The 60948-nt window shown below is 50.0% G+C and overlaps 4 long non-coding RNA genes and 1 other non-coding gene across 7 annotated transcripts in view; 4 read left to right on the top strand and 1 right to left on the bottom strand.

The window, feature by feature from the left end:
• Positions 1-738: 738 nt before the first annotated feature.
• LOC123332523 lies at positions 739-6499 on the top strand. The gene is made up of 3 exons (XR_006549314.2): positions 739-2515; positions 2829-2914; positions 5483-6499. It is a non-coding gene; the product is annotated as an uncharacterized LOC123332523 (long non-coding RNA).
• Positions 6500-21841: 15342 nt separating this feature from the next.
• Positions 21842-21974, top strand: LOC112584152. Its single transcript, XR_003108495.3, has one exon. It is a non-coding gene; the product is annotated as a small nucleolar RNA SNORA11 (small nucleolar RNA).
• A 5012-nt stretch (positions 21975-26986) lies between these two features.
• Positions 26987-28129, bottom strand: LOC123332520. Of its 3 annotated transcripts, none has more exons than XR_006549311.1 (3): positions 27990-28129; positions 27230-27331; positions 26987-27081 (listed from the first exon to the last, which is right to left on the bottom strand). It is a non-coding gene; the product is annotated as an uncharacterized LOC123332520 (long non-coding RNA). The 3 variants fall into 3 exon arrangements; XR_006549312.1 differs by lacking the exon at positions 27990-28129 and adding an exon at positions 27529-27814; XR_006549310.1 differs by lacking the exon at positions 27990-28129 and having other exon boundaries at positions 27230-27520.
• A 180-nt stretch (positions 28130-28309) lies between these two features.
• LOC123332521 lies at positions 28310-32928 on the top strand. Its single transcript, XR_006549313.2, has 3 exons — positions 28310-28433; positions 31770-32142; positions 32871-32928. It is a non-coding gene; the product is annotated as an uncharacterized LOC123332521 (long non-coding RNA).
• A 27690-nt stretch (positions 32929-60618) lies between these two features.
• LOC112583620 overlaps positions 60619-60948 on the top strand; it is a 6315-nt gene continuing 5985 nt past the window's right edge. The window contains exon 1 of the long non-coding RNA XR_003107695.3: positions 60619-60948. This exon is cut by the window's right edge and continues 44 nt beyond it. This is a non-coding gene — a long non-coding RNA (uncharacterized LOC112583620).

Genomic DNA, 60948 nt, shown 5'->3' with positions numbered 1-60948 from the left:
CAGGGATCGAACCCACGCCCCTGCATTGGAAGGCAGAGAAGTCCCTGAAAGATCATTTTAACTCCAGGAGACTCTGTGGGACTTAGGGACTGATTGATAGAGGTGGGATCTGGGAAACAAGGGGTAAGTCTGGTTGGGTCCATTTGGCACTGGAGGCACTGGGGCCAGCTAGTGGCGTGGTCAGATCTGCAAATGAGGAGAAATGTCTGGGCTGGAGAAATCTTTCTGGGGTGGTCTGCATAGTGGTGGATGTTGAAGGCAGGGCATAGATGATTAGCTGGGCGTGTTGGTTAGGAGGCAAGATAAGAAGGTTGAGTACTGAGCCTGAGCGATACTGAGGAGGAGGAGAAGAGCCCTAAAGGAGTTTGAGAAGGGACTACCCAGGATTCGGAATCCTGTGCAACTGAAGAGACCAGGAGGGGAGGGACTGGGTCGTCAATGGTGTGGCAGCGAGGCCCACATGGTAAGGACGGGAAGCGTCCACCAAACTGGGCAACCTTGAGGCCATTTTGTCATCAGGAGAGGTGGTGGGGAGCCGGGCGCAGCAGGCTGGAGAGAGAACAGGAGGGGTGAGCACATGGTTGAACTGTGTCCCCACCCCACCCCACTCTGCCACGGGCTTCCCTGGTGGCTCAGTGGTAAAGAATCTGCCTGCACTGCAGGAAACACAAGAGACATGGGTTTGATCCCTGGGTTGGGAAGATCCCGTGGAGAAGGAAATGGCCACCCACTCCAGTATTCTTGCCTGAGAAATCCCATGGACACAGGAGCCTGGCGGGCCACAGTCCATGGAGTCACAAAAGAGTTGGACACGACTTAGTGAGTCAAAAAAAAAAACAAACAGAACTAACATAGCGATTGTTCAAGAAGTAAACAGGTTATCTTAAAAGGTTAGAAGGAAATCAAGCTGGAAAGATATGAGAGCATGGAGAGCTACCAGACTGGGGAATTAGAACTTGATTAGTGTGTGTTGGTGAGCTACTGAAGGTTTTAGGCAGGGAATATGAGCAAAGCTATACCAGGGGCTGGTTATGCAGGCAGGACCACTATAGCATGGGTCATAGTGGGAAGCACGACAGTCCAAGCCATCAGTCATTTATTCATTCATTCATCCACTCATGTATTCTAGTTAATGCTTGTCTACTCCGCTGGACAGCACTTTCCATGATGGCAGAGAGTGCTTGCTTTTTTTGCTCACTACTTTGTCCCAGCACCCACACAGTACGTGGCTCACTGCAGGTGCTTACTACCTGCTTGTGGAAGGAGGAAGAGACAGACATCAAGCACGTAGAGATAAGTAGGGTGGTGTCCATGCTGAAAGAGCTGAAGGCATTTTGGAGAGAGATATGAACTTGGCCACTAATTAGAGTGCAGGAGATTGGGGGTGTGGAGCGCAGGAGTCAAAGTGACTCAGATGATGAGCTGGGCGATTGATAGAAGGGTGGTCCCAGAGGCAGGAATAGGAGGGTCGGAGGAGGGTCAGTCAACATTGAGATGACAATTCATCTTTAGTAATATTTGAGTAAATGCATCACCAACCACATTCAGTCTGTTGTAAAATCAACCCAACGGAGTCTCAACCCCATTTCAACCAAACTGTTGTCCCACTTTGTTATCCCGGCAGTACAGCCGCGAGTTCAGATGTCTGCTCTGCTCTGACATTGGGGCTGGATTCCCACTGGTTTCCTGTGGGGCATTAATTAAGTGTCCAGCCATTTCCACACCATGTTAACTGGTTCACGGCTGTACCCCCAGTGCCTGCCACATAACAAGTGCTCAATAAACATTTGTTGTTTGAATGAAATGGTTTTCTGTTCCAGGCATTTACTGATTTCCCTCTGCCCGTGGGTGGCAGGGGAGCCAACATCCAGAGATGACACTGCAGAGCGGGTGAGTACCAGGGGAACAAGGCAGGGATTGGCACTCTGTGCTTAGCGTTCCATGAATGTAAAGGCGGGGAAGCCAGTTTGGAGAACAAAAGCAGAGTTCCCTTGGCAGTTCGGGTAATGGAAACAAGTCTGACCTCAGACACTCAGCTGCTGTTAAAATCAACAGGATGAATAATTAGAAGAGGGAAGCCAGAGAGAACTCACAAGCTGTTGCAGCTGCCCAAAGCACGGTTTTCGATCAATTGATGATACAGTAAGAGTGAGGGCAGGTCACTGTGTGTGCCGTCTCCTGTGTTGTGAGGGTGCTCCCCTCCTCCTAGGGGATGGTCCAGCTCTTAAACCAGGGCAGGAAGCTCGGGGAGGTGTGCTATTGTTGACTCTCAAAGTCGCCCCTGGGACATCACCTGTGTGTTGTAAAGCCTGACTCTGGAAATTATCGCTGAAATCTGCTTCATCCACAGTGAAGCTTCAAGGGTCAGGGACTCTGGGAGCTGCACAGGATTGGGACTCCAGCATCTGCAGAGAGTCCGTCTTCTTGCAAAAAGACTGTGTTGAGTACTGCAAACCTGTTTCTTGCTGGAGTGCCACCCATGGTGAACCCCACACACAAAAATGTGTAGATTCTGGTGTGTGGTATATGTGTGTGTGTGTCTAGCCAGAAGTGGGGGAAGGGAGCCCAACCTGGTGAAATCCAGAGGTTGCCAAACCTCTAAATTTGGTGTGTGATGTGATCTGGAGTCAGCCAAGAGGTTGTGGGTATTCATCTCCTGTAGCCTGGGCAGGGTTCCCAGCTGCCAGTTTTCAGACCACGGGTTTACTGTGATCCTGGAAAAACAGGGAAGCTAGATAATGATGTTCTCACCCTATTTTCTCATCATAGCAACCGCTTATTTGTTTATTTTTGTTTATTTTCTTCTTTCCAACTATAAAATAATACAGGCTCTTTGTGGAAAAAAAATGCAGAAAATATGGAAAGAAGGAAAGAAGAAAAATATCACATTGTTCCAATCCTCAAAGAAGCCTATGTGAGCATTTGAATGTGTTTCTTTCCAGACTCCTATCTTAGCATAATTTTAAAAAGCAGAGACATATTCATGCTCTACGAATTGTTTTGGAATTAGTCTCTGGGGAAAAGAGAAACATGTTTAGTCTAGGAGTGAAAAACTTTTTCACATTATAATTTTTTCCTCTTATTACAAGAAACTCTATAAAAACCATCTTAATGGCATTCATACTGTTTTATCAAGTAAATTTGCCATAACTTACATAACGAATCTCCTACTAGATACAGAAAGATCTTAGATCTAAGTCCTCATCTCTGATTGGACCTGGGGGCTTATAATACCATTTAGCCACCAAAGATGACATAGCAGTGCCTTTGGAGGGGTCAGCACCATTTTGTTACCAGTATGTTTTTGTATTTATTTGAAAAATTATTTATTTATTTTTGGCTGCACTGGGTCTTATGGGAAAGCAAAAGTTGCTCAGTCGTGCCCGACTCTTTGCGACCCGGTGGAGTATACAGTCCATGGAATTCTCCTGGCCAGAATACTAGAGTGGGTAGCCTTTCCCTTCTCCAAGGAATCTTCCCAACCCAGGGATCAGACCCAGGTCTCCCGCATTTGCAGACAGATTCTTTACCAGCTGAGCCACCAGAGGTCTTAGTTGCTTTGCACAGGCTTTTCTCCAGCTGCGGCCAGTGGGGCTACTCTTTGTCATGGTGCACGGGCTTCTCATTGCGGTGGCTTCTCTTGTTACGGATCGTGGACTCTGGGCACATGGGCTCAGTAGCTGTGGCTTGTAGGCTCTGGAACACAGCCCCAGTAGTTATCATGTATGAGCTTAGTTGCTCCTCGGCATGTGGGATCTTCCCAGACCAGGGATCAAACCTGTGTCCCCTGCATTGGCTGGTGGATTTTTATCCACTATGCCATCGGGGAAGTCCTGGTGTTTTAGAAAAAGCATCTTTGCTTTCTTCCACCTGTTAAAAGATGGGAACTTCCCCCTGAAGAACAGATGTCAGTGGCTGCTGCATTTACTGGAGGAAAATCTTATTTCCATGAGTCTTCATTGTTAAAGCAGGTGAAGCCTTGGGCAGCCTCAGTTTTCCTGCTGCCTCTTGGCGATCTGACTTCCTTCTCCAGCTCTGCATGGAGGAGATGCTGCCTGACCTCAGGGCTGGCGTGCCCTTGGAAAGCCCATTGGATGCTGCCCTGGGGACCAGTATGGAGCCCTACAACCCAACGCTCCTGACACCCCACCAGCTTAGCTGAGCATGAGCGAACAACTCCCCAGAACCCCATCAATGACTAGCCCAGGCTCCTCCGTCCAGAGACCCGTGTCAGAAGAATCAGCACACTTCCTTTAGCCACTGGGCACAGCCGGGCCTTTGTGTGTTGGGGTCAATCCTGGCTCCTAATTGGCAGTGTAGACAATGGGCCTCTGTGTCTGTTCCCAGAAGACAGCGGCATTCTGGGGAAATGACACGCGTTTCAATGTACAAAAAAAAAAAAAAAAAGGAGCAGAGCTTTATGTCCCAGCAAAAAAATTCTTTGGAGACTCCTGTACTTATCACTAAAAGACCTTATTATATGTCATCCAAATGGCTGCAACAGCAAGTTCTTTGGGGATTTCGGGTGTGGGGCCGAATGTACAGTGATGGGCAGCCGGCAAGACTGTATTGGACACAGTGGAAGAGTCTTACCTGCCACAGTACCTGCCATGGAGAACCTCTACCCCAGGTCCAACTCAAGCCAAAGACAGCAGCCATCAGAGAGAGGAGGAAGACAAACAGAGAGAGCAAGAGGGAGAGGGAGCTTCTTTCCCACAAATGGTCCAGAGGACTTGGGAGGCATGACGTGTGGGCTCCCACCCCACGGGGTCCTTGAAAGAGGAGCTATGAAGGCACCTGTGGCTAGGCCGTTGGCATAGGTAGCAGCAGCTTCCCCAGCTGTTTGCAGCAGAAACTTGGAGGCGGGAGTCTCTGGGTGCCGCCTGGGACTCAGCAGCCGTTGTCCCTTTGTGTCCCAACTCTGGCAGCTGGTGAGGTTGGGAGAGGGGAGGATGGCAGATCCAGTAGCCATGCCTTGTGTGTTGCTGTATCAGTCAGTGTTCTGAAAGGCAGAGAATCCGTGGGAGAAGCTGGGGGTGGGGCGGGGGAAGGGAAAGAGATTTATTTTAAGGATCTGAGTCTTAGTTGTGGCATGCAGGATCCTTTTATTTTTTTTTTTTACTGAAGTATGCAGGATCTCATTCCCTGACCCCTGACCAGGGATTGAACCTGGGGTGCCTGCATTGGGAGCACAGAGTCTCAGCCATCGGAAGGGAAGTTCCTATTAAGGAATTTGTAACTGAGCAAAGCCCCATGGCCATCCCAGAACAAGACTCCTTCTCCCCAAGTTGTGTCCTCCACCTGCCTTTTGTCTGTAGAAAAACTTTAGTCAAAGAATAAATTTAATCAGAGAAGTGAGAAAATGCAGAAAGGAAAACAGTCAAGCAAGACAAAATAATAATAGTTTAGAAGTTAAATAAAGTCAAGGACTTTTAGTTCCTCCTCCAGGGCTATAGATAATATTCTGAACCACGTCCTTGAGGCTGTTTTGCAGATACTGAAACCCCCACCAGGTGGAAGAAGTCAACTGTACGCTGCCCACAAGCACAGAGACCCCAGAAAGGTTGGAACCCAAAGTTGATGACATTGACTCCTGATGACCTCATCACCAGCCAATCAGAAGAATATCAGCAAGCTGATCACACAAACCCCAACCCCTCTCTCTCACCCTGAAAGCCTTTGGGGAGTTGGGCCTCTTAAGCATTAGCTGCTCTGGACTCCTTGCTTGGCACCCTGAGATAAATGCTGCACTTTTCCTTCACCACAAACTGGTGTCAGTGGATTGGCTTTCCAGTGCCCGGGGTGAGCAAACCCAATGTTGGTTCCATAACGGACTGACTCAGGTGACTGGGGTGGAGGATGCTAGCAAGTCTGAAATCTGCAGCAGGCTGGAGAGTTAGGTGGGCTTCCCTTGTGGTTCAGCTGGTAAAGAATCCTGTAAAGCTGGTAAAGGCTGGAGAGTTAGGTAAGGGAAGATGTTCGCATCTCATCTGAAAGCAGTCTGGAGGCAGAACTTGTCCCTCATGGAAACCTGAATCTTTTTCTCTTTTCCTCTGAAGTCCCTCAGCTGATGGAGGAGGGTCATCTCCTTTACTCAAAGCCTCCTGGTTGAAATGTTAATCACATCAAAGAAAAAAAATCTGAAAAATACTTTCAGAGCGACATTTCTACTGGCGTTTGACCAAACCATGGGGCATCTTCGTGTGATCCAGACAATTTGATGTGTAAAATTAACCAGCACCATGGCCCTGGTGTGTGAGGTGGTAGGTAGGCACTTGATATTTTCAGACTGCGTGGACCACTGACCAGGATCACCCTCCCCTTGGCCTCAGCCTTGCTCTCCTCCCTGGCATCTACTCCCACCTGGTACCCTGTATGTTTTACGTAGTTACTTGCTGGGGCCTGTCCTGAATGTGCGTCTGTCCTGTCCTCAGTGCCCAGCAGAATGTCTGACACACAATAGTGAAGCCAAAGTCAAAGTGTTAGTCGTTCAGTCGTATGCAACTCTTTGTGACCCCGTGGACTGTAGGCCAGCAGGCTCCTCTGTCCCTGGGATTCTCCAGACAAGAATCCTGGAGTGGGTAGCCATTCTCTTCTCCAGAGGATCTTCCCAACCAAGGGATCGAACCCACATCTCCAGCATTCTGCTCCAGAATCCAGCAGGCAGATTCTTTACCATTTGAGCCACCAGGGAAGCCCTCCCTCAATAAATTTTTGTAGAATGAATGAATTTGAAGGGTAGAGATGCCCACCAGCAGATCCTTACCTGTGCAGGGTCCTGCCGTCTTCTGTCACTTGAACAGTACCTTGCTCCAGATGGTCCTTGTTGGATGATAGATTTTTTTCCTCCCCCCACGGAGGTTATGAGATTCTGGAGGTTTGGGGCCATTCCAAATCTTGATTTCCCAGTGCCTGGCACAATGCCTGGCACAGACCAGGGAGCTCAGTTAAATTCGGAATGATTGAATGGGTCCATCAACAACTTCATTATTAATTCCTCACAACTTTTTGTGTCCTGACAGTCTCCAAATTGCCATTTCAATCTTTGTTTCTCATCCCCACACCACCCCCGACACCCCTGCCTCCGCCACCCCACAAGGAGTCAATGTAACTTACCTCTCAGAGCCATTCTAGTGATTTTCTGGGCACCTGGCCACTTTATAGTTGGACCTAAGGCCCATTTCTCCCAGTTGTGAGCACCCTCCTGCATCCCGGGGTTGGACAGACTTTTCACGGAATCTGTCCCTCCTTAATCAAGTGGAGGGAACTCTTGTGATTTGGAGGGATTTATAGATACCCACCCACCATTCACGGACCTTTATAGCAATACAGATCCATTAGACAATCATTCAGAGAGAGATTAAAATAATGAAGGTGAGAATAAAGTGAAGATACTGTCCTGTTGGAACTCCATTAATCATCATTTGTGGCTTAAATAAGAAAGAGTTATCATCCCAGCCCATTAAAGAAAGTTGTCAATTAGGCACCATGTTAGACCTTGGAAAATTGTTCCCTGAAGAGAATTTTAGGAGGGCAGCCATGTCCCTGTGATAAATTTATCACCAGAGAGCCGAGTATGGTTCCTTGGACAAAGATGGGTGTATTCAAAATATCAGACAAAAGATACTGTCCTCAACACAGTTCTATAGAGAATCTGGAGAAGCTTGACAGAGGAGTGGGTAGCCATTCCCTTTGGCAGGGGATTTTCCTGACCCAGGGACAGCACCTGGGTCTCCTTCATTGCAGGTGGATTCTTTACCATCTGAGTCACCAGGGAAGCCCCAGACAGACGGAGAGCTTTAGGAACTCTAGGATTCCCTGGAATGGTTTCCTGAGGTCAGAGGATCACCCACTTTTTAAAGAATGACCTCATACCCAATTTGAAATTTTAAAAATGCTTCAAGTTGTATTTTTATAATAGCATATATTTAAAAAACAATCCATTAAAAAATAGATCAATATATATGAGTTATTATTATGCAGCTGTTAAATGTTTACAAAAACTGTAGGTTGAGTTAGAAAAGTGAAATGTTAGTGGAAAAAAGGAAGACATCAACTATATAGATAATATGGAACTTCCTTGGTGGTCCAATGGTTAAGACTCTGTGCTTCCAATGCAGGGGGCAAGGGTTCAACCCCTGGTCAGGGAACTAGGATCCCATATGCCAAGTGGTATGGTCATAAAAAATACAATATCTAGATATCTAGGTATCTGGATTGCATATAAAATTGCCTGCATATAGGAAAACAACTGAAAGGAAAAGCCCCCAAAATGCTAATAATTGTTGTCTTGGGTGGTGAGATTATTGATAACTTTTACTTTTTAAAAATAATTTCCTATATTCTCAAAATGTTCTCTTTTGGGCAAGTGTGGATCCGTGCACTCCCTGCCAGCAGCAGTAGGCATTGGGGATTTTGAGGTTCAACTCTGCTTTCCCTGTAGTGAGAGTAGTCGCTCCAGTTTTTCTTTAAGGACCCACCCCCTACTTTAAATGACTGACAATGAGTAGTTATTATTATTATAGGATTCTAGAGAACCTCTGGAGTCTAACCATACATCTCATCCTCCCACTTATTGGACTGGTAGTTAGCTGGATCTCTGATCAAGTAGAGCCCATCAAGCCCAAACAAGGCTGTGCCATTATTTTTATTTGAACTACTGGGAAACCGGAGTCGTCCCTCCTTGGATGTGAAGCTGAGACCATATGGGGGGAGAGTCCATCGGGGAATCAAGCCAAGGGAGTTAAGAGCAGAGATGGGCAGTGACAAGTCTTGATAACATTGTGTGAGCTCCAGGATCAAGCACATCTAAAGCCAGCCCTGTCTTCAGTCTCCGGAGCCAACACATTTTCTTGTGCTTAATCCCACTGAACTGGTTTTCTGAAATCTGCAGCTAAAGGACCACTTTTCCCATCCACTGTCTTTGAAGAGCCTCCTGTCTGAACAGTCATCACAGATAGATGACTGCAGGTGAACCTGGGCTCTGGCAGGTTCCCAGGAGGAACAGGCACCTGAGCTGAGTTTTGCAGGAATCTTCTGAGTTAAAGCTTGGAAGCTGTGAGCATCCCCAGAGTACATGGTGTGAGGCAGGAAGCAGCATAGGACTAGGGGGCTGACCCCACAGGGCAGGGCTTGAATCCCTGATGTGTTCCTTGATACCCATGCCCAGTGACTCCAGAAACCTGGATGAGAGATTGCAGGTGCAAACACAAGCCAGTAAGCTCTGAAGGCTGCAGGGGGGCCTTCAGGAGCGCAGCATCTCCTGGGACACAGCATTTCCTCTTCTAGAGTGGAAAAATTTATGCTCTGTCGGAAGGGAATTCTGCCTGATGGAAGGCTGCATTTCACTTTTGTCTGGTCCTGGACTGCCAGACCAAGCTTCAGAGAGGGAATGATGGGGATAAAAAAAAAAAAACAAACCTGGCACTAAAGTGCCTGGGGAGGAAATTTTGCAGTAAATAGGGGTGGTTTTGGATTCACGAGAATGTATATACCGCATCATCAGAGTGGAGCAGGGGAGGGGAGTTTGACGGTGAGGAGCTGGAATACATTTTTCTTTTGCTTCTGGCAAAAAAATGTGTTTGCAATAGAAATGCCATTCAATAAATAAATAAGTAAATAATGAATAAACCATCAAACCTTGCTTTGGGTTTCCACTGACAATCAGAAAGAGAAGCAAGTTCAAGCAGATTATCAAAAATGATGATAAGAAGGGAGGTACCAAGTGAAAGAGGAAGATGTTGTCATAGGGCATGAAGGCCAGTCTAGAAGTGTCCCTGGATAAATACTAGCGGAAAGGGGATGGCTGGTTTGATGCAGACAGATCAGAAGGGAGGACTTTAGATTGAATAATGCCCTGAAAGATGTAGGGATTACAGGCTCGGAGGTGATTTCCTGAGGGACAGTGCTCAAGTGCCTCATTTTATTGAAAATCGGACGGCGTGAAACAGGGTCAAATTAAGGGACCTTTCTCAGCAGTTACCTGAGGAGCCTCTTCTCTCTAATTACCAGGATCGCACTGGTAAAACCACCCCATTGTTCGGCCTGGCTTCTGAGGACGCTTGAATGCAAAGCACCACGTTTATCTGATATTCTCTGAAGTAGTTAATCTACCAGAGTAATGAAACGGTGGTTTATTAGGTTAATTGCTGCAGCAAGCAAAACCAAGCCAAACACACACACACACACACACACAAACAAAAAAGAGAAAGCCTCCTAAACTGCTGGGAACATACATTTTGAAAATAGCAGGACTTCCCTGGCTGTCCAGTGGTTAAGACTTGCCTTCCAGTGCAGAGGGTGGGAGTTTCTTAGTCAGGGAGCTAGGATCCCACATGCCTCCTGGCGGAAAACCCAAAACATAAAACCGAAGTAATATTGTAACAAATTCAATAAAGACTTTAAAAAGTGTATTAATGTATTAATTTAAGAAAAGAAAAATAGATATGTAAAATTGTGCAAATAAAATTTAATTATGGGGCCCTAATTTTCTTCCCCATAAATCAGTGTGATGACTAGATTACACAGAACCTTCTGACAGCAAACAGGAAAAGTCCTCTGCATTTTTGAGCTGCTCTAGAAGTATAGACTGCCCCGGGTGATGTCCATCTTGAGAGCCTCAGGATTAACCTGGAACCATAGTCCCTACTTCCCTTCACTTCTAATTCACTATGATTGTAAAATGTACCATCTGCTGACGAGTTTCTCTTGACATTGATCATAAAATGTACCTCTCTTTTCAGATTACAAAGTGAAAAACATGTTTATTTTCAAATGGAGAAAATGCAGTCTTAAAAGGTATGATTAGTCTTCGTTGTCCTTTTTTGTCTGTTTCTGCCTCTTTTTTTCACTGTTTCTTTCCTTTCCTCCTCCATCCCTTTCTCCCTGGTTTCAGCTTGGAAATTTATACCGAGGAGGGATGGGTATGAAAGGCTGGCCCATGCACTTTCAGTGAAACAATCCCTGCTTGCCTGGAAACCTGTTCAGCACTGATGACCTCCTCTGGGAAAACAACCTTCCCAGCAGAAAAACAGAACTTTGCTATCTGGCCTATCCACCCCCCTTCCCACCCCAAATCCCTCTGCCCCTTGGCCTTGGGTAACTGACTTCCCTTCTCTGAGTCTCCTGTTGGAACAGTGGAAATAAGATCCTGTTTCAAAGGTTATTGAGACCCGTGAGTATGAGACGATGCCAATAGAACTTTACAGAAAGCTTCAGACATATGGTAGCTGTTCAATAAACATCCAGAGGGACTTTCCTGGTGGTCCAGTGGTTAAGAATTCACCTTCCAGTGCAGGGGATGAGGGTTCGATCCCTGGTTGGGAAACTATTAATGAGATCCTGCACGTTGCTGGGCAAGTAAGCCCATGTGCCACAGCTACTGAGCCGGTGCCTCAAAGAATAGAAGCCGGAACGCCACAAAGAAAGATTCTGTGCACTGCAAGTAAGACCCGACGCAGCCAAATAAACAAATAGATGTTGAAAACAATTCAGCTCCTTTGCTTCTCGTGAAACTCTTTATGTAATTTGGGAGATTTCTTTGCTGGCTTAACATGCAAATGGACTCTTTAAATGGAAATAAACTAGATTTCTAGGCCATCATTTCTCAAGGTCGTGGAGACCCAAGTCCTGTTCCCTGAATATCAGAGAAGCTTTTAGAGTTTGGAAAACTGGGAGGAAATCATGAGAAAGGGAATAGACAGAGACTAGAGATCCAAAGAGATGGGAATACCAGACCACCTGAACTGCCTCTAGAGAAACCTATATGCAGGTCAGGAAGCAACAGTTAGAACTGGACATGGAACAACAGACTGGTTCCAAATAGGAAAAGGAGTACGTCAACGCTGTATATGCAGAGTACATCATGAGAAACGCTGGGCTGGAAGAAGCATAAGCTGGAATCAAGATTGCCAGGAGAAATATCAATAACCTCAGATATGCAGATGACACCACCCTTATGGCAGAAAGTGAAGAGGAACTCAAAAGCCTCTTGATGAAAGTGAAAGAGGAGAGTGAAAGAGTTGACTTAAAGCTCAACATTCAGAAAACAAAGATCATGGCATCTGGGCCCATCACTTCATGGCAAAGAGATGGGGAAATAGTGGAAACAGTGTCAGACTTATTTTTTGGGGCTCCAAAATCACTGCAGATGGTGATTGCAGCCTTGAAATTAAAAGACGCTTACTCCTTGGAAGGAAAGTTATGACCAACCTAGATAGCATATTCAAAAGCAGAGATGTTACTTTGCCAACAAAGGTCCATCTAGTCAAGCTATGGTTTTTCCAGTGGTCATGTATGGATGTGAGAGTTGGACTGTGAAGAAGGCTGAGCACCGAAGAATTGATGCTTTTGAAGTGTGGTGTTGGAGAAGACTCTTGAGAGTCCCTTGGACTGCAAGGAGATCCAACCAGTCCATTCTGAAGGAAATCAGCCCTGGGTGTTCTTTGGAAGGAATGATGCTAAAGCTGAAACTCCAGTACTTTGGCCACCTCATGAGAAGAGTTGACTCATTGGAAAAGACTCTGATGCTGGGAGGGATTGGGGGCAGGAGGAGAAGGGGACGACAGAGGATGAGATGGCTGGATGGCATCACAGACTCGATGGACATGAGTTTGAGTGAACTCCGGGAGTTGGTGATGGACAGGGAGGCCTGGCGTGCTGTGATTCATGGGGTCGCAAAGAGTCGAACATGACTGAGTGACTGAACTGAACTGAGAGATCCAAAAAAAAAAAAAAAAAAAAAAGGCAACCATAGGGAAGTACGAAAGGAAGGATGATGTGACATATCAAAGCTCAGGTAAGAACCCTTTCACGGATGTTTGCTCTGGGTTGTGAGAAAGGAAGAGCAGCGTTTTGCTGGTGGTCCAGTGGCTAAGACTCGGAGCTCTCAATGCAGGGGGGTCCAGGTTCTATCCCACATGCCATGACTAAGAGTTTGCATGCTGAAACTAAGATTGAAGATCTGAGTGCTGAAACTAAGACCTGGGAGAGCCAAATAAATACTTTTTGTTTTTCCAAAACAAGACCAGGGAAATTTTTGCATGCAACAACACGGCCTGACACCAGCCAGCTCGCTGAAACTGGTTTCACTGAGAGCATGAAGGTGGCCTAGTGTGGTTGCTTTCAAACTGTGAGAGGAGGTCCACTCGGGGGTGAAATACAGCTTGTGGGCTGTGAAAAATACAAATAGAAAAGAAAAAATTACATTAGAGATAGAAAAACTGAAGAGAAGAGAAAATATCCGTGTGGGAGTTCTCCATGAGGGAGAGACCTTTGTGACGTGACGCATTGTCTTGGTTATTTATATACTTGTCTGCGTGTGTTTCTGGGGTCACGTGGTGTCATCTGTCTCTTATGGTGGGTCTTCGCCAAGGAGACTGGAAAGCCACTGACTTGGAGAGCCCCAGGCAGAAAGGTGTTGCCCAGGAGGGAGTTTTGGAAGTGGTGGAGGAGCAGAGGGGAGGGGGAGGGGGTGGAGGAGGGGGAGGGGGAGGGCAGTGCTGGGAGTTGCCCTCGAAACTAGACACCTGGGTGGCTCCCCTGACCACACTAAAATGACCAGCCTGCCCTGGAGGACACTCCCTCTGGGCAGTGGGTCTGGAAGTGCCTCTGGGCCCAGTTCTCAGGGGTCTTGGTTCCCTGCTGGACTCAGGTTGCGTAGCTACCTTGCAACCTTCACCACCGCACTGGTGATCCCAGAGCCCTGACGCAGAGGCCAGGGGAAGTGGGTTCCTGGCTCCAGTAGCATATCTGGGAGCATCTCCATCATCAGCCTCCCCCAGGATCTGGGGAGCTGCACCCATTTTCCTCCTGATCTCTTCCTTTTTTACTGACTCTGCTCTGATGAGGGGGCTGGAGACAGAGGACAGCCAGAGAAGAGGGAAAATTCAGCTGTGCTGCTGGGATGTGGGTGTGTGGGGTGGGCAGACAGGAGGTGGAGGCTCTGGTGTCCTGATTGGAGGTGGGCACCTGGCTATCAGTTCTCAGAACCCCAGCTTCATCCAGCAGCAGAGCTGTGGACTGTGTGACGAATAAGCGGGGGAGGTTCTTCCGGAAAAGGATGGGGTTGCAGTGGTTCAGCCCCATAGGGGCAATTCTGGGAGGGCAGTTCATCATGGCCCAGAGTTGCCAGAAAAGTCCCCTCCCTGCGGCCCCTCCCCCTGCTGCCTGGAGCCAGGCGAGCCCTGGGCCCCTGCTTACCCAAGTGTTTTGGGTCCAGACTGGAAGGAGGCGGGAAAAGGTGTTTGGCCAAGGAGGACCTTTCTAAAGCACCTCTGCCTGCCTAGTCACAGCCTGACCCCGCCTAATTCCTGAGCCCGGAAACAAGGAAGCCACTTGTCCAGGTGGAAAAGTGACCCAGCGCCCCAGGGAGAAAGGGGGAGTCTGACCTCAAAAGGGAACATCTGTCCCCCAACTTATTTCCTGGAACAGGAAGGGTTTGGAGCAGCGTGTCTCCATGGATCCGCCCCCTGCACTGTGATCAGAGGCAGACGGCAGGGCCTCAGTGCCCGTCCACCAGGGTCTCCATGCCCGTCCACCAGGGTCTCCCTGCTGTGTGGCCGCTGGTGACCCAAGTGCCACGGCCACTGAGGAAGGCTTCCGTGGCTGCAGGAGTGGAGACCCGATACCCCTCCAGTCAAGACCCATTCAGGCCGGGTTCATCGAGTGTGTGTGTCCACCCACAGGCCCAAAGGAAGTCTTTGCCAGGCAAAAGCAAACAGGAAGAACATGTCTGTGTGTTCTATTCTACAATGACCTTTTAAATATGTGACAAACAGTTAAAACAAAAGGCCATTTAGCTTTTATGCCTGTGATTCGCGGTGTCCATTCCAGTTAATTACAGTGATTTAAAAACATCTGCATTTAATAAAAAACCTTCCTTTCCCCCTCTTCTCTGTTCACCGCCCGCCCCTGCTGCCCCCCGCATCCCAATCTTTCTTCAGGCCACTGGGCTAACGCAGTAATTATCTCCACCAACCACGCCACAGCATCAAACGAGCACGTAGAGACTTCTGGAGGCTCTGAGAACAGACTGAGGCTTGGGAGGGAAGGAGCCGGTGGCCAGAGTAATGGGGAGGTAGGGGAGGAGGGACAGAGAAGGGAGGGGGCTTGGGCAGGTTGCTTAACCCAGCTGGGAGGATGGTGCTGGCAGCGTCTTATTGGAGAGGCCCCTGAATTCAGACTCTGCCTGGCTCCCCTCCCACCATATCCAGCCTCCTTGTAGGTCAGGATGCTTGAGAGAGAATGGTCCTGCCTCTGTACCTCTTTAAACTTGGAGCTGAGAAAAAGCTTTAGCCTTCGGAGGTGCTTTTTTCCCAAAGCAGGAAGGGAGGCAGGATCAGAGAATGAGTTCTCAGTGGGATGCAGGCCGCCCTGCTGGGCTTCGCTGCCACCCGCAGGGACCAGGCTCAGATAAAACCCCAGGGGTCAGACCTCTGGCTGGGCGGTGAGGGGGAGAAGAGGCGACCCCACCAGACTCCCTGAGTGGAGGCGCACCAGCCTCAGCACATTTCACACCTGCTGGAGGAGGGGATGTGCCTGCCAGCCTGCACCCCCAGGAGGAGAGGTGGAAGGAGACTCAGGAAAGCCAACCTCTGGGGGGTGGGGTGCTCCCTTCAGGAGGAAGAAGACTTTTCTGCAGTTCCTTGAATGCAAATTTTTATCCCACCCCACTCCCTATTCCTACTGCCCTCCCCGCACCCTGCTGTTTTTCTTCATCGTTGCTACCAAAGCATCATGTTTATTTCCTGCAAGAGGGCTGTGACTGCTGCTGTCGAGCTCACCATCTGTGGACAGCTTGATCGGCGTTGGCAGAGCGTTGGGCAACATGGCCATTGCATGGTCGGGGCATCTGGCCTGCATGCCAGCTCTACACGGCACGTTCTGCATAGGCCGTGCGTGATGCTGGGGACCCGTGCGGTGGTCTCATTTCATTTCAAACTCCTTTGGGCCCCCTCCACCTTGGTCTTCCTCCACTGCCCCATCCCAGCCTCCTGCCGGCCCCTTCCGAGCCCCTTTCATTCTGAGCTGAGGGCTTCCTGCCACATTCTTCGGCCTTTCCTGGAAAGTGCCATGAACCTCTCTCTCTTTCTTTTTTTCATGAACCTCTCTCTTGAATTCACGCCAACCTGGATCTACCTCTAGGACCCCTGTACCCCCATCCCATCTGTACCTCTGTCCTGCCCCACACCCACACCCCCCTGGAAAGAGATTCCTGGACAGCCCTCTCCCATGGATACTTCTAGGCTGACAGCTGCCCAGGGTCCTAGCCCTTCTTCCGCTGAAGTCACTCCACCATCGCCATCATCTGCTGACCCTGCCTCCCTTCTCTTTCCATCGTGGCAGTGCCCTGTGTCTCCTACCTCACTGCCCCTTGTGTGATGATTGTGCCAATGCCCTGACCTCCCCCCCTGTTCCCCCCATTCTCTGCTCTGGCCACAGCACAGCTGGGCTTCTGTCCCCAAGAACTGCTCCCCTCCTCTCCCCACCCCCTCCTCTGATTCTTCAACTGTCCCTGAGACGGTCGGCCACTCCTGGGCCTCCCCAGCTTTCCAGTCCAGCCTGGACCTTACTCCTGAGGCTTAAGACTCATCAGCACAGCCTTTCCTCGCCCAGCAGACAGTGGGCTCACCTGCCCTGCCGTGTCCCAAACTCCCGCCAATGGAGTCATCAGTTTTCCCAGGCAGCAAGGTGCAGTTCAAGTCAGTGGGCCTTACCAGCTGTAAGACCTTTGGCATGTCCTTGGCCTCTTGAGCCTCAGCATCCTCACCTGTAAAGTAGAGGCAGTGAGCGCTGCCTCGTGGAGCTGGTGCAGGTACGTGAAGGCCTGCCTGCTGCCTGTAGGATAGCTGGTGCAGGGGCCAGGGCAGAGGATATGCTCAGGGAATGACTGTACCTTGTCTCCTTTTATGGCACCAGCTCACAACTCTGCATTTCAGGTACTGGTGATGATGTTTGTCTTCGCCTCCAGATTTCCAGTCCCCGAAGAGAAGGGACCGGGACTTTTGTCATCCTTGTAATGTCAGGATCTTTTGATGGAGTGCCTTGGATATGGTTGCTGTTTAGTTGCTAAGTCGTGTCCAACTCTTTTGCGACCCCATGGACTGTAACCCACCAGGCTCCTCTGTCCATGGGATTTCCCAGGCAAGAATACTGGGGTGGGTTGCCATTTCCTCCTGCAGGGGATCTTCCTGACCCAGGGATGGAACCCGCGCCTCCTGCACTGGCAGGAGGGTTTTTAACTGCTGAGTCAGCAGGGAAGCCAGTGTGTGTGTCGTCGGTGTTTAATATGTGACCTTGAGTTGAGGTGATTCAAATCTGGAAGTGAAAGTCACTCAGTCGTGTCCGACTCTTTGCAACCCCATGGACTGTCCATGGAATTCTCTAGGCCAGAATACTGGAGTAGGTAGCCTTTCCCTTCTCCAGAGGATCTTCCCAATTCAGGCATCGAACCCAGGTCTCCTGCATTGCAGGCGGATTCTTTACCAGCTGAGCCACAAGGGAAGCCCTAACCAAATTTTGGTGGTAAGGAGTCTGTGGGTTGAGTTGACCTCAGAGTGTTCTGATGGGGACCTCAAGTGAGAACTGACAAACATACCCAGCCTCTTACCACCAGGAGCAGGAAGGGCCACCCTGACGAGGTGGCCAGGGCAATGCTGGCTATCAGCCAAGGCTTGTCTCCTAGAAGGGCAGTGTGAAACCTCAGACCTTTCTTTTGGCTTGTGGACTCACAGCTAATTGACAAGTGCACATCCTGTGTGTAGCTGCTAAGATTTTCCATGACGTCAGCAGGACCCAACAATATCCTGGGTTGTGCCAGAGCTTCGGGGTATTGGCTCCTGAGGACCAGTCATTGGCCGTGGAGAGCTGACGGATCAGTGTGAAGGCTCCTGCTCTCGGCAACCTAGGACCTAATGAGAATCGGCATTGTTTAGTGCTGAACACAGTGGACACTTGATAAATGTTTCCTAATGAAAGAATGAATGCATGAGTGAGTAAACAAGTGAATCAAAGGACAAAGTAGGACCATGGTTATAGTGCACGGTTCTCAGTCGCTTTAGTTACATCCGAGTCTTTCCCACATGGACTGGAGCCCACCAGGCTCCTCTGTCCATGGGATTCTCCAGGCAGGAATACCAGAGTGGGTTGCCATGCCCTCCTGCAGGGGAATCTTCCTGACCCAGGGATTAAACCCTCGTCTTTGAGTCTCCTGCATTGGTAGGCAGGCTCTTTACCACTAGCGTCACCTGGGATGCCCCTAAAGGTGGTAGGATCAATCCATAACTGTGCCAAAGAGCTTTAGAGCTTTATAGAGTTTAGTCTGTGCTGCTTGCTCCTTGGAAGGAAAGTTATGACCAACCTAGATAGCATATTCAAAAGCAGAGACATTACTTTGCCAACAAAGGTCTGTCTAGTCAAGGCTATGGTTTTTCCTGTGGTCATGTATGGAAGTGAGAGTTGGACTGTGAAGAAAGCTGAGCACTGAAGAATTGATGCTTTTCAAGTGTGGTGTTGGAGAAGACTCTTGAGAGTCCCTTGGACTGCAAGGAGATCCAACCAGTCCATTCTGAAGGAGATCAGCTCTGGGATTTCTTTGGAAGGAATGATGCTAAAGCTGAAACTCCAGTACTTTGGCCACCTCATGAGAAGAGTTGACTCATTGGAAAAGACTCTGATGCTGGGAGGGATTGGGGGCAGGAGGAGAAGGGGACAACAGAGGATGAGATGGCTGGATGGCATCACTGACTCGATGGACGTGAGTCTGAGTGGACTCCAGGAGTTGGTGATGGACAGGGAGGCCTGGCGTGCTGCTATTCATGGGATCGCAAAGAGTTGGACACAACTGAGCAACTGAAATGAACTGTGTGGTCCTCTGAAGGCCTTTTACCAGTTGCTTATTAATTCATTCAAATATTTATTGAGCCCCCACCACGGACCAGGCTCTGAGATGAAGGAGTGGGCTGCAGCAGCCCAGCTCATCACCTCTGCAGGAGATCGTCTCCAGCATCGGAAGCATGGATGGAGCAACATCCCTGGCAGTGCTTTCGTCCTAAAGCACTACCGCCTGGCATTCGCTCCCAGAGAACATTCTGAGAGCAGTGTGATGTTCTCAAGCTTTTGCTCTTAGGATGAGGAGCTCCAAGTAGGAAAGGGTGGGGTGAGTTGGATTGGAGTTCTGGCAACTTCAAAATCTCCAGGACTGATTGATCCATCTATCCCTTCGTGAACCATTTCTGAAAGAGCCTGTGGGGTCCGAGCATTGCGCCATTCTTGCTGGAACACGACCTGGCCCCACGCTTCCTCCATTCGATGCCAGGCCTGCCAGGTGAATCCCAGATACTGTCGGGCTCTGCAGACGTCACGGAAAATCTTCGCAGCTCGTGTACGGGACGCACACTTGTCAATTCGGCGGAGAGCTGACTGCCAAAAGAGAGAGGCTTGCGGTTTTCAATTGTCCTTCCAAGAGACAAAGCGCCCTCTCCCCTGGCCTCTGCGGAGGATTCTTTCACAAATGGTGCTGGGTTACCCAAGTTCAAGGCTGTGCGAGGCGCCCCCTGCCCCTGTTCCGATGTGGGGAGGTGAAGGTCAGGGAGCTGCATCTATTTGTTCCGGGCACCTGTGCCGGTGCGGCTACCTGGGCGGGAGGGAGGCGTGGGGATGCTGTCGCGCCGGTTTGCTCACTCGTCGGGTATAGAAATGACAAATGGCTCCCGCTGGGAACCCCGCCTGCCTTCCTGCAAGATCATTTCTCTCGGCAGCAGGTGATTTGCATACCGACGCGGTGGGAACCCGCCTCTCTGAGCACCGCCCTCCCCTGCGCACCCCTCCCGTCTCCTCCCCCTCTCCGGACTCCAGCCCAGCTCAGGACGAGGCTGCCTGCCCCACGGCCACCTTGAAAGTGTGAAAATGTTAGCTGCCCAGTCGTGTCCGACTCTTTGCGACCCCGTGGTCGGTCCATGGGATTCTCCAGTTAAGAATCCTGGAGTAGGTTGCCTTTCCCTTCTCAAGGGGATCTTCCTGACCCAGGGACTGAACCCAGGTCTCCTGCATTGCAGGCAGATTCTTTACCATTTGAGCTACCAGTGGGACCCTGAAAACAGTTTCTAAGGGGCTCGGGGGCTCGGGACACTCCATTTGGATGTTCTCATGGATTCAGCCAGGAGGAGGAAAGGGGAGAGAATGACTCACTGCCTGCCCAGGCGCCAGGTGCCCTCCTTGCCCCCGACTCGCTCACCAGCATGTCCCCTGAGGGCAGACGCCGAGAGAAGCAGGATCTGATTTCACATCTGCTACAGGTCACAAGGAGGCCGAGGGAGTCAGGGAGGTGAGCGTGGGTCATGGTGACTAGTGACTAGCCTTGCCCTGGAGGCTGTGAGCAGGTGGCCGGTGGCCGGAGGTGCTGGGCAGGGAGGCTTGGCCAGTCTGTGACCCAGACCCTCTTTCCCCTTCCTGCTGCTTCTCTGCTTCCTGGTGACCTCATCCTTCCACCTGCCTGGCACCGCCACATGCTCAGAAACGTCCACATCTCCCCACTGTGCAGGGCCAGTTGCTTCGGGGTGGCACCTGCCCATGGAGACGGTCACTGGCCAGTTTCCAGCCTCTTGGGTGAGTTCCTCGGTAAGTGTCCCTCCTGGGTAAGACCAAGGCAGAAGGGTTCTGAGGGTGGGGGAGGCTGGGCAGGCTCAGTGGGGCTGGGGTATCCCTGGGGAGAAGGTTCCCGATTCAGGGCCAAGGCTGCATCCGAGACCCACTTGGACTCTGTGTAGCTGTGTCTAGGCCCTTCCTGCAAACCCCTTGCCAGCAGCCCTGGGGGAAGGGTTCTACCTGATAACTCAGTGAGGGTCTGGGGGCTTTTTGTGGAAGTCCGTTCTCCCCCAGGCCTCTGCCCCTGGGATCTCAGCTCTGTGTTATGTGGCAGGGCGCTGCCTCGGGGTGCCCCTCAGCCCCCTGGCCCAGAGTGGGGGTAATGGGGTGTTAGAGGAAACTTTCCTTTTTCCTGGACTGTGAGGAATCCTGCGAGATCCAGGATCGGGGGCATACAGTTCCAAGTGTGGCAATCTGTAAGCAATCTGAAAACAACAACACTGGCAAAAGTGGCCTGCTTTTTGTCTTGTCTTGTTTTGTTTTTCTTGGTTTCCCTGTGCAGCACGCTTACTTCCCTGCCCAGGGATCGAACCTGTGGCCCCTGCAGTGTGAGCTCAGGGTCTTAACCTTTGGACCACCGGGGAAGCCCACTCTGCTTTTTATTAACATCATGAGCCTGTGAGTCCCAAAAATGTCCCTGAAAAACTTTTTGTGGGTCTAAAGTTCTAAACAATGTCTGTTACTGTTGGGTTTTAATAACATATCTGTAAGCTTTGAATTAGCACTTTTTTATTACTTAACCTTTGATAAACATCCCGTTCTTTGTGGGAGTACATTGGGAAAAGCCTAGCGGTGTTGTTGGTTCCCACAGTGGCTCATGTTCATTTGGGGAGTAAGTTCATGGGGGTTTGGGGGTCACTGGCGATCACTTTGGGGCAGTTTGTGGGTCCCACCCCCATGGAATTGCATTTTCCTGCTTTTAAACAGAAGATTAGAAATAAACAATGACAGCACAGGGATTGCAAGGATGAAGAACAGAGCTTGACTTCCTTCAGCTCATTGTGTGACTCCACGTCAGAGCTTAAAATTTAAAACAGAGAAGCAGTGTGAACTGCCACAAGAAGTATTTATTTATGAGTGCCGATTTTTGTTCATACACGAACTGTTTTAATGAATTTGCATAATCTTTTTAAGATGAGCATTTCTTCTTCTTTCAAAGTGATTTCTTAAAATCACACATCAAAAAAATGAATGGCCTGGGGCATGCTCAGAGCCGAGGGGCCTGAAGAAATGGCTCATCTCTTTACAACACACCCAACAGGAACTTGGGTTCTTTGTGAAGACGGGTGCAAAACTTGTGTGACCTTGCTATGAACAAATACCCGACACACGTCCCCCTGCCCCTACGCAAGGCTGCTGGGCAGGGCCAGCGGGACGTGGCTCAGTATCGGAAGAAAAGCTACCAGGTTTAGCGGGGGAGCTTTCCACCTAGAGCCTGCCAGGTCTATGTGTGAGTGTGTGAGTGGGCCATGAGTGGTCTTAGAAAGGCTGTAAACCTCTCTTTTCAAGGAGAAATTTAAAAAAAAAAAAGATTCCAACTATATGCCTTTCTGGAAAAGGCAGAACTATGGAGACAATTAAAAGATCAGTGGTTGTCAGGAGTATGCAGACAGATGAATACACAGAGTGTCAAAGTTTCTTTGAGGGTGAAAATACTTTGAATGACATTATAATGATGGATATATGTCATTATACTTTTGTCCAAGCCCATAGAATGTGCAACACTACTCAGTTACTTAAAGTGAACCCTAAGATGAACTGGGTTCCATGGTAATTATAATGCGTCAATGCAGTTCATCTTTGGCTAAAAAAAAACAAAAGGTACCACTCTATTGATAAAGGCTGTGCATGTGAGGGGAGGAGGTATATGGGGAATTTCTATATCTTCCTGTCAATTTTGTTGTAAATCCAAGACTACTTAAAAAAAGTTCTCAAAGAAAAGAATTTAACACTCAGGGAGAAAAAAAAAAGAAAAGAAAAGAATGGCTGTTACACATTTTATTACAGTGTTATTTCCTAAGGCTGCTGGAACAAATGGCCACAGATTTGGGGGCTTACTAGTGGTGCAGTGGCAAACAATCTGCCTGCCAATGAAGGAGACGCAGGTTCAATACCTGATTGGGAAGGTCCCCTGGAGAAGGAAATGACAACCCACTCCAGTGTTCTTGCCTGGGAAATCCCATGGACTGAGGAGCGAGACTCGGATTCAATACCTGATTGGGAAGATCCCCTGGAGAAGGAAATGACAATCCACTCCAGTGTTCTTGCCTGCGAAATCCCATGGACTGAGGAGCCTGGAGGGCTACAGTCTGTGGGGTTGCAACAGGTGGGACATGACTTCATGACTGAACAAACACATCACACAGATCTAGTTATTTCTGGAGGCCAGAAGCCTGAAATGGGTGTCACCTGGCCAAAACCAAGGTGTTGGCAGAGCTGTGCTCCCTCCAGAGGCTTTTGGGGAGAATCCCATGCCTTTTCCAGCTGCTAGAGGTTGCCTCCTTTCCTTGGCTTGTGGCTCCTTTCTTGTCTTCAAAGGACTTCACTCTCACCTCTGTTTTTGTCCTTACGTAGCTTTCTCCTCTACTCCCAAGTCTTCCTCTGCCATGTTCTTTTTTTCTTAAATAACATTTTTAACATATCACTGTAAGTAAGTGCTTAGTCACTCAATCGTGTCCGACTCTTGCAACCCCATGGACTGTAGCCTGCCAGGTTCCTCAGTGTTTTGGATTTTTCAGGCAAGATTACTGGAGTGGTTGCCATTTCCTTCTCCAGGGGATCTTCCCGACCCAGGGATTGAACTCGTGTCTCCTGTGTCTCCTGCACTGCAGGCGAATTCTTTACCTGCTGAACCACTGGGGAAGCTATAAATTAAATATCACTATATTTATTTATTTATTGCCTGCCCTGCACAGCATGCGGGATCTTAGTTCCACAACCAGGGATCGAACCTGTGCCCTCTGCAGTGGAAGCATGGCATCTTAACCACTGGACCTCCAGGGGAGTCCCTGGCTCACTTTTTAAGGACATATGTGATTACTTTTAGAGCCCACCTGGATAATTCAGGTAAACTGCCCCATCCCCAAAATCTTTAACCATGTGTTGTTGCAAAGTCTTTTTTGCTGTAAAAAGTAACAGTTTCTAGAGATTAGGATGTTTGTGTGTGTGGCGGGGTATTATTCAGCCTTCTACAGTTATCTCCAATAAATTTGTTGTATAGAGCAGGGGTTAAAAATCACCCAGTCTGGATGTGAAATGAGGCCTTAGGGCTGAGGCCTGGCACTGCAGAAAAGGCTGGAGAACAGGTTCTGACTCAGGGGAGGGGAAGTTGCATTTTGATGCAAGTCAAGGATGTGTGTGTGTGTGTGTGTGTGTGCGTACATGTTTATATATTGGTCCACGGGTCTGATTGAGTGGGATGTGAAGGATGGGTGTGCGGCTGTTTGAAGGGCTATAAAAGCTGGCCTGGCTCCAGGGTCAGGGCCACTGAAGCTCAGCTCTGGGAGGACCTTCTCGTTCTCATGATTATCACCTGACATGCATACACAGTATAGACCTGCTCTTCCATAAGTTATTGAGGGCCTACTATGTGCTGGCACTCTTCTGACACTGGAGATTCAGCAGTGAACACACGGACAAGCCCTGCACTCGTGGAGTTTATATCACACGCATATGTGTTTGCTTATTATCTGTCTTGTCCTTGAGGGCAGGCACTTCTCCTGTGAATTAGCCACACCCCAAGTTGCAGTTCCAAGGTTGGTACCCCCGTAGCTCAGTCGGTAAAGAATCTACCTGCAATGCAGGAGACCCAGGTTCAATTCCTGGGTCAGGAAGATCCCTTGAAGCAGGAAACAGCAACCCACTCCAGTATTCTTGCCTGGAAAACATCATGGACAGAGGAGCCTGGCAGTCCATGGGGTTGCAAGAGTCAGACACGACTTCACAACTAAACCACCACCACACGTGGCAGGCCACAGTGGCCACCTATTGAATAAGTTAATGTCCCACTGGGACCATCTCTGAGAGGTAAGAGTTTGGAATCACAGTTCTCCAAGTAAAAATGTCCCAATAGATGACATAAACGGATTTCCTTCTTTTCACATTATTTATAGTGGCAATGATATTGTTTTTCTTTTACTGTTTCCTCAAGGTCTTGGAATTCAGTGTCTATGGTGGGTCCAAGTTGGATTTCTGAACAACTAAATATGGAAAGCTTAAAGCTGAGCCTGTGATGGTCATTCATTGTTTTTGTGAACATATAATGCTGCTGCTAAGTCGCTTCAGTCGTGTCCAACTCTGTGCGACCCCAGAGACGGCAGCCCACCAGGCTCCCCCGTCCCTGGGATTCTCCAGGCAAGAACACTGGAGTGGGTTGCCATTTCCTTCTCCAATGCATGAAAGTGAAACGTGAAAGTGGAGTCGCTCAGTCGTGTCTGACTCTTAGTGACCCCATGGACTGTAGCCTACCAGGCTCCTCCATCCATGGGATTTTCCAGGCAAAAGAACTGGAGTGGGTTGCCGTTGCCTTCTCCACAAACATATAATAGGTACCATGAAATCCAGCCAGGCTGAAAACATGGTCTTAGAAAAGTAATTTCCCCCCAATTGCTGGTTCAAAAACACCCTCTACTTGGTCTTGAAACAGCACTGCTTTCTAATGCTCTCCTTTCCCTAAACAAAGCTTGTTTCTCTAGTACCCTTGGGTCCCCACCCAGTCCTGCTATCGACCTGGATGGAGAGACAAGGGAAAGAGATGGGCATCTCCATTTTCAGGCAGATGTCAGTCTCCAGGCAAACTCAGCCTGGTGCTTCAGATTAGTTTGGGGGATCTTTCTGATTCTCTTTTGGCCCTGCAGAAAGGGCTCCGGGCTTCATATTTTGCCCCAGCTTTCCAGATTCAGTTCAGAATCTCACACCCAAAGCATCGTGCCCCTTTAGTGATGCAAGTGATCTAGGCACTCAGACTAGGGTACCAGCTGCCCAGGGCTGGGGTGTGAATAAGGCAAGTCCCAGATGGAACATCCGGGTCACCAAAAGACAAGCCCAGGACAAGAGACGGGTGAAAGACGATCATGTTAAATAACACATACCGTGAAATGGACATAAATTCAGGCTGAGGTTCCATCCTGGGGTTCTGATGACATGAACCACAAGAACAAAGCTAAGGGAGATTTTTAAATGTCATCACCAGGCTCCTCTCTGGAATTACAGCTTTGTTATTTATTATGTACCGTCAGAAACATATATAATAATTCCTTACGTTTCCTGTTGCTGGAGTACTTTCAGCTCGGCTATCCTGCAGGGTTCCGCACCATGTCACCATGTCAATTTGAGTCCTTTGTAGAAGGACTGCCAGAAGTGGAAAGAGGATTTAAAAAAAAAAAAAAATAGATGTTATCTAGGATCATCCCAGACCATGAATAAAGTGGCAAGAAGGCTGAAGTCCAGGGAGCAGAGTGATGCCAGTCTCAGCTGCTAAGGACCAGGACTCGGGGGAGACATGCGTGTCTACAAGTGGCATGATGGGAATTTGCTTGCTCTGTCTTTGTTGTTCAGTCGCAAAGCCCGTGTCCAACTCCTTGCAACCCCATGGACTGCAGCACACCAGGCTTCCCTGTCCGTCACATCTCTGGGAGTTTGCTCAAACTCATGTCCACTGAGTTGGTGATGCCATCCAACCATCTCACCCTGTCACCCCCTTCTCTTCCTGCCCTCAATCTTTCCCAGCATCAGGGTCTTTTCCAGTGAGTCAGCCCTTCGCATCAGCTGGCCAAAGTATTGGAGCTTCAGCTGCAGCCTCAGTCCTTCCAATGAATATTCAGGTTTGTTTTCTTTCAGGATTGACTGGTTTGGTCTCCTTGCGGTCCAAGGGATTTTCAGGAGTCTTCTCCAACACCGCAGCTCGAAAGCATCAATTCTTCGGCGCTCAGCCTTCATGATCTAAAAAAAAACGTTCAAGTGAGTGTGGCCAGTTGACTGAGACCACAGCTGCCTCCTGAGCTCAGCGTCCCTGAGTCTCCAGCTGTGTCCTTGGGAGAGAGGGATGAGTATACAGCTCGCTGGCTAGCCTTGGCAGCCCCAGCCCGATTGTATTTCACTGTTATGCCCACCGAGCTTCCTTCTGCTTTCGGAATGGGGAAATTCAGACATCAATCTGGGCTTTCCAAGAAGTTTCGGTTCCTCGTTTTTAGCCGGAGAGGAGGCATGCTGACAGATTCTGCTCACGTGACCCATGGGCTTTCTAGCAAGGCGGCAGATCCAAGGTTGCAGGGCTGAACAGGGTGCCTTCTGCTTCTCCCGGACCATCCTCTTTTTCTTTCAAATTTGACCTTTTAAACAAGGCTTTGCCACTTGGTCATGATCAGGCGGTCCTTAGAAGGAAACCCCATTAAACGTGTTAGACAGTGTGCCAAAGACAATGGCCATGCAAACTCAACTCTGCAAAAAAAAAAATATTCTGTTTAATTGATTTTCTAAAAAAAAACCAAAAAAAACTATTATGTTTCTATGGGCCTGTCTATTGATTTGCAGCCCCACAGAAGTAATGAAGAAGCTTTGTGATCAATAAGGCCAAAGTGTATCTTACCCTGAATCAGTTCTGCCCGCCCACCAGGGATTCAACCAGCAGGCTTCCCCAGACGGTGAGTGTAGTGTGAACAACCTCCTCCACCACGGCTGAGATTTATTTCTATTGGCATAAACATAACAAATGAAACCCTGATGACTTTTCTTGCTCAGAAAGCCAAGAATATATCACATCAGTCATCAGGAAACACACAAGAACACAATTTGCAAAAAGGAAAAAAAGAAAAGGAAAACAGTGCATTTAAAAAAAACTAGCGCATTAACTCCTCCCCCGTACTTAATTAGGATAATATTTTACACCTTAGCTCTCAGCTGATTTTCTTTCTTTTCTGTTCTCTACCCGCTCCTTCCCCAATCCTGCTTCAGATTGGTTTCACAAGTCTTGGAAGGTTTTTCTGCCTTCACGGTGAATACCAAGTACAGGTAACGGCAATTGTGCAGGCTGATAATCCTGTGTAGAGCTAACACTGCTATCTTATCCTCTAAAAAAATAATAATGTTGAACGAGATAAGGCCCTTGCAATAAGGCACGAAAGGAAGCCGCAGAACCACTGCAGACACGGTCAGGCAGCATTGGCTACGGAAAGGTGAGCTCCCTGAACCTGATAAGTCATCTTGGCTGCTGTTAATTTCAGAATTTGTCATTTGCATTTTGCCCTTTAACTGGAGGACACCGCCTGAGGCCGATTCTGATCAGATGCTATGCAAACTCATCCTGCTGCTTTGAGCTGATTTAGGAACAAGCTTTCTTCAAGACTAACCCCTGTGCTGACGGAACGTCCCCTCCTCCAGTGAAGTTGGCCGGCTTGGCTGGATGGGTGGGGGCGTGCAGTGTGAAAGGAGGTTGTCAAGGTCTGCAGAGACCAGATTTTGAAGGACTTTGTCTGAGGGCACTGGAGAGCCATAGAGAGATTTAGAGGGGGGGAAGTGACCAGATGTGTATTTCATAGGCATCCCAGGCTGGGGGGCAGGGCTCCAGTCTTTAGCACCTCCTGTTTGTGCACACGTGCAAATGATGTTGGTGATGACAGTAAGCTAACATAGTGGACCAGGCTGGGCCCCAGGTTTCATTTAATCCTCACACCAACCCGAGCAGGGAGATACTGTTATTCTCCCATTTTACAGACAAGGAAACTGAAGCACACACAGAAATGTCCCACACGACAGGGGACCATCCCATGAACCACCTTCCCTTGGTCAGGCAGGTATGGAGTTATTTCCTCCTTTAAGGTTCCCCAGGAATGCATGCTGGATAAGGAGCACCCAAGTGAGGAGCTGTTTAATAGAGGCATACTAACCTTGACTCGGTTTGAATTTCTATTCTAAAAAGAAAATCATTGGGGAGGGGGGGAAGGCAGTTATTAGTAAATGATCTCGTGTGCACATCTTCCAGCAGGTTAAGATGAACCAGTGTGGAGGCCAGGGTGGCTGTGGGGAGACTGGCAGAGTAAGGAGCAGGGGAGGGCTGGAATCCCCTGGGGACCCCCAGGACTGCCCTGCCCCGTTCTGCACCACTGGGAGCCCAGAGCTCATTCATCAGAGGCAATTCCTGAGCTCAGTAGCCTGAAGTGGCTAGCCTCTAGTGCCAGAAGTTCTCTGAACTGCACAGTGGAACCCCCTGGGCACCCCCCTAGGCTGTGAAGTCATGTTTCTGGGTGTGGCCTGGACCTCAGCAGTTTGACTGCCTCAGGTGATTCTAACATCAGCCAGAGCCGAGACTCCTGGGGTTGGCCCTTTATGTGCTTAAACAGCTCCCTTAGGTGTAGTGGCAGCTCTCTGAGAACCCACACAGAGAAGGCAGAGTGGGAGGGGCAAGGAGAGAAGCAAGGGGTTGAGGGGAGGCGGGAGGAGCCTCAAGGCACATCCCTCTTTGCTCCAACCTTGTCTGGTGGATGACAGGGCCACAAGTGGGGGGCTTTTGGTGGTTGTGTGTGCCTGGCACAGAGAAGGCACCGAACAACTGAATGCAGGGTGAGAAATGGATGAATAGTGATGGGAGGTGGCTGGGGAGTGGTGGGAGGTGGCTGGCTGAATAATGGATGGGAGGTGGGTGGAGGTGGGGGGTTGTGTGTGGCTGGTAACTCAGCTTGCAAAGAATCCTCCTGCAATGCAGGAGACCCCCGTTCGATTCCTGAATTGGGAAGATCCCCTGGAGGAGGGCATGGCAAACCACTCCAGTATTCTTGCCTGGACCATCTCCATGGACAGAGGAGCCTGGTGGACTACAGTCCGTGGGGTCACAGAGTTGGACACGGCTGAGAGACTAAGCCCACAATGATGGGGGGTGGGAGGTGGGTGAGTGGTTGAATGGATAGTGAATGGGAGGTGAGTGGGGGGAGGTGGGTAGGGGTGGTGGAAATGGGTGGAGCGTGGTGGGGTGGGTGGATGGGTGGAGAGTGGATGGGAGGTGGGTGGGGGTTGTGGGTGGATGGGTGGAGAGTGGATGGGAAGTGGATGGGGATGGTGGGGCTGGTGGAAGTGGGTAGGGGTGGGTGACGGGCTGGCTGCCCAGGGTCCCTTAGTGGATGTTTTCACATGGTGAGGTCTTGTGGGCAGAGATGGGGAGGTGGCTGAGGATGTGGGATCTTCTGTTTGCTTTGGCCCTGGCTTCATGGGACACACTCCTTGAAAATGAAATCCATGTCAGTGTAAAATTAGAGCTTTGACTGAGAGCCAGCCTTGAGCACAATTTGTCTTCGGTTCTTTAACTGAGAGGCTGAAAGAGTCTCAGTGTCCAGAGGGGATCATGAAGACTTCTGGTTTCTCGTTCAGCTTTCTGGGTGAAATCCCATCCAAGCGTGGCTGGCTATCAGCTCTTGAGTTCAGCTTTCTCCTCGGTGGGTTTCCTGGTGAGGACCCCCAGCACCTTTTTTCCTTCTGCGTCAGAACCCAGCATCTCCCGCTGACCAGGAGCCCCCCACCTCCCTCTTGCCTGGCCTGGCCCCCATCCCCCACTAAGCTGGGGCCATCCTCCTAAACACTGATCCAGCCTCTAATGCTGTACGCAATCCGATCAAAATGAAGAGAAAAGGTGAGCTGTCCATAGCACTAGATTTCACGGTCACTTGAAAGACCTGCCCTCTGTTCTGAGATTATATCCTTTCTCCCTTTTGGTGCTAGAAGGCCCTTTGTTTTATAAAATGATGGTAATGTTGGACAGCAAATGCTTTACAAATGGTCCTGCCTCAGAGAGCAAGGTGGCCATCCGGGCTCCTCCTCTACTTTTCTGTTTTGAAATTTTGCCCGGTGGAGCCATCAGGGTGTCATCCCCAGGCGAGGGTGTCAAGGGCGGGCCTTGCCCACAGAAGGCTAAGGTTAGGGTGCTGCCACGGGAAACAGCAGGGACTTCCCAGCTGGCTCTGTGGTAAAGAACCCACATGCTAGTGCAGGAAATGCAGGAGACATGGGTTCAGCCCCTGGATCCGTAAGATCCCCTGGAGAAGGAAATGGCCACCCACTCCAGTATTCTTGCCTGGAGAATCCCATAGACAGAAGAGGAGCCTGGAGGCTACAGTCTTTAGGGTCACAAAGAATCCACACGACTGAGCATGCACATGCAGGAAAGAACACCACTGTTCCAGAACCCTGGGGGCCCTTTTGGACACCTGGCTTCCCACCAACCCAGGTATTGGAAGGAAAGTCATATGACTAGCGCTGATTGAGTAGTTTTCCCTGGAGACTTCTCCAGGCAGTTGCTGTCCTCTTCCTCCCATGGCAGGGTAGCCTGACAGGTGGCCTTTGCCTAGCAGCCTGGGGTCCAGTCAAGGAGTCTCCTTATTTTGTGCTTAACAGACTCAGATGGCCCTCTGAGAGTGCCGGCCTGAGGAACTGTCCCCAGCAGGGAGGGGACTGTCCATCTCCAGAGGTCTTTGCATTAACACAGAGCCTCTATCACAAGAAGCAGTGCTCCCTCCCTGGGACTTGCTGGGATGATTTAAGCCCTCTCCCGGTAGTTCCTGGCACCCCCAGGTGGCCATCGGGGGACGGGAGAGCCCGTCTTGAGTGCAGCCTTCGGGTCACCTCTGTCTACTGCCTCCAAGCCCAGCACATTATTTCTATGGTAGTCTGAGGCTGCAGGGCTAGGGCTTAGGCTGGGGAGGAGACGATGGGAAAGCATCCAAGGGGGCTCTTAATGAAAGTGGCTGCCGGGTTCCCAGCGCCCATGCTAAAAAGAAAAAATGACTATGGGAAACCAGCGATGAAGCGCAGAGGGGAGACTTTCACTGCCATCTGGGACCCTGATGCAGTACAGTGTCTATTTTGACAACACTAGGGATGAGGTTTGGGCCGGGAGTGGGAGAACAGGGTAGGTCTTTTCAAGCCAAATCAGGAACTGTCTCCATCCCAAGTCTCCGAGTGATGCTGGCTGGCAATACCCAGGTTTGGGTGTTGGAAGAGGTCTGCTGAGGATGGGGGTCCCTGCCTTGGATCCCGGAGTCCAGATGCCTATTCAGGTCCTCACAGGTGTAGGCAGCTAGTGGCCCGACAGGGACTTAACGACTGTACGTATTTGATTTCATCTCATCTTTTTACCTTGGCAGGTGGACTTCATCTCTCCAACTTATATTTAGGGAATGGATGCTCAGAGGGGTTCAGACGCTTGTTTGGGGATCAGAGCCGGGGTTTGGACCCAGGGTTGTTTGCCTCCGAGGCTCTTGACCCCCTATTCAGGACATTCAATAACTAAACACATCAACCTTCGAGGCTGCTGGCCGCACTTCAAAGGCTGACTCCTCCACCCCAGAGACTGGGACTTAGAGCCTCTGAGAGTCCATTTCCTGCTCTGTAAAATGGGGGAAAAACCAGTCAAGACTTCCCCAGGTTGAAGTGAGGATTCGATGAAAAAAAATGCGTGTGAAACCCTCCGAGGAGTGCCTGCCTTTACCCACTCAGCTGCCTGAGTTTGGGAATGAGGTTTCTATTGAAATTTTCTTTAAATAGAGGAGAAATATCCAGACAAATGACATCTTGGCTCACCACACACGCACACACATTCATATCTATTCACACACATGTACATATATTCATATATACACACATATTTATAGCTCTCTGTATATATCTCTATACATATATAGATATACATGTCTGCTCATATCTATTTATATACACACACATATACATATATTCATATGTATGTATACATATGTCTGTATATATATATTCACATATACACATACATCTATATATACTTATGCATACACACATGCATATCTATTTGTATACACATATATTCATTTAGCCATATATATTTATGCACACATATACATATATCATTATATGCATGTATATTTATCACTATGCACACATATACATATATTCATGTCTATACATATGCTTATCGCTCTGAATAAGTATACACATACATACACACATTCACATCTATTTATACACTCACATATATTCATATCTATACATATGTTTAATATGTATACAAATACACACATTCATATCTATTTACATATACATTTATATCCATATATCCGTATATTCATAGCTATCTGTGCATGCATATACATATATTAATTTATATGTACATATATTTATACCTCTCTATACACACATATATACACGTGTTCATATCTATCTATATACACACATATACACATACTCTTCTTGTTTTTCTCTTCTTGGCTGAAAAGTTGGAGGCCTGGTGGCTCAGACGGTAAAGAATCCGCCTGCAGTGCTGGAGACCTGGGTTCGATCTCCAGGCTGGGAAGATCCCCTGGAGAAGGGAACGGCTCCCCGCCCCAGTATTCTGGCCTGAGAATCCCATTAACAGAGGAGCCTGGCGGGCTACAGTCCTTGCGGTCACAAAGAGTTGGACTCGACTGAGCGCCTTTCACTACTACTACTGCTCTCGCCTAGGAATAAGGACAGCACAGTGACTTCTGAAGCTAAAATCTCTGCTGAAGGAGACGGAAGCTTGGTGGCTTGCTGGTGTGACGGTGGTCTCGCTCCTCTGGTCACGGGCTGGCAGCCGAGAAGAGCCTGCATCAGCCCTCGGCTTCCCTTCCCTTCCTCCAGGTCTCTGACCTGTCAAACCAGCAAATTAACCGGAGAATTTGGAGAAAGATGAATTTACCCGGCACCTAAGAGGCTTAAAAATATGGTAATGCAATTAGCAGCCCCAGCAACCTAATGAGGCCTCTCTAAAATGCTGATAAAATACCACTAAAGAAAAATGCTTAAGAGCCTCTTCAAACTTTCCAAAATGTGAAGTGCGTTCTTACGGAGAAAATGGCAATCTAGTCTCCTTTCTCCAAGGTTCAAGATTAATTAGGGGCTTATTTAGTGCATGAATGAGGAAACAAATGAACTCTTGGATCGCAAAGCATTGAAACCAATTTTGTAATCATTTTTTTTTTTTTTACACAATTACATTCCTATCATAAAAGTCTTCATTAGACGTTGTCACCAGCTTGTATTGTGTTAGGGAAGTGTTACCACCCTGGGCTTTTGACGAGACAGCATTTCCTCCCCATTAAAGAGGGCTCTTACAACAAAAGCCTTTTCTTTCTTTCGAACAGCAAAGGGCTATAGCTTGGAAGGCTAGTCCAGGCTCCAGGGGAAACTGCAACTCCCTACTTGCCCTCCTCAACCTGGATGCACCCACCTTTTCTGAAGACCTGGCCTCTCCCCAAACAGGACAGATCAGTGAGGTGCTGGATGAATGTACCTGCTCCCTGGATGGTCTGTTCATTTTTTCAGCCATCCGTGATGACAAGACAGGCCTGGGGAGGCATATGAGTCCTACCTACCTCTTTCTTCATTGGGTGAAACAGCCATTGGGTGGTGGAAGCCAGGGCTTGGGGTGAGAGGGAGGCCACCATTTGTTGAGAGCATTCGTGTACCTGATGCTATTCCAGGTGCTGAACAGCAAGGGTGGTAACCAGGAGAGAGTGATTCACATTGCGGGCTGGGACTTCCCTGGTGGTCCGATGATTAGGACTCCATGCTTCCAATGAAGGGGCCGAGGGTTCCATCCCTGGATGGGGAACTAAGATCCCACATGCTGCACAGCACAAATGAAAACAAATAAACAAACAAAAAAAACCCCACAAAGTGCAGGCCTGGGGTCAAAATGCCTGGGGCCGATGCAACTGACCACTTCTTAGCTGCATGATGCTGGATGAATGAACAATATAGGAGCTTCTTCATATATGAAATAGAGATAGTACCTCCCTGTTCCTCATGGAATGAATAAATGAAACACTGTGTATAAGAGGGTTTACCTGAACACTTAGACCAGATAGTTCACAATAAAGCACAGCTTTAGCTTAATCATGCAATTTACATGACAAAGCTGAAGGGTAAGATTTTTCTTATTTTACAAATGAGGAAACAGAAGTCCAGAGATGTTAATGAATAACTCCAAGGTCACACAAGATGCCTCCTGTCCTGAGGTCCTGAGGCAGATCAGATTCTTTTTATCTTGGCCATGCGGGCTGTGAGATCTTAGGGACTGAATCTGTGCCCTAGGCAGTGAAAATGCGGAGTCCTAACCACTGGACCATCAGGGAAATTCCCCAGACTTGTGTGTTCCGTTTCTATAGTTGTGGCCTCTGGATCAACCCTCAAATTCCTGCCATCTGTGTTAATTAGCTCTAAGAAGTACACTTAAAGGTTTCCCAGGTGGCGATAGTGGTAAAAAACCCACCTGCCAATGCAGCGGATGTAAAAGGCGTGGGTTCGAACCCTGGGTTGGGAAGATCCCCAGAAGCACACTTGGGTTTGCTGCAGCCAACATCATCTGGAGGGGCTGGCTAATGATCACTGGAGATACCAGTGGTTTCTTGGTGCGGGAGGGCATCTATGGTGTCTGGATCCGGCTTTCCTGGCTGTTTTGGTGAATCATCCTGTTCTCACCCAGGGCTGTGTTGTGTCCTGTGTGCACTGTGAACGACGATCCTTGCCTTGGAAGAGCTCCATGTTTTTGAATGTTATGCAGCAGGCAAAGGAACAGTGGGGGCGTTGGTGGGAGGGGAGGAGTCCTGTCTGAGTGTCACTGAGTGTGGTTTTGAGGTGCAGTTCTGGAGGCCCAGAGGTGTTTCCCCACTCAACTCTTCTCTGGGGCTGGAAACAGCCCCAAGCCTGCTGCAAACTTGGAATCTTGGCAGAGAATTCGTCCCTCAATACTACACAGGCTCAGCAACACTCCTTGTAGCTGAAGAGAGGCAGGGTGGCATTTGCATTCCAGAGCCACTGCATACTTAAGATAGGCTATTCACTGGGGCTTTGGGGGTGTGTATCTTTGGGTACCACCCTGGAGCCAGAAAGGATGGCTGCGGAGGAGGGCATGGCAGCGGCCTGAGCTCTAGGAAATTTGGCATCCCGAGGGTTGGCCAGGCCAGCCCTGCAGTGGGTGGGCAGCCCCGTGCCCTCCACAGAGCCCTGCCCACTTGTTCCATCACCAAAGCTTGCTGCCCTTGATGGACACAAAGCTGGAAGGAGACTGTGGCCTTCAGAGTACCGGGAGGGCTGCAGCAGGTCAGCGACCAGATGACAAGGGGAGATTCAGAAAGAGCAGGCTCGGATTGGCAGCCACTTTGCATTCATTTGCATAGGACCGCATTCTGCCTGCAGAGCCCACACCTCTCAACTCATTCTCCTGCAGGGGTGGGGAGGTGTGCTCCTCCAGCTCCTTTGGAGAAGAAGAGGGGGGCCCTGCTGGAGGAGGACAGGACCCCTGCCCAGGGCTGTGGGGTGGGGGGGGGGCATGGGCAGGATTCGCTGGCCTGAGGTTGTACATTCCCTGGGAAAACGACCAATGGGCAAGGGAGTTCTCCTTCCTTTTCTGGGGGGTCATTCTCTCTCTTAAGCCAAGAGCTTGCTGTGCTAACGAATTGGCCCTTGTGGTTTAATCTCAGTTTGGGTCACTTGGTTTTCTGCGGCAGCCAGTAGCGCAGTGGTCCTGAGTGCTCAGAAAGGCGGCTATGCATTGCTCTGAGTGTGAATGAGCTACAGAAACTCTGCCATTCTGATCCCTTCAGGCGACTGCGGGCTCAGCTGGCCCTTTCCTGCAGCCTGCAGACTTCTTTCACATGGCAGGCCGGGCTAAGTTCAGAGTCTGGGGACTTCACTGTGTCCCCCCAGGGCCTACCTGGGGCCTTCTGATGAAGGGGGTTCACCCTAGAGGGTCTTTACTCTTTTCAGGTTAGAAAGTGGAGGAATTGAGACAGAGCTTTGTATAGGCTTGGTTTGACTGTGCCCACCCTGGCCCTCCGACACTGAATTCCAGAAAGTAGAAAACAGTGATGGAAACCACAGCTATGTTTGACCTCACATGGGCAGTAGTTGACAGGCTCACTGTAAAGGGCTTCTATGCCCAACAGACAAGAATCCCTTTCGGGCAGCTTCGTGGGTGGTCCTGCATCAAATCCCAGTTCTGCAACTTGTCACTGTATGACCCTGGGCAAATCCTGAACCTCTCTGAGTCTTCACTTTCTGCTGCCTCTTAACCACAACATCATCTTGAAACTGACAGTTACTAGCAAGTCTGAGATCCAGAGGTCAGTGACATCAATCCTTCATGAAGGGCATTCTCAGGGCTGATGCTGCCCTTTTCTCCTTCACCACCCTGCCTCAGTTTAATCAGTTCAGCATTTAGGGCAAAACTCAACCCTCACCCCTGAGGATCTAGCAGAGGTGGGTTCTGGGATCTTATCTCAGCCAGTACCTTTCAGTTATCTTTGCATGGGTTCTCAGTCGCTTTAGTCATGTCTGACTCTTTGTCACCCCATGGACTGGAGCCCACCAGGCTCCTCTGTCCATGGGATTCTCCAGGCAGGAATACCAGAGTGGGTTGCCATGCCCTCCTGCAGGGGAATCTTCCTGACCCAGGGATTAAACCCTCGTCTTTGAGTCTCCTGCATTGGTAGGCAGGCTCTTTACCGCTAGTGCCACCTGGGATGCCCCTAAAGGTGGTGGGATCAATCCCTAACTGTGCCAAAGAGCTTTAGACCTTTCTAGGGTTTAGTCTGTGCTGTGTGGTCCTTTGAAGGCCTTTTACCAGTTGCTTATTAATTCATTCAAATATTTATTGAGCCCCCACCACGGACCAGGCTCTGAGATGAAGGAGTGGGCTGCAGCAGCCCAGCTCATCACCTCTGCAGGAGATCGTCTCCAGCATCGGAAGCATGGATGGAGCAACATCCCTGGCAGTGCTTTCGTCCTAAAGCACTACCGCCTGGCATTCGCTCCCAGAGAACATTCTGAGAGCAGTGTGATGTTCTCAAGCTTTTGCTCTTAGGACGAGGAGGTCCAAGTAGGAAAGGGTGGGGTGAGTTGGATTGGAGTTCTGGCAATTTCAAAATCTCCAGGACTGATTGATCCATCTATCCCTTCGTGAACCATTTCTGAAAGAGCCTGTGGGGTCCAACATTGCGCCATTCTTGCTGGAACATGACCTGGCCCCACGCTTCCTCCATTCAATGCCAGGCCTGCCAGGTGAATCCCAGATACTGTCGGGCTCTGCAGACGTCACGGAAAATCTTCGCAGCTCCTGCATGGGACGCACACTTGTCAATTAGGCAGAGAGCTGACTGCCAAAAGAGAGAGGCTTGCGGTTTTCAATTGTCCTTCCAAGAGACAAAGCGCCCTCTCCCCTGGCCTCTGCGGAGGATTCTTTCGCAAATGGTGCTGGGTTACTCAAGTTCAAGGCTGTGCGAGGTGCCCCCTGCCCCTGTTCCGATGTGGGGAGGTGAAGTGAAGTCGCTCAGTCGTGTCTGACTCTTTGTGACCCCATGGACTGTAGCCTACCAGGCTCTTCCATCCATGGGATTTTCCAGGCAAGAGTACTGGAGTGGGTTGCCATTTTCTTCTCCAAGGGATTGAACCCGGGTTTCCTGAATTGTAGGCAGATGCTTTACCGTCTGAGCCACCAGGGAAGTCCCAGGAGGCTTAGAGGTAAAGAATCCATTACCTAATGCAGGGGGTGTGGGAGACACAGGTTCAATCCCTGGGTCAGGAAGATCCCCTGGAGGAGGAAATGGCAACCCACTCCAGTAATCTTCCCTACATAGTCCGGTGGACGGTCCATGGGGTCACAGAGTTGGACACAACTGAGTGGCTGAGCATGCATGCATGCACTGAGAGTCTCAAAGGGATCCACAGCTCCCCTCCCCCTCCCCACACTCATTTAAAGAGCGGGGGAGGGGTGCGGTGGGGAGAGTCTGAGAACTGAGAAACATTAAGTGATAAAGGACTTTAACATAGATTTACTTTAATTATATACTTCGGTAATTTGCTGTAGTTTCCCATCCCATTATTCAATTACAACAGTAACTCATCTAATGGATATTCACTGAGAAAACATTCATTTTATTTTATGTTTTTGTGTTATAGTCTATAATGAAGGTAACAAAGTCTGCCTTTGTACCCGAAACAGGCTGGGGGGTGGGTGGGGGTGGGGTGGGGATGGAGGTCCCAGGATCAAGTGGAAAGTCACGATGCTGGTTCCCTAATTAATTCCTAGGGGCAGCCAGGGGCTGTCAGCCACAGGAGCTGAAGGTGGGGGCGTGGTGGGGAGGGGTGTGTTGGAAAGAGAAGGCCTGGAGGGGGAGTCTCAGGGTTGGAAGGGGGAGAATTGGGGGCTGCTGGGGGGCAGGTAAGCTGCCCCATCCTCTGAGAAGACAAGATGGATGGAACGGGGAGGAGGTCTGGAATGTTTCTCTCTCTGTTTTTGTGAGGTGAGGAGTGCAACCTCTTCACGTTTTTGCCAACCCTTTTTAATTAAAAAAAAATTTTTTTTTTTTGGCTGTGCCGGGTTGCTTTTCAAGGGCTTTCCCTAGTTGCAGCCAGCAGGGGTTTCTCTGGTTGCAGAGCACAGGCTCTAGAACGAAGGCCAGGCATTTGTGGAGCATTGGCTTAGCTGCTCTGCAGCATGTGGGATCTTCCAGGACCAGGGATTGAACCCATGTCTCCTGCCTTGGCAGGCAGATTCTTATCCACTCCGCCACCAGGGAGGTCCCTGGAACATTTCTCCTTATCCTCTGCTTGGCTGCGGTGCAGTGGTGAGGAGGGAAGGATGAAGATGTGAGAGGGAGTAGCAGGAGCAGCCATGGGTATCCAGGAAGAGTTTCCATTTTCTTTGGCACGTAAGGAGCATCTCCAAAGAATCCAGTACCACCTGGTTTTGCTGCATGACCCTCAAGTCCAATCCCAGTCTGTGCTTTGATGCAGCCGGAGGGGCCAAGCTTGGCATTAGTGCTTCTCCTGCTGGGGTAGGTGGCTGTGTTTGGAAGGTTTCCTGCTGGGTGGAACCATCCTCGTTTCCTTGTCTCGCTCTTCCCTAAATGCTTTGAGTGTGTGTCCTCGTCCATGCCCGAACCTCAAATGTCACTTTGTCTGGCTATCAGAACAACATAGAGATTAAGATAACTGCATCTGGACTTCCCTGGTGGCACAGTAGATAAGAATCTGTCTGCTAATGCCGGAGACCTCGGTTCAATCCCTGGTCCAGGAAGATTCCACATGCTACGGGACAGCTAAGCCCGTGTACCACAGCTGCTGAGCCCACGTGCTGCAACTGCTGAAGCCCAGATGCCTAGAGCATGTTCTCTGCAACTGTTGTAGCCACACGTTCTGGGAAACAAACTCACTCAGAAGGACAATACAGATAGTGGAGTGCAGGTTATTACACCGGCGGGCCCAAGGCAGAGTCTCCTCTTAGCCAAGGACCCTGACCAGTTTTTGTGAAAACCTTATATACCCTAAGTGTACTTGCTCAAACCCACCTCCCCAAATTCCTTGAAACTAGCCCGGACAAGGTAAAAGAGAGATACGATCAAAGTTAACCCGTGATTCATGTGCCACAAGACTAGATAAACAGTGGACATTTATCAATAGGACTGTGGTCATATCCCGATAAACATAATGGAATTTACCACTTTGTTCTGTTACAGAGATAATTAGCATATTCTTTTAGGCAACGGAGAGTCCAAGTACAAGTCCTGAGGCTCTTTTATCCAGTGGTCTGGTTTCCCATTGGCTGCTTCTATAGACATCGGGCACAAAGTTCAGAGTCCATTGGGAGGGCGACCATGCGTGTAGCCTAATGTTCGCAACCTGGCCTAAGATGGAGTCCAGCTCTGTCTGTTTCCTCCTTCATTCCCCCTTCTTGATGCTCTTAACTCATAGTATGAGCATCATTCATAGGGATATATTGCACCCTGGCTCTCCAACCGCCAATTTGGGAGAATGACATCAACCTTTGGGTTACAAAGTTCATAATACGTTGTAAAATTCAGGGTCCACAAAGCAGAACTATCAAGGCAACTATCACAGTGGTAAATATAGTTTTCCACCAATCGCCCTTCACCCAAGATAGGAGCGAAGTCCAGAAAGGAATGTTTTCTTTTACCTGGTTTTCCATGTCATCTAAAGCAGTCGATACATTGCCAGATAAGTCAGGAATGTATACACAACATTCAACCTTAATTATAGCACAGGTCCCTCCTTGAGCAGCTGTGAGTATGTCCAAAGCCATTCTATTATGAATTATCGCTTTTCTCACTTGGATTTGCTCTTCATTTAAGGCTTGGATGGCTTTTGTTCTATCTAGGAGGGCCTGTTTTGTGAAATTAGTCAAGGCCTCTACTTTAATCATATCTGTTGTCCTTATAGAGGGTATGAATAAGGCAGCAATATACTCATACCATTGAAACACAGATCTTGTCCATCTAGCATGTAAATAAGGTAGATTTACTGGGGCTTGTTGTAGGTTAGGCTTTTATTACCCTGGCATTTATATCCAATGTAACCCCATGACCTAACTCTATTGACTGCAGGTCTTACACCAAGAGAGCAAGGAGAGGTTATGATTGACAAGAGAGAGGAAAGTCTCTTTCTGTCATCCCAGAAAAGAGCAGAGTGGTTTAAAATCTCCTTGGCAGAGCGGTGACACCCACCAAGGAAGTCCATCCATCACTGACAGAGGCATAGCCCTACATACCCAGCAGTTGGAAGTGTTGTGGAGGTCTGCAGAGGAATGTGCCCATGAGATGAAAACATTGTCCTGAGTTGAAACGGAGGCCAAGTAGCAGGAGTTGATTGTGTGGCTTCATCCTGAAGGGGCTCATCCAGGATCTTTTTTTCCTTCTTCTTAAGGATGGTCTTAGTCTCTCAAGGGTCAGCAGGGTCCCTCTGTGCAGTCCACTCAGCGTTTTTTGGGTCTGTGTGGTATGTTCTCTTCACCCTCGTATGATGGATCCAAGGCACAATACTTGCAGCTTTAACTGCAGTAGGGGTAGTTAGAATAACATGAGGGCCCTTTCACCAAGGGGCTAGCAAATCATGTTTCCAATCTTTGACCCATACTTAGTCACCAAGAGTAAACTCATGAATCTGTTCCCCAAGGGGGAACGGCACCCTTTCTTGTACAAACTTAGTTACCCAATTTATTACCTTTACCCAGTTCCATCTGCTGTGAAATCCTATTCCCCCTTACCTGAGGCAAATTTGTTGACACCTGTTTTATTATGGGAGGGGGCCTCCCATACACAATTTTGTATGGAGAAGAGCCTTGGGACTGTGGGGTCATCCTGAGTCTGAGCAGAGCCTTCAGAAGCAAGTCCACCCAGGAGCAGTCAGTCTCTATGATCCACTTAGAGAGTCTCTTTAAGTGTCCGGTTGGTTCATTCCACCATCTCAGAACTCTGGGCCTATATGCGGTGTGCAGTTTCCATTTGATGTTTAAGGTTTTGCTTACTTGTTGTACTAAATCAGCTACAAAAGCCGGGCCATTGTCTGAACCAATGCTGGTAGGAAGTCCAAATCTGGGAACTATTTCCCTAAGCAGGCACTGGGCTACTTCTGATGCCCTTTCAGTCCAGGTAGGAAAATCTTCTACCCATCCCGAGAACATACATACCATGATCAGCAGGTAACGGTAGTGTTGGTGAGGTTTCATTTCAGTGAAGTCCACTCCCAGGTGTTCAAAGGGCAGCGTGCCTTTCAGCTGAATACCCGCAGGTTTTTGCAGCATTAACCTGTGAGGAGGCAGCATGGCCTAGGTGGGTCGCTTGGTGTGTTTGGCTTACCAGATTGTGTGCCAGCTCCTCCGGTACCAATAATTTACCACTTGGCAATTCTCACCATCCCTTTTCAGTCTTGATGGCCCCTTCCGCTTTGGTTAACCTGACAGCCATTGTCCTTGTTTTATCAGGCTAGTACCATCAGTATATAGGACCCAACTAGGGTCTGGACCCTTGTGTCCTTCTTTAAAACAAACCCCAGATACCTTACCTCCTCCTTGCAGATCTGTGCCTTCTTCTTCGACACCCGGTAACCTGCTTCCATCAGTAGCTGGAGCAGAGCTTTTGCCCCTTTCCAGCATTTTTCCTTGGTCTCTGCGGCCAGCAGCAGGTCATCCCTGTATTGTAGGAGCCAACATCCATACTCTTCTGGATAGAATGAGTTCAGGTCAGAAGCCAAGGGTTCCCCAAAGATGGGTGGGGAGTTCTTAAACCCTTGTGGGGGGAGTCCAGATGAGCTATCGTTTGTTGCCCCCGACTAGATCTTCCCATTCAAAGGCAAAGATGGGCTGTGACTCTGGGGCGAGGCATACACATAAGAAGGCATCCTTGAGATCTAGGCGAGTATAAACTTTAGTCCTCGGTGGGAGGAGGCTAAGTAAGGTATAGGGGTTTGGAACAGTGGGGTGTAAAGTCACAGTAGCCTGGTTGACTAGCCTGAGATCCTGTACAGGCTTATAGTCCTGTCCTGCTTCCTTTTTGACTGGCAGGATCGGCATATTCCAAGCTGACTGGCACTCTACTAGAATGCCTGCTTGTTTCAATCTATTGATGTGGGTCAATATGCCGGCCCAGGCCTCTATCAGTAGCGGGTACTGGAGTTTTCTAACCGGGATGGTACCTGGTTTGAGTTCTATTACCACTGGGGCTTGATGTTTAGCCAGCCTGGGGGGAGAGGGGGTTGTCTTCCGCCCAGACCTCAGGGAAGAATTGAGTTAGCTCGCTCTCATGCTCTTCCGGCCCACCCGGTTCTTCCTTTGGAGGCTCATGCAACCTCCACTCATCTTGGGGGGGTCTTCAGAGAGAGAGCAAGTAAGTCATAGTGCCCATCTGGAAGGTGGGCCTCTCCTCAGGGGAGAAAGTCACTTGTGCTCCTAGTTTGGAGAGCAAGTCTCTTCCCAGCAGGGGTACTGGGCACTCAGGAATGTAGAGGAATTCATGAATCACTTGGTGCCCACCCCCATCTGACATTTTTTGGGCTGGCCAAATGATTTAGTCGTCTCTTCTCCGATACCCCAGTTACAGTGGTAGTCTTTTTGGACAGTGGTGCCACAGGTTTTACTACCAACAGTTCTGCTCCTGTATCCACCATGAAGTCAATGTTTTGGTCCCCCACTTTTAAGGTTACCATGGGCTCTCAGGGACCTGCTGTCTCTGAGCCCCAGCAGCCCTATTTAATTTCCAAGTCAGCAAGCCCCACAACTGCGGGAGCTTCCTCTTCCTTCCTTGCCTTAGGGCATTCATTCTTCCAGTGGCCAAAAGCTCAGCACCGGCACACTGGTTTGGCTGTAACAGGGCCTGGGGCCTCCGTTGGGACTGGTTGTCCTGTCCCTGGGGCAGAAGAGGTTTTCCAGAGGGCCTGAGATAGACTTTCCCAGAGCAGCAGCATCCAGCATTGCAAATCTCCTGTTTGTTCTCTTTTGTTCCCTCTGGCTCTCTGGCAGACTGCTGCTGCTGCTGCTAAGTCGCTTCAGTCGTGTCCGACTCTGTGCGACCTCATAGACAGCCTCCCACCAGGCTCCCCATCCCTGGGATTCTCCAGGCAAGAACACTGGAGTGGGTTGCCATTTCCTTCTCCAATGCATGAAAGTGAAAAGTGAAAGGGAAGTCGTTCAGTCATGTCCGACTCTTAGCGACCCCATGGACTGCAGCCTACCAGGCTCCTCCATCCATGGGATTTTCCAGGCAAGAGTACTGGAGTGGGGTGCCATTGCCTTCTCTGCTGGCAGGGCGCAGTCTCTGCCTAATTCCAACGTCTCCTTCCCCTTCTTGTCAGTACTTACCGGGAGAGGCAGGTATAGCTTGGACGGTTCGGCTGGAGCCGGATTCTAGAAGTGTTGGCCAGAGGCTTCTGTCACTGGGATCGGAACCTGCCGAGGTGGCGGCTCTATGACCTCTGGGAGAGCTGGCAGAGAAGCAGTGGCTGCTGCAGAAACTTCACCTGGCCCTGGATCGGGCATTAAGGCACCTCCGGCAGCACTGGAGCACTGGGAGGCAGGCGCGTCATTATCCTGTATGGGGGAGGCGGCAGGTCATCCTCGTCCAAATCCTGTAGAATTTCCTTTTTTATCATCAGTCAATTTTTGTGCCACATGAAATTAAAAGACGCTTACTCCTTGGAAGGAAAGTTATGACCAAACTAGATAGCATATTCAAAAGCAGAGACATTACTTTGCCAACAAAGGTCCATCTAGTCAGTTCAGTTCAGTTCAGTTCAGTCACTCAGTCGTGTCCAACTCTTTGCAACCCCATGAATCACAGCACGCCAGGCCTCCCTGTCCATCACCAATGCCCGAAGTTCACCCAGACTCATGTCCATCGAGTCGGTGATGCCATCCAGCCATCTCATCCTCTGTTGTCCCCTTCTCCTCCTGCCCCCAATCCTTCCCAGCATCAGAGTCTTTTCCAATGAGTCAACTCTTTGCATGAGGTGGCCAAAGTACTGGAGTTTCAGCTTCAGCATCATTCCCTCCAAAGAAATCCCAGGGCTGATCTCCTTCAGAATGGACTGGTTGGATCTCCTTGCAGTCCAAGGGACTCTCAAGAGTCTTCTCCAACACCACACTTCAAAAGCATCAATTCTTCAGCTCTCAGCCTTTTTCACAGTCCAACTCTCACATCCATACATGACCACAGGAAAAACCATAGCCTTGACTAGACGGACCTTTGTTGGCAAAGTAATGTCTCTGCTTTTGAATATGCTATCTAGGTTGGACATAACTTGCCTTCCAAGGAGTAAGCGTCTTTTAATTTCATGGCTGCAGACACCATCTGCAGTGATTTTGGAGCCCCCCAAAATTAAGTCTGACACTGTTTCCCCATCTATTTCCCATGAAGTGATGGGACCGGATGCCATGATCTTCGTTTTTTGAATGTTGAGCTTTAAGCCAATTTTTTCACTCTCCACTTTCACTTTCCTCAAGAGGCTTTTGAGTTCCTCTTCACTTTCTGCCATAAGGGTGGTGTCATCTGCATATCTGAGGTTATTGATATTTCTCCCGGCAATCTTGATTCCAGCTTGTGTTTCTTCCAGTCCAGCGTTTCTCATGATGTACTCTGCATATAAGTTAAATAAGCAGGGTGACAATATACAGCCTTGACGTACTCCTTTTCCTATTTGGAACCAGTCTGTTGTTCCATGTCCAGTTCTAACTGTTGCTTCCTGACCTGCACACAGATTTCTCAAGAGGCAGATCAAGTGGTCTGGTATTCCCATCTCTTTCAGAATTTTCCACAGTTTATTGTGATCCACATGGTCAAAGGCTTTGGCATAGTCAATAAAGCAGAAATAGATGTTTTCTTGAACTCTCTTGCTTTTTCCATGATCCAGCGGATATTGGCAATTTGATCTCTGGTTCCTCTGCCTTTTCTAAAACCAGCTTGAACATCAGGAAGTTCACGGTTCACGTATTGCTGAAGCCTGGCTTGGAGAGTTTTGAGCATTACTTTACTAGCATGTGAGATGAGTGCAATTGTGCGGTAGTTTGAGCATTCTTTGGCATTGCCTTTCTTTGGGATTGGAATGAAAACTGACCTTTTCCAGTCCTGTGGCCACTGCTGAGTTTTCCAGATTTGCTGGCATATTGAGTGCAGCACTTTCACAGCATCATCTTTCAGGATTTGGAATAGCTCAAGTGGAATTCCATCACCTCCACTAGCTTTGTTCGTAGTGATGCTTTCTAAGGCCCACTTGACTTCACATTCCAGGATGTCTGGCTCTAGGTCAGTGATCACACCATCGTGATTATCTGGGTCGTGAATATCTTTTTTGTACAGTTCTTCTGTGTATTCTTGCCACCTCTTCTTAATAGGCTATGGTTTTTCTAGTGGTCATGTATGGATGTGAGGGTTGGACTGTGAAGAAAGCTGAGTGCCAAAGAATTGATGCTTTTGAAGTGTGGTGTTGGAGAAGACTCTTGAGAGTCTCTCAGACTGCAAGGAGATCCAACCAGTCCATTCTGAAGGAGATCAGCCCTGGGGTTTCTTTGGAGGGAATGATGCTGAAGCTGAAACTCCAGTACTTTGGCCACCTCATGCGAAGAGCTGACTCATTGGAAAAGACTCTGATGCTGGGAGGGATTGGGGGCAGGAGGAGAAGGGGATGACAGAGGAAGAGATGGCGGGATGGCATCACCGACTCGATGGACGTGAATTTGAGTGAACTCCGGGAGTTGGTGATGGACAAGAAGGCCTGGCGTGCTGCAATTTATGGGGTTGCAAAGAGTTGGACATGACTGAGCGACTGAACTGAACTGAATATTTTTCCCTTTCCCTTCTGTATACAAAACCCTGTCCAAGTAGGAGGGTCTTGAGCTAACCCTAGCTAAGAGTCAATATATGGATATTGATCTAGGTGTCCTGGCTCTCCTGTTACTGCTGTATAGACTGCTTCCACTATTTTTAAGTTCATGGTGTTCTCTGGTGGCCATCCTACTCCCATAGGGGGCCATTCGACCTCACAGTGTGTGTGGAGGCGGTTAGGCTTCATCTTCACCCCATAGTCTCCTCCTAATCCCTTCTTTAAATTTTTAATCATGTGCTCCAATACAGTTGCCTTAGAATCACTTCCCCTCATCTTCTACTTTTCCTTTTCATTCTGTCTACGAAGTTCTCAGTACCCTGTGTACTTCTGATATTTCCACTCAATGACACTTAAATTGCCATTCTGCCTCCTTCCTAATTGGGGTGAGAAGAGCCTCATCTGCCATGTCCCAGAGGGAGAAGGGGAATCAGCGTGTCTTCACCTGCCGGTCAGCATAGCCAAACCAGAACACCACTTGGTCCAAGACTGTTTCTCCCTTAAAGTCCATTCTGCCTTGGTGGGCTTGATCAGGTGCGGATGAAAACACAGATGGGTTAAATATCCCATGTCCCAGGCCATCTCCAGAAAAGCCAATTCACACTCATTTATGTATCCCCCTCCTTCTAGCCTAACAATTCTGAGGGGGTCAAGAATTTCACAGCAGACAGGACACCTCCTGGGGGAGGGCAGAATACAAGCATACGAGGACCAGTTTCCTATCCTAAAAATCCCCTGGCGATTGCTGGTGATAATTTTCCCTGAGATGGCATGGACACACCTCCTAAATGACCTTCACAAATTCCCTTCCTAAGCCCTATCATGCTCGTCAAGCTGTGTACCAAGCAATCGTTGCCACCTGCCTATTCCAGGCTCCTGTGGTTCTGTGCCCCTTCTAGTCCCTCCAAGGGGGGTGATCAGGCACCCTCTTCCACCCTCCCTGGTGGGTTCCTCCTCACCTGAGCACTCCGTTCCCCTGCTGCTGTCCACTACCTGCTAACATGAAAGGTCCGGGCGTTGAGAAGCAGAACCTTTCCAGAAGGGCGAGGTGCCTTCCTCCCTCTAGAAGATTCAAGCCACAAGCCCTCGGAGTAGTCCCAAATGGGACTTGTCTCCTCAAAGTGAGGAGTTTCCTGGCCAACGCACCAAATGTTGTAGCCACGCGTTCCGGGAAACAAACTCCCTCAGAAGGACAGTGCAGATAGTGGAGTGCAGGTTATTACACCGGCGGGCCCAAGGCAGAGTCTCCTCTTAGTCAAGGACCCTGACCAGTTTTTGTGAAAACCTTATATACCCTAAGTGTACTTGCTCAAACCCACCTCCCCAAATTCCTTGACACTAGTCTGGACAAGGTAAAAGAGAGATACGATCAAAGTTAACCCATGATTCATGTGTCACAAGACTAGATAAACAGTGGACATTTATCAATAGGACTGTGGTCATATCCCGATAAACATAATGGAATTTACCACTTTGTTCTGTTACAGAGATAATTAGCATATTCTTTTAGGCAACGGAGAGTCCAAGTACAAGTCCTGAGGCTCTTTTATCCGGGGGGTCTGGTTTCCCATTGGTATGCTGCTTCTATAGACACCAGGCACAAAGTTCAGAGTCCACTGGGAGGGCGACCATGCGTGTAGCCTAATGTTCACAACCTGGCCTAAGATGGAGTCCAGCTCTGTCTGTTTCCTCCTTCACAACAAAAGAAGTCACCACAATGAGAAGCCGGAGCATTGCAACAGAGTAGCCCCTGCTTGCTGCAACTAGAGAAAGTCTGCATACAAATAAATAAATAAAATGATAGGGTGTGTTTGTGGTCCCCACACCTCTGTGTGGCAGAAATTGGAGCTAAGTTACTGGTAGTAATAACAGTCATAATAATAATGATGAAAACATGTTTTAAGCATTTACCATTTGGCCTCTTTAAAGCAATTTACAAGTGTGTTCTTAAAATTATGACAGCAATCTTCTGAGGTGGCTGTTGATAAATATTATTTCTCTACAAGGAAACTGGGGCTCAGGTCAGTTGATAAGACAAGGAAGTACTAAGTGCCTGATGGAGACCTTGACCAGGGTTGTGACTCTGGAGTTCTTACTGGCCACAACTAGTTCTCAAAAGTTCGCATGCCCGAGAGCTGCCTTGACAGGCCTGGCGTTTCAGAGGGGCTGGGGTGGTGTGGCTGGAAAGAGACGTTGGCATGGAGCATCTTAGGTGTCTGTGCAGCAGGTGAGAAGCTGCCTGGTCTCCCTCAAGACCCGCTGCAGCCGTGGTGGCGGCTCCAGGGTCACTCCTGGGGCCTCTTACAGTCCCAAGTGCTCTTCTTTCTTCTTGTCTCCTGGTCTGCCTCAGTGCATGGAAGCCCCTCTGCACCCTGCTCTCCAGGTGGTCTGCCTGGCCCCCTCCTTAGGGATCGGTAAGTGGCCCAGATGTGGGTCTGCCAGGTGGGTCGAGACGCTCGGCACCTGTTGAGGCCAGCTTGCAGGCCCTCCCTGCCTTCCCCTTGTACCGACCTGTCCAGGCCCTTGGGACGTCGCATCTGCACCTGCAGCTCGCCCTCAGCTGTCACCCCAAGGGCTTTGTCCTGTGTTGTCCTGCTCTGCCCTCTCCTGCCCCCCTGGCCCTCTGTGGCCCTTCCGCCTTGTCCCCAGTTATTTCCTAGGCTTCTATCTGGCTTTGCTCTCAGGCCCCAAGCCACCTCTTGAGGTTCTAATCAGTTCCCCCAAACCCTCAGACTCAGGGCTGCTCCTGGAGGCTCCCGCCTGCCTCACCCCAGCGATCGGGACAGCCCCAAAGCTCCCCCTATGCCCAGGTCACTTCCATGGTCTCACCTTAGGGGGTGGGTCTCCACCTGGCCCCAGCTCTGGCCTCGCCCACTCCCCAACAGAGACTTGCCCTACCCCTGGGCTGCAGGTCCCCGAGGTCTGATGGGAGGAGCTGAGCGGGGAGAATGTATGCCCACCTGTACCCTGTCATGGGGACAATTCATCCTGCAGGGACTGGTATCTGTGCTTGGTGTGTTAGAACACCAGAGGACTAAACGCCTCCCTCTCTACCCACAAATAAAGACAGCCAGGCAGGCCAAAATAAGCGAACAGCATACTGTGTGTCTTATTTAATGAACCCATGGCAATAACAATTTGCTCATAATAAACAAAGGGACAAGTGCAATTCACCAGCCACTCCAAGCAGGGTATTAGGTTAGCGCCCCACCAGAGGCACCGGGATGTTTATGGAAAATTGCTTGGGAGGGTGAATGTAATTAATGGATAAACTCAAGCACTCTAAGACAAATAAATTAATTTGTCTCCAACCTTGAGCTTCTCAGACAGGCATCTAGAGAGAAGACGAAGAGGAGGAGGTGAGCTCTGCTTCTCCCGGTTTCCCACCTTAAGGGCCCAGGTACCTCTATCTCCTGGCCCAGGTAATTCAATGGGCTGGTCCTCCTGGAGCGGGGAGTGCACGGTGGCCAGGCAAGCTATGATTTGGACCCATATGTGTATGTATGTTTGTGGATTCCAGGAGTCTTTTAAATCAGGAGTGGCTTTGAGATATTCTGAGCGCCAATGTCTTGGTTCCCTTCCTGAAGATCTGGGACATGTCCTTCTGCATCTTTTAAAAAAGATGTTTATTTATTTGGCTGTGCTCAGTCTTAGCTGTGGCACATGGGATCTTTTTTCTTTTTCCTTTACAGTGGGGGAACACTTAGTTGTAGCATGTGGGATCTAAGTCCCTGATCAGGGTTTGAACCTGGGCCCTCTGTATCAGGAGCACAGAGTCTTAGTCCCTGGACCACCAGGCGAGTCCCTTTCTGCATCTTCTGTGTCACTATAGTGAAAATGAATTCGCTCATTCGTGTCTGACTCTTTGTGATCCCATGAACTGTAGCCCATCAGGCTCCTCCGTCCATGGGATTTTCCAGGCAAGAGGACTGGAGTGGGTTGCCATTTCCTTCTTCAGGGGATCTTCCCAACCCAGGGATCGAACCCAGGTCTCCCTCATTGCAGGCAGACGCTTTACCATGTGAGCCGCCAGGGAGGCCTGTGTCATTGTAGCCTTGCATATTACTTCCACCCCTGGCAGTCCCACTCCTGACCTTACATAGCGTTGCTCTAGGACATACTCCTCCACCATGTGGTAATGTCCTTCTCGAACAGTGTCCTGGTTTAGGAACCTGGGGGATGTGGAGGACACGGCCTCGAGAGCTGCCCCCTGGGAAGCCTCTGATCCTTGCTGTTCTCCGTGGAGGGTGTTTTAGCAGCAGAGTGAGACTTGATGGTGAAATTGGAATGAGTTCATGTTTCCAGTTGGTCGGGAGCTTTTCTTTCTGATCTGGTTTGTTTTTGTTTAGTTGCTAAGTCATATCTGACTCTTAGTGGCCCCATGGATTGTAGCCAACCAGGCTCCTCTGGCCATGGGATTTCCCAGGCAAGAATGCTGGAGTGGGTTGCCATTTCCTTTTCCAGGGGATTGGCCCCACCCAGGATTGAACCTAAGTCTCCGGCATTGGCAGGTGGATTCTTTACCCCTGAGCCATCAGGGAAGCTTGATCTGGTTTATTAACCACTTGTTTCTAAATTGCAGCCCTCCCTTCACCGTTTGCTTGTATTGTGAGTTTGGTTTCCTGGGAAGGTGTCCTGAGCCCAAGGGAAGTTCATTAGAGAATGAAGGGAGGGAAGAAGCGGAGCGGGCAGAGGGAGAACCTGGCCTTTAGAGCTATGCTGGGCAGGGTGGAGCCAACTAGTCCTTTATCCACAGGCCTTCATCTGCAGACCCCAGGATGTGGCACCCCAGGGAAGGGTAAAGCCCTGGGAGGGGTGTCTCTCTACAGCTGAGGCCACTCCTGAGTGTGCTGCCAGCTGGGGGCAATGTGTCCAGAGTTAGAGGCGAATCTGGGAGGCATAGCTCAGTGGTCACTACGTTGTGGCAGCAGGCAGGCGCAGGAGCTTGGGGCTGGCTTCATTGGCCCTCCAGTGTGGCCTAGGATCCCACTTTGGCCTCTGTCTTATTGCTCCCCATGTCCTAGCCACTCTATTCATGTTCTCTGGGTGTAGAAAACTCCTACTCATGCCGTGAGTCCCAGATCAAATTCCCCCCTCCAACCATCTGTGCTTCTTTCTCCTTTCAGGGCTCCACAGTACCACTTCCTACCCTATCCTGGGATTTACGTGCATTCTGGAAATGATTTCTTGCAAGCCTGCCTCCCCACCCCTACTGACTCTGAGACCCTTGGGGTCAGAGACTGTCTTTGATTTCTCCTGGCGTCCTTGGCAACTAGTGCCATGCCCAGAACTGGGAAGGTGCTCAGTGGCTTTGCTGGATAAATGATGGAGTGAGGGCAAGTGAGGGGTGGTGGGGTGTCCTCTTCCAGCCTAGCAGGCCACCTGGTGTCAGACCCCAGACAGAGCCCCGCCCCAGCCCAGGGCCCTCATGGGCACTCATCCCCTTTGGCAGGAAAGGCCCGGTCATCAGGGGGTTTAGCAGCCCCCTGGGGAAAGAAGACAGATAAGCCCTGTTGCTCACCCTGACATCATTCCTTGGCCTTTGTTCTCCTTGGCAAACCTCCCTGGATTCTTGGCGGCCAGAGCATCGTCAGTTTGATGGATGGGCTAGGTTTACAACGAGCTCTTCCTCCTTGTTTTAAACTCTCTCCCCTTTTATGACTGAGAGAGTCAAGGAGGAGGGAGGGGGTGGGGGGTCCTCCTGGCAGATGGGGACCTTAGCTCTCCCTTCCCGGGGGCTGCCACCTGGCCCTTTAAAGGTTAAGTGTATTTACGTGGTACCTACAGGAGGCTGTGGGGCCTGACAAAACCAGGGAAGGATGATTAATGGCTGCTGTCTTGTCATCTTGGGCTCGGCTGGGCTGCTGCTGCCACGGCTGCCTCCCAGGTGCCACCTAGGCAGCACCCAGCTCTGGCCTTCAACAGGCCTGGGGAACAAGCTCTCCTGGACAAAGAGGAGGGCTGGGATGTCTGGAGTAGGGCTGGAGGGAGGCTGGGGAGCTGTTCTCTTTGAGAAAATAGGAGTGCTGTTTTTTTTAAGATTTTTTTTTTTTTGATGTGGGTCATTTTTAAAGTTCTTACTGAATGTGTTACAATTTTGCTTCTGCTTTATGTTTTGTTTTTTTGGCCCCGAGACATGTGGGATCTTAGTTCCTCGACCAGGGATCAAACCTGCACCCCCTGCTTTGGAAGGCAAAGTCTTAACCACTGTACCTCCAGGAAAGTCCCTCGAGTGCTGGGTTTTGCACAGAGCTCTTTCTAACCCCCGAGTTCGGCCTTCTCCGCTGCTCTGATAATGGTGTACAGGTGTACAAGGGCTCTAGGTCCCAATTCCAAAGTGTATGTGTGTGTGTGGTGTCCCCCACACCCCAAGCAATTCTCTGACACTAACTGGGGGTCCTACTGCTGCTGCTAAGTCGCTTCAGTCGTGTCCGACGACTCTGTGTGACCCCATAGACGGCAGCCCGTCAGGCTCCCCCTCCCTGCAATTCTCCAGGCAAGAACACTGGAGTGGGTTGCCATTTCCTTCTCCAGTGCATGAAAGTGAAAAGTGAAAGGGAAGTCGCTCAGTCGTGTCTGGCCCTCAGCAACCCCATGGACTGCAGCCTTCCAGGCTCCTCCGTCCATGGGATTTTCCAGGCAAGAGTACAGTTCAACTCAATTCTGACATGACCTACCTCGAGGCAGCATCGGATTCCATAGGTTACAGGCTCAGTCCTAGAAGACTGTCCCCAACTTCAGATGTCATCCCAAGCCCTGGTTGCTATCTGCACTTCTCATTGACCTCACACGACTGAGGTTCCGATGACGCTTGCCTCGGGTTTGGTTAATTTGCTAGAATGACTCACAGAACCCAGGAAATCCTTTCAGTCACTGGTTTATTATAAAAGGATGCAACTCAGGAGCGGCCTGATGGAAGAGATGCAGAGGGCAAGGTCTAGGGAAAGGGGGTAGAGATTCTGTGCCCTCTCTGAGTGTCCCCCCCGAATCTCCACGTGCTCACCAACCCGGAAGTCGGTTCTTTTGTGTTTCATGGAGGCTTCAGGACACAGGCACAATTGATTAAATCATTGGCCATTTGTGATTGCCCTCCTGGAGGTCAGGGGAGTGGGACTGAAAATTCTAACCCTCTGAATTTCCCTGGTGGTCCAGTGGTTAAGAATCCACACTTCCAATGTAGGGTGCATGGGTTCAATCCCCGGCCAGGGAAGTTTTGTGGGGCAGCCAAAACAGATAAAAAAAAAAAAAAAGAAAATTCCAACCCTCTAATCACAGGGTTGGCTCTGTTGGCAACCAGCCCCCACCCATCCTAAAGGACAGTTCAAAAGTCACTGTAGACCTGGGGCTTAAAAGAACAGACATTTATTCTCTCGAAGTATGGAGGCCAGAAGTCTGACATCAAGGTTTCAGGAAAGTTGGCTCCTTCTGAGGGTCTAAGGGAGGGACTGCCCCAGGCCTCTCTCCCAGCTTCCTGTGCAGTCCCTGGTTTGCAGACACATCAATCCAATCTCCGCCTCTGTCGTCCCTTGGCCTTCTCCCCTGTGTGTGTCTGGGTCCAAATTTCCCTTTACTTCTCCTTATAAGGGTAAGAAGGCATTGAATTCAGGGTCACACTCATCAGTGTGATCTCATCTGATGATATCTGGAAAGACCCTACTCCCAGAGAAGTTCATGTTCACAGGTACTTGTGGTTAGAACTTGACCATGACCTTTTGGGGGGAATGCAGTTTAACCCATAACAATTCAATCCATGCTGACACTGAGTTTTGTGAGCGTCACACACTGTCCTGCCCTCTCCCGTGTTTGACCCCCCGCCCAGCACTGAAGGATAAAGTTGGGTCGACTGGGTCCTGGTGAGAGCAGTGTGGCTGATGACATGGTGAGTCTTGGTGAGATGACTGATCTGAAATTTCCAACCACCCTGGGCACTATGGAGTTGTCCATTTAAGCCCATGAGGACTACAGAGCAAAGGGACACTTTGGGGAGAGGACCGTGGACTGAACCCCCAGGGCCGTGTGGGCACATGTCCAGCATCAGTATTTGGTCTCCAGGGTGACGTGTTAGCATCTCCTTACGTCACCCAGTGGTGGGTGTGGACCCAGGCTGAGCTGCATGTCCAAGGCCCTGGAGCTTAGGGCTCGAGCCAGATTCTAAGGGAGACCCTGAGAAGACAACTAGCACCAAGGGATGCCAGCCAGCCAGTTGGGCACCCTCATCCTGGCTGTCCTGTGGAACAGGGAAACCGAAAAACCAACTGTGGAGTAGCTTTGCACAGTGGCTGGTTCTTCCCAGTGATCAGTTCTCAGGCTCATTGTACTCATTCTTTGGAAGAGGCTCCCAGCAGGAGCCCCAGGTGTCCAGGTGCAGCCAGCTCGCCCTTTATACTTGCTCCTTCTTCCCTGTTTCACCCCCTACCCCCCCTACCCTCCCCCGCCACTCCATCATCCTGGGGTCACTGCCCAGAGAGTCTGCTGCCTCTGACTTAGGGAAACCTGAGCCGACATAGCAGTGAGGCCATCTGTGTGTTTGCAGGAGAGGGCCCTGCATGGAGAGCAAGCTGTGTGGGGGGAACGAGGCATGAACACATCTGTGCACGGAAGCTGGATGGCGGCCACGCAGAAGGAAAAGCAGGAGACGGGGAGGAGTCAGATTGAGAGATGGTGGGTGGGTCCAGAGCCTGGGGGGCGGGGCGGCACCTCTAGGGCCAGACACGGGCTGGGAGTGAGGGGGGAACCTGAAGTCTCAGGGCAGGAAGGAGAGGTGAGGGAGTCCTGAGCAGCTGAGAAAGGAAGGCTGCATCTCCCACGACCTGGGGGTCAGTGGGCAATAGAGAGGGTGGGAGTGGGGAGAAGGCTGCCAGATTCTGATCCCCCCTGGCGCATGCCCCATTCCCCAGTTGGCAAGCAGCCTGACTTTGTTTATTTGTTTTTTGACCACACCTTGCAGCATGTGGGATCTTAGTTCCCCGACCAGGGCTCCAACCCTCGCTCCCTGCAGTGGAGTCTTAACCACTGGACAACCAGGGGAGTCCTGGTCTGACCCTTCTTGATCCCGTTTTCCAATCACCCTAATTGGGAGAATAACTCTTCCCCTTTGAGACAACAGGCGAGAAAGTGCTTGGAAAAGAAAAGCCTCGTTGGCCGTTTACATTTTTATGACGAATCGCGCAGTGTGTGATTACACTGTCAAACATTAATAACTGGGTTACTCCCAGATTCATAATAATGATCAATGGCTCCGGGATGATTAAAATGCCATCGTAAGTGTTTACGTTATTCTCTTTGGTAAGTGGAGTTTGGGAAAGGGGAAGAAAACAAGGAAACTAGAAAGCAGACAAACTTCTGAAAACAAGCAGAGCTGGCAGGAGTGTCCGTCCATCCCCAGGAGCAGAAGTGGGATCCGGGTGTGTCCCGGTCTGAGGTCGTTGTCCCAGGCGTTTTCTCATCTGACACTCACAGCAGCCCAGAGACAGGCGGACTCAGTGCATTCACACCTCTGAAATGAGTCTCTTTGGGGGAGTGGCAGGGAGAGGATGTGTGTGTGCGTGTGTGTGCAGGCCAGTCACGTGTACCTGAAGTCCAGGGATGCACTGACACAGAGCCTGATGGGTTAATTTTGCCCCCTTACTTCCTTTCTCTGAAAAGGCTTTGCAGACCCAGCTGCCCCCTGGGGGGCTTGTTAGAACCAGGTTAATGAGCCTGGTCTGCAGCTTTGGTCCCCTTGTGATGGGTCCCTCTGCCCTGCACCCTCTTCCCTTCTGCAGGTGGCCCTCTTTGTGGTCACTGAGTTGCCCAGTGGTAGGGATGCTGGTCGTGGTAGCAGTTACTCTGAGACTGTACTATGCATACATCCTGCCAAGGCGATCCTGCACGAGACAGATTCTCTTCCCTGTTTCCATTTTGTTGTTTGTGGCAGGTTGGGTTCTTGGTTCCACTGCTTCCTTCCCTCCCTGGATAGAATCTCACACTTGTGTCTTTCGAGTGGGGCCTTGCAGTGCTCTGCACTAAGAGGGGGCAGAATTTACCCCCACTGCATTGACGCTGGATGTGGTCACACGGAGTGTTTGTGATGTGGGCAGAGGCTTTTTTTTTTTTTTAATATTTATTTATTTATTTGGTTGCACTGGGTCTTAGTTGTGGCACGCAGGATCTTTAGTTGCAGCACGGGGGATCTAGTTCCCTCATCAGGGATTGAACCTGGCTCCCCTGCATTGGGAGCACAGAGTCTCGGCCGCTGGACCACCAGGGAAGTCCCTGGCAGAGGCTTTAAATGAGGTTGCAGGACTGGGCCGTTCGCCATGAACGGAACGGGCTGCCTGCAGCTATCAGTCCCCAAAGGGAGACACTTGATCCTCCTCACCTGTGTCCATGAAAAAGAAAAAGTCAACGCTTATTGTAAGCCACTGAGATTTGAGGAACTGTCTCTTATGCAGCGTTAGAGTAGCAATAGCAATAGCTGATGACTTTGTAGGTCATTCATTCACTCAACAAACACTGATGGGCATTAGGAACTGGTGCTTATATCATGCCAGTGAGTGTCCTCAAGAGTCTTGGGAAGAATTAAGATGAAACTTCCAGGACTGTCTACTTTTCAGAAGCTCTAGGCAAACAGCAGATGCAGTCTGTCAATCTTCCAAAAGCTGTCAAGGTTGTGCTCATCGTTAGACTGGAAGGTGTCACAAAACAGGATGGAGATGTTGAGCTCTGTGAAGCGAAAGTGAGAGTCGTTCAGTCGTGCCTGACTCTTTGCAACCCCATGGACTATACAGTCCATGGAATTCTCCAGGCCACAATCCTGGAAGTGGGTAGCCTTTCCCTTCTCCAGGGGATCTTCCCAACCCAGGGATCAAACCCAGGTCTCCCGCCTTGCAGGCAGATTCTTTACCAGCTGAGCCACAAGGGAAGCCCAAGGGAAGTTGAGCTCTATAAGGATGACCTAATCACACTTCTTCTCACGTGCGGCTTCTCACACGCCCTGTGTTACTGGCAAGTCTCAATCACCCCACGCCTCAGTGTCCTGCTCTGTGAAATGGGGTGAGCTGATGTCGCTAATCCCTCACTGGGGCTTAAATATAGCTCTCAGAAAACCATCAGGTCGCCTAAGAGTTTAGGGCATGCTTAATCTCTATTATCCTCCCCAAAACTTATGTTTAGTCACCTTTCCCCTAATTTGCTCCAACTTTCTGTTCAGTGTTTCTTCAGATGAATGAAGCACACAAGAAATTCTTAAACACTCTGTCTTTTAAGGCACTTCTTGGCATCACTGAAGTTTGTTCACAGGGAGACCCGTCTAGGACAATCCCTCAGCTGCAGTCCTCGTTTCGTTGTGTCTCATTTGCCCTGGCAGTGAGGCGAGGACATCATTCCGTGTGTTCTGGCAGGTGGTGAATTTCTGGTGGTGTGACGGGTGTGTGGCGGGAAGCTGGCTGTGATGGGCTGGTTGGGGGGATTCTTGTTTTCATGCCTCGTGTTGAACGGTTTAGTCCTGCCTTGGAGGATGTGAAGTGATCAAGGGGAAGAGGGACTGAGGAGCAGAGCTGGGGGTTCCCTCCTTCTTCACCACTACTCCCGAAGCAAACTGGACTCTGGAGGCCCGTGGCCCAGTGATTGTGGCTCTCAGGGCCTCCCCAGCTCTCAGCCAGTTTCGTGGTCTCTGTAAGTCTTTGCTCCAAGAAAGGTGCCTTTATTTGCTGCCTTCCTCCCCCACTTCCATCCATCCATCTATCCATTCACCAATCCATTTCTCATTTAACTAAAGGGAGCACTTCCTGTCTGACTATCGAGAACACAGCCAAGTTTTTTTTTTTTTTTTCCCCCAGTATTGACAAAAGCCCAGCAGCTGGGCTGAGTCCACATTTGGGAGAGAAGTGAATGGGTAGGTTTTGCATCAGGGCCCAGGCCTGCCTGAGATGTAGGCACTCAACTCCAGGCCAAGATCCAGGTGGGCTGTGGAGAGCTATCTTCCTTGGTGCTAGGGTTTGATTGCTGCAACTCAGCACATTCTTGCCCTGCGTGGTTCATCTCCTCTCTCAAAACCTGTGTGTCTCAGGAGGTGAGCAGAGATCACACCCGTGGGAAGGAGAGGGGGGGTGGGCGGGGCCAGCCCAGGCTGCTCTGAGTCCAGGTGCTGCCCTTGCTGGGCGGGTTCTCTCTGTGCACAGCTGGCTGCCCCCTTGGCTCTGCCCGCTCTGTGAGGCAGGAGGGCACTGTGATGATTGCTGGCCGGTCTCCATGGCAACAGCTGATGAATCTGCACCAGGAGATGGCAGGGCCGCCAGCCTGAGGCTGCCTTGGAGTGGGAGCTGGGCTGCGATAGTGGGGGCTGGAGGGGGAGAGGAGCTGGAGGGGTGGAGGTGTGGGTGCGAGATTGGTGGCTCTCCCAGCGGCCGTCCGGAAGACGCTCCCAGTCTCATCTCAGTCCAATCATTGGTTCCATATATATTCATTCCACATATATTCCATGGACATCTACATGTGCCGGGCAGCGGGCACACAGCCAGCTATGGGACCCAGTGGTGCTCTTAGCAGACGATAGGTTGGGGTAGCGGGGACAGGTAGTCAGGTAATTCCAATCCACCATGATTGACATGGGGAGGCCTCTAACCCAGGCTTGGGGGCAGGAAAGGAATCCAGGAGAGAGGAACGTCTGCTTGGTTTACTGAAGGATGTCAGCCGTGAAGAAGAGGGGCAGGAGAGCCATTTGGAAGGAGGAGGGGGGCTCAGGTGGGAGGAAGAGAGGGAGAAGTGGGGAGAGGGGCAGAAACAGACTGGGGTCTGCAAGGTCCCAGGTATCTAGAGCCTGGAACTGGTGGGCCAGGGAGGACAGCATGGAGAGGGATGTGGGGCTTGTCCTGGTCCAGGTTAGGAGGGAGGGGGCTGGCTGGTGAAGGCAGGGGAGAGGGGAGTGGAGTTAGGAGATGGTGTGGGGATGGTATTTTGGACTGGAAGGCATCAGTGACCTCTGTGTGATCTGCTGGGCAAGTCCCCATGCACCTCCTGTGCGCCAACTCAGGTTCTGAGATGGGGAGTCAGCAGGGAACACAGCAAGGATGGAAAAGGTGAAGAAGACAGAAGGTGGAGAGGGTGAGGAGGGTGGGGAGGGTGGGGAGGGCGGAGAGGACGGCTGCTCCTCCCTCCTGGGCTTCCTGAGGTTCACCGGGCAGTGCCGGCTTTCACAGTAGGTGTCTTTCTGCTCTGCTCTCCCTTTTCCCCTTTCACCCTCGTGCGTGACCCTTGCACAGGCACACGCACGTGTGATCACACACACGGGCATTTTCATATGCACACTCACATGCACACTTGAACGTCTCTGCATTGGATGCACATGTGCATGAAACACACACATGCATGCACACACATTTGCACACATAGGCTTTGGCATGTATATACACACCCTCCTGGTCTTCCCAGGTGGCGCTAGCGGTAAAGAACCCGCCTGCCAATGCAGGAGACATAAGAGATGTGGGTTCGATCCCTGGGTCGGGAAGATCCCCTGGAGGAGGGCATGGCATCCCACTCCAGTATTCTTGGCTGGAGAATCCCAAGAAAAGAGGAGACTGGTGGGCTATGGTCCATAGGGTCACACAGAGTCTGACACGACCAGAGTGACTTGGTATGCATGCACACACACACACACCCATGCACACCCTGCACGCACACACACACACACACCCATGCACACCCTTTCACTTGTATATACCTTTGCATCTGTCATCTCCCTAATCGGCCTTCTCTCCCTGGGAGTCCCCACGTGCCTCCCCTCCACTGGAACAGGCTTGGCCTTGTCACCCATCTGTCTGCCTGCCTGTCTGTTTGTCTGTCTGTCTCCCCAGTGCAGGGAGGCCTCCTAAAGATGGGCTGCTGCCTCTTTAGTGCGTCTTGCTGCCGCCGAGCGGAAGTCTCTGAGGAGCAAAGGTTGAGAGGAAACCACACTCTTGCTCAGGGTGCCCGCAGTCAGGGAGTCGCCTGAGAGGCAGGTGTGAGAAGGCCCAGGGGAGGGAGGGTGTGAAGCTGTGTCTCCCAGTCCCTGTTCAGTGTCAAGGACAAAACTAGGTCACAGAGCTCCAGGGGAAGCAAAGCCCCATGCTCCCCCAGGCTGGGCCTGGCTGGCAAAGTGGGTCCCAGGCACTCTGGTGCCCAGCCTCTACCTTCCGCTTCCTGAGCTCA

The sequence above is a fragment of the Bubalus bubalis genome, chromosome 3 (genome assembly GCF_019923935.1).
Source record: "Bubalus bubalis isolate 160015118507 breed Murrah chromosome 3, NDDB_SH_1, whole genome shotgun sequence".
In the NCBI taxonomy this organism is placed as follows: domain Eukaryota; kingdom Metazoa; phylum Chordata; class Mammalia; order Artiodactyla; family Bovidae; genus Bubalus; species Bubalus bubalis.
This window is presented reverse-complemented; position numbering and strand designations above follow the sequence as displayed.